Genomic DNA, 71,854 nt, shown 5'->3' with positions numbered 1-71,854 from the left:
AGGTGAGGCTTGTTATTTTGCAGAAAAGTCTAAATTGTAGGCAACCCCCTTGCCTATGCCTGCTCTGGACTGGCTGTTATTTGCACAAAATTTGCGACTTTTCACTGTAATTGTGCCGTAAATTGCTAAAAAGTCACAAAAGAAGAAAGAAATCTAAACTAAAAAAGTTTGATAAATGCCTTCAGTTTTCTTTTTTGAAGATCCATAGGGGTAGATTTAGGCCGATAAGGCGACGCTCGGGGGGACGAGGGGGCGGTCCTCGGCCTGAACGCACATGTGTTTCATAAGCTGATCACATGTGTTTCGGGCCGAGGACCACCCCCTGTGTGCTAGCGTCGCATTATTAATGGAACGTGTGACTGCGGCCTTAATGAAGACCCAAAGGGGGAGATTTATCATCAGTTTTGTCGCATAGAGGGTTTTTGTTTTCATTGCTCAAAAGTCGCACTGGACTATTCACACCACTTCACTATACTGGCGCAAACATAGAACTTCTGCTCGTGCACCGAAGCCACTGAAGACATAGACCTGTTCCAAGGAGCCTAATAATAAATCTTCCCCGTAGACTTCTCTTGCCTTCCGTGATCCGCATCAGTGATAATCAACGGACATGATGCAAATATTTTGACACGGACATCTGATCAGTGAAAAAATAAGCCAATGTGAAAACGCCATTGAAAACAACGGGGCTCATTTACTAAGGGTTGCGGATTGCACTTTCGCACAGTGTCTGTGCTGGGATTGTGCACCGGCTTTCATGCGACACAAATCAGGGGGTATGCCGTCGGACGATCCAACGGATTCGGACTAAGCGCAGGATTTAACTTTCAAATTGTGTCGCAAGACAATGCACTTACATGCACCGGGAAGAAGAAGGTGAACTCTGGCGGACCTGAGAAGGGATGCGACACATGCAGGACATCGGGCGCACGATCTTAGTGAATCGCGGCACAGGGCATCATCCTCGGACAATGCACTTTCTGTGCACTCCAGCGGACGGGTGAGTTAATGGGGCAAATTTACTTACCCGGTCCATTCGCGTTCCAGCGGCGGCTTCTCCGCTCTGGATTCGGGTCCGGCCGGGATTTAATAAGGTAGTTCTTCCGCCGTCCACCAGGTGGCGCTGCTGCGCTGAAAGTAAACTCATCGCGCCGGAATGCACCGAGCTGGACCAGGTGAAGGTAAGCGGTCCTTATGCGACACATTTTCGGTTTTTAAATGCGGCGGTTTTTCCGAATACGTCGGGTTTTCGTTCGGCCACGCCCCCCGATTTCCGTCGCGCGCATGCCAGCGCCGATGCGCCACAATCCGATCGCGTGCGCCAAAATCCCGGGGCAATTTAAGTACAAGCGGCGCAAAACGGAAATATTCGGGTAACACGTCGGGAAAACGCGAATCGGGCCCTTAATAAATGACCCCCAATGTGCCCCAATGCCATCCGTGGAAACCACTGAAAAATTACTGTGCAAAACAACGCTAATGGGAAGGAGCTCCTAGGCCGCGGTCTCCTGAAACGCATATGCGATCGGGCCAAGACCCGCCCCCTTATGAACGCGATGCTAGCCGAACTTGTGACCGCGGCATTAGATTCACATATAATTCGCCTTTTTTTGTGTGAAAATGCATTTTTTTGTGTGAAAATGCTCGGTTTTTGTGTGAAAATGCATTTTTTTGGAAAATTCTCAGGTTATGTGCTATCTCATACATGTTTTTATATTATTAGAAGTCACAGCTCGTGCGCTATTATTTCTGCCCCCCCAAACTGAAGAATTTTTGGCTCACAGGGACACTGGCTGAGCGATTTGGACTTTGCGCCAGATAGTTTTTGATAGAGGCGTTTTTGGGGACAGAATGGCCTGTTTTATGATTTGGGTATATGGTGTGAAGATTCATGTTGATAAAAGTTGTGGCCCAGCCCACTTGACCCATAATGTTAGTGGGGTTCTCTTAACCCCTTAACAACCAGGCCCTTTTTCATTTTTGCTTTTTAATTTTTCACTCCCTACCTTCAAAAATCCATACATTTTTTATTTTTCCATGTACAGAGCTGTGTGACGGCTTGTTTTCTGCGTAACAAATTGCACTTCATAGAGATGGTATTTAATATTCCATGTTGTGTACTGGGAAGCAGTAAAAAATTCCAAATGCTGTGAAATTGGAGAAAAAACATATTTGCGCCATTTTCTTGTGGGCTTGGATTTACAGTTCTCACTGTGCGCCCCTAATGACTTGTCTACTTCATTCTTTGGGTCGGTGCGATAACGGCAATACCAAATTCCTACAGGTTTTATAATGTTTTCATACATTTACAAAACTTAAAACCTCCTGTACAAAGAAAAAAATCTTTATTTTGCCATCTTCTGGCGCTAATAACTGTTTAATACACTGATTCATGGAGTTGTGGGTGGAGTAATTTTTTGCAAGATGAGATGACGTTTTCAATGCTTCCATTTTCAAGACCTTACGGCCTTTTGATCAGTTTTTATAAAATTTTTATATGTTGCAAAATGTAAAAAAATTAGCATTTTCCACTTTGAGTGCTATTTTCCATTCGGGGGCTTTAACGCTGGGAATAATCGTTATATTTTAATAGATCGAACATTTTGGGATGCAGCAATATATAAAATGTTAATGATTTTTAGTGTTTATTTATATCATTCTAGGGAAAGGGGGTGATTTGAATTTTTTTATTTATTTTTTGTTAACTTAAGATTTTTTTTTTTACTATTTTTCAATCCCCTTAGGGTACTTCAACCCTAGTTTGTCTAATTGATCTTACCATATACTACCATACCACAGCATATGGGGATTTTGCAGTGATCGCAAGTTTAACACCTGCAATGGGTGCTGCATTTTGCAGCAAACACCCACCTTGTGTGGAGGGAGCTCAGCAAACATACCTTGCACAGACATTTAAGAAGTGTCCGACACCATTTGTGTTGCTCATGACCCTTTTGTGTTGCATTTGCACTATTCTTCATGCGACACAAATATCTGCACTAAAAGGGGCGTTCTGGTGCTCAGTCGTTCCGCGCTCCACATTTATCATGCAAAGTCCAACAGAATTGAGTCGCATTTGTGGCCCGTGTTAAAGGTGCACCAAAAAAAGTGCAGGGGTCGCCAGATTCATGAAGAACGTGTGCAACAAATCCTGAATCTGGCACCCCCTGCATACTACACAGGACACTGCACATAGTACACACTGCACTGTTCTTAGTAAATCTGGGCCACTATGAACATGTTTATGTAAAACTAATAAACATACCTTGGGTCTCATATCTGATAATAACCTGCTGCTTCTCAAGCTATGATCTCCCACCGCTACCTGGCTCATTGGGAAGCAATTTTTGGTGCTCCCATTGAATTGGAGACACCCCTTTTTTCTCGTACTAGTCATAAAAGTGCCTGAAAACTGTCTAAAACTTTACAAAGTGCCTAAACCCTTTATAAATGCGGCAAACTGTTTTTTTTTTAATGCAGACCCCTGTAAAAGGTTTGTTCAACCCCCAAAGGGGTCGCGATGCACAGGTGAAGCGGCTATCATGAAGGGACAAGAAATGAAGAAATGAAAAGTAAAATTTTCATTGACTGGACATAAAAAACATGAAGTAGCATTACAACTTTTGATGCAGAAACTGATACAACCACCAATCTTGGGTTATCCAGGCTATAGCCAGCCCCTTGGTCTACAGACTGATGCAAGTAAGTTAGGGTTTGGAGATATCTTGTCCCATGTGCAAGAAGTAGAAGAGCAATGATAGCCTATGCCAGCCGATCCCTCAAGGGACATTGGGACATTGTGGAGGCACGTATAAAAGAAACCCATAGGAGACAGGTAGATCTGGCATCAACTATGCTACGCACTTTTCAATGATATCTTCAGCCACTGCACCCAGCGTGAAGTCTTCAAAGCCCCCATCGACAGTGCCTGGGGTTGTCCAAGACCATAGTTTTTGTTGGCTCTTCCTCCAACCCTAAAGACCCTCTTCTAGCTGTTGTAACCGGTCTATGCTGTTTCCCATGAGTTCCTGGGGTTACTATATATTCCCTATCCCCCCTTTTCTCTCTAACATCCCCCACCAACCTGCACTCCTTGTGGCATGATTATCCCATCGTGGTGCCCCCCCCCCCCTTTGCCGTGACTGAGTTTATCCTTACTTTATGTTGCTATGATTTGCTACTATATCGGTCATGGTGCGTGAGTTATGTATAGTATTAGTATAGCATTGCAGTAATATGTAATAACTGTTTATTTGGTTCTAGCTGCACAAATATGCATTATTTTTTTTCGCCTGGGACATCCCAATTATGGCTTCTAGGGTGGCGTGATATCCTATGGTGTCAGTAGAGAGGTGATGTGCTTACTAGAAATGAGATAGACAGATCCTATTGTGAGAAATATGAACCCCTAACACTCGGAATAACCCTTTAAAGGGAACCTGTCATCACAAAAGGCATTTTTCAGTGGTAACAGGTTTCAAAAGGGTATGTAATGCTCAATATAAATCAAGTTTTGGTTATTCATTAAATGTTTTCCTTTTTTAGAGTCCTTTAGTTTATCTGACCTGACTCCTTGCTAGTATCCTGTGCTGAGTCCTGGGATTGCGAAGGGGGCACTTCAAATCTAAACAGTCCTATGCTAAATCACATTCCTCCTCCCTTCAGCATCTCTCCTCACTGCTCTGTAAATCAGTCCCTTCCACATCCTCTCTCTCCTCCTCCCTCTTCCTGCCCCCACCCTGGGACTCAGCACAGGATTCTGGCAGGGAGCCATGTCAGATAAACTAAAGGAGAACAATTTCTCCTTTACTCAACAAAGCATGAATTGTATTGAGCATAATAAGCCCTTTTGGCACTTGTCAACACTGAAAAATGTTTGTCTTGATGACAGGTTCCCTTTAAACCTCCAATTTTTATTATGCAAATCAAGCGTATTATACATATCAAGATAAAAAGAGATATTTTTACACTGTGGTGGTTTATAAAAATCATAAAGTCACAGATGTTCTTAAAGACCTAGGTCCTAGATAAAAAATATTTACAGTATAAAAAAATTTATGTTTTTTCGTTTTTCAGTGTGCAGCAATCCTCTCCAGGTGGGTTAGTTCACCATTCTACGGATACTGAAAAGAAAAAAACATTTGAAAAAATTTGGAAGCGATGGATTATTAATAACAATAATTTATTTGCTGTGTTTATCTTTAGAATTTTCTGGTACAATTGCCCACATCTTCCTTCTTTCTCTGGCCTTATGTAGAACTTATATGCAGTATCAGTCACAAAGTATGAATAGGTAATACTAGCCCAACATCAGTACAGGAGGTCCCCTACTTAAGGACACCCGACCCTTAGTTATAGATGGACCCCTCTGCCCCCTCTGACCTCTGGTGAAGCTCTCTGGATGTTACTATAGTCCCAGACTGCAATGATCAGCTGTAAGGTGTCTGTAATGAAGCTTTATTGATAATTCTTGGTCCCATTACAGCAAAAAATTGTCACTGGGGCAAAAATGTTTTTTGTCTGAATCTACAATTATATAAATATACAGTTTTGACTTACATACAAATTCAACTTAAGAACAAACCTATGGAACCTATCTTGTACGTAACCTGGGGACTGCCTATATATGAAACAGTATCCACAGCTCAAGGTTTGGTGTTATGAAAAAGGGGATCACTAAATTCAAATTAAAAACAACATCTCTATTGGAAGGTGTTTAAAACCATTTAAAAAAAACAACCAATAAATGTGTATCAATACTCAAGATAATAAAATAAAGTTACAATTTTAACTCTTCCAAACTGGCGATCACATCAGTCAGTTCCCTAAATTATTGAGTGGGCATTATTGAAACCCTGTATGGCATCGTTGTATGGTAATTATTTAGACACAGCATGGTACACCACCAGTTTTAAGGACATCTACCATGGTCTATACCAAGGTTTCTAAACCAAGCACTCTTAGATACTGCTGTATGCCCCCTCTGGCAGGATCTTTTCTTCTTGAATGTTCTTATGTCCTGTTTTTTTTTTTTTTAAAGAAGGCTTTTAAAGTTATGAAAATGAGCCTGAGGGGCTCCAGGTTACATAGGTGTCAATGCAGCTTGGAGCCCCTCTGGCTAATTTGCATTAAAAAAAAATTCTTAAAAACAAGGGCATAGGAAGCTTAAAGAACAATGGATCCAGTCTAGTATGTCATTGTGATTGATTTACAATTCTTCATCCTGGTGGTAGATGTCCTTTAAAGGAAATCTAGCAATTTGATTTGATGCATTATGAAGCAAAGATACCTGGAGAATGCTGTAGCTACACTGATGCAGGATCATATCTTGGTTAATCCCTGAGCTGAGTGGTTTTGCTGATAATACAATTATAAAATTATGATAAAGAAGTTATCTCGCTTCTGTGGCTGCTTCAGTGCTTCTCCTAGCACATGAGTTATTCTCTGCAGGAGAGGATGATGTAATCCATGGGTTTTGCCTGAAGGCAGAATAATCAATTGCTGCACCATCCCCCAGCTGCTGTGTATGAGTCATCCAGCTCAGGTTGATTAGTCATGTCTTGACTAACCTCAATTTGTAACTACAAGCTCCATGTAATGTGTTTATCTAGGCAGCCAGCCTGACCCAGCTTTCCCAAGGTCCTGAATGTTATAATTGTTTTTTCAGCTCAACTCCAGGATTAACCAAGATATGATGCTGCATCAGTGTAGCTACAGCATTCTCAAGGTATGTTTGCTTCATAATGCATCAGCCAGGAGCACCGCCAGGATATGCCATGAGGTCCCTGTTGACAGCTTCCCTTTAAAGGACATTAGGGATATTTCCTATTGGTTAATGGAAGATGGCTCTAGAATAATTTCTCTGGTGGGCACCAGATGCAGCTGTCAAACATTGGGCCAAGTATTATATGCTAAGGACTTGACAAAGGAGACATGTGCAACATCCCCCACCGGGGCCTAGCCCTTGCGGTGAGGCCTGGAGTCAGCCGGGGCCCGCTGTACCGGAGTGGCTGGCGGTTGCGGCCTAAGCACGCTTGTGTCACGGTGCTTGGTACGGGGGAACCGGAGGGCTGTCCTACAGCCTGGCAGGTCTCCAGCAGGGTGGTGTTGGCAAGAAAAGATGAGGGAGAGGCTGCTATAGCGGATCTCCCTGGGGCAACCCCTTAATGTCCCGAGTGTGAGTCTCTGGGTGATGGACAGGGTGCCCGGTGATGAAGGCAGCCGTATTAGCAGGGACCAGACGGAGACAGAAGTTGAAGAAAACAACTTACAGTTCTTTATTTGAACCGCAGGAACCGCAGCAAACGTGCCTTTAACAGGTAGGTAGGGTGCCGAGATGTGAGTTGGAGGGAGCCTCAGGAGATAGTTCACCAGCCTGGAAGTAGAGGGCAGGCTGGGAGGCAGCTGTGTCCTGGTAGGAAGCTTCAGCTTGTCCTGTAGAGCTTCAGGTATCACCTTCAAAGGTAAGATAATACCCCTTTTCCTCACTATACTAACTCTAGTCTAATGCTCCACTCTTCAGAGGCAGGGGCTAGGCTCTTCCTGCTCTGGTATGGGCTAGACAGAGATTACTCACTCACTCACTGATTCTCCTACAACAGAATCTCTCTGAAAAGATCTCTGGAAAGACCCAGAACATTCCTGGCCAGGGAGTTTTATTACCTTCCTTTGGTCAGGTGGTGGCTGCTCCTCCAATCACATCTCAGCTTACAGAGCACAGGATGTAACACATATCATTGGATAACAGCATCTGGCATTATACAAAATACTTAACCTCTGCCTTGCCAGGCAGGATTCACCACTGCAATATCCCTATGTCCTATTAGAACCATGTTGTGTAATGGGATTACATGCAGGTGGGACGTATTCGCAAGCACTACCTCGCCATTGCATCGGCGAGGGTGTTGCATACCCCGGGGGCAATTGAAAGAGCCGCCCTCGGCTCGACTACATATGGTTTGGGGCACGGAGGGGGCTAAGGGCACTTCTGGGAAGTGCAGGCTATGTGAGGTGTAGGGACAAACCGCCCATGGTCCTGGAGACAGGCACCTGGGTTGGTGTCGGACTAAGACAAAAAACATGTAGCTGTATGACAGTTGGTCGCTGACGCCATTAAACCGAACTGTACAGTAGGAAAGGTGTGGTGTCATGTCCTGTAATCCACTCCTTGCACCAAGGCCTGTATATTTGTTTGATCAACGCTTCTTCCCTGGCGGCAATTATATAGTGTATATATGCATACATTGGCATATGTGACACAATAAAACATTGTACTACATAGAGACGGTCCGACACAGCCACTCTACAACCTGCAAAGCCTATGAAAGGGTTAATGCAGACTACTGGCATATATGACAGTGTGCAAACAGGTTAAGATCACATTGGCTTAGGAGCCCAATGGGTACACATCTTATAACATTGCAAACGTTACAGAGGTGGATAGGCTACTCAGGGTAGCACGATAGTAAATGTCTCTTTCCTGCAAAGAAAAGGCATAAAAAAGTGCAAACAGAATGTCCATACCTAAAAAGGAAGGCATTAAGTGCAAAATAATAAGTCAATAGCCACTTTTCCCTTGTAGTATCTGGCAAAAGTCTCTCAGAAGGTCTCTACTGACAAAGTCCATCTTCTGGGTACAGCCCTTGAGGTGGGGAAAAGTGCAATGAAGAAGCAAAGGGTCTCCTCTATTTGGAGAGGGACAGAGTCCTTTGATGACATCTCTGCTGTGGCAGAGGAAGGGTGCTATCATAGCACATGACAGTGTATAATCTCTTGACTGAGATAAATAAGGGTAAGAGTCTCAGGACAGTTTCTGGCTCTATAGGGATATGGGGATAAATACACACAATATGTACAAAGGACATAGTACCTGGAGAGGGCTACAGCCCTTCAGGGATTAGTCAGTATCGCTGGGTTCAGCAAAGACAGGATCCAGCTCCTGCAGGGAATCCTGTGCATCCTCAGCGGGAGTAGGTACCGGCTGGGGACACCAGGTGGCAGCAGTGGGTACTGCAGGTGCAGCAACATCCTCCGGACCTTCAGGGGGAGGAGCGCTGTCGCCCGGGGTGTCGGCTGTTCCAGCCGGGGGCTCAACTGAGCCAGGGACCACAGAGGGGTCCAGGAAAAAATAAACGGAGTCCAGCGGCCGCGCCGCGGCTCCTTCCAGCTCCGGTTCTTCCGGGGCCGGGTCATCACCCCATTGGTAACCGGCAAGGGGAGATACGGGCCTAGATGGAACCTCCGGACAAGGTTCGCTAGCCGGGATGTCTTCTCCCACAGAAGAGCCGCGGGACCTGGCAATGCTCCCGGCAGGGGAACCGGTGGGGGTGGCGCCCTGTATCATGCCCGGCCCATGGATGGCAATGGGACCCGTACTCACAATTACTGTGGATGGGGCATTCACGTGGGTCACCGCCCGGGGACTTGCAGCCGAGGATGAAGAGGTGTTCGGAGACTCCGGCCACTCGTCGTCCTCATACCAGTCGTCCTGCGGGAAGTAGCGGTCCTCGTCGGAATCGGGGATCCGGATCACGCCAGCCGCCCAGGGTCCTCGAGGTCCTTCCTGCAGGGAGAACTCGATGCACTCTCCCGGCTTCAGGTTGTGCAGGCTCTCCGGCAGATCAGGTCTCTTGACGGACCGGTGGGGTATAAATACTTCCCGTCCGGTGTAGTCCTGGGTGGCGAAGCCATAGCCCTTCCGCTTGTCAAAGAACCGGACCATGCCGGTGGTGCGATTCTTCTCGACCCAAGCTCCCGCTGTGGATCTGTCGGCCATGTACCGCTGGGCCTCCTTCTCTCTGCGTCGCTGGTCCGAGACAGCGTCTCGGAGTCGCCGGCGGGCGGCCTCACCTCGGCCTTGAGGCTGCGGAGGTTTCGGTGCTGGGGCTCGTGGCTCCGGTTCAGGCTCGGATCTCCTTGGACGACAGGTAGGTGCCGGAACAGGAGCAGGAACCACCGGAGGGTCAGGAGCCACTACAGCGGGGCTAGCAGGCCGCGCAGCAGGAGTAGTAGGCCTCGGAGCAGGTGGAGCGGCCACACTAGGCACAGGCGTTGGCTCAGCAGGAGTCGGGGCCTCCCCACGTGGCGCCTCCACGTGGACCCGCGGTACCGGGATGGTAGCCGGGATAGGGACGAGGAACCGCCCGGGTGGGATTTGGTACTGCGTCACCGTTTGGTAGCATGTCCTGGTGACGAAGGCCCGAGTCAATCCTCGGTGCAGCCGATGTCCAGCGGAGGGTCTTCGGACAGGCTGCGCAGAGACCACCACCATAGTCTCTAGGACCTCGTAAAACTCCGGACGCTCCACAGGAGGGAAAGGCGGAGGACCCCACATGGCGTTGTCCTCGCTGTCCAAAGTCCACTCCAGTTCTGGCGCTTCTCTGAGGCAGGGCAGGAAGTCCGCCTCGAGCCAGTGGGAGGAGTCCGAGTCCTTCCCGCCAAGAGCTGTGGCGGGCTCTAATTTTTCCTGCGCCACAGGAGGCGGGGTTCGCGCGCTTCGCGCGTGGGTGGAGCTTGATGCGTCATCTGGGTTTCCCGCCAGTGAAGGTTTTGGCGGGCTGGAATTATTTGCTGCGCCACAGTTTCTGAGGTAAAAATCTTCGGGCGCGGCAGCGCCGGATGTAGCAGAGCTGGTACAGTTCTTGCCAGGATTAACCTCTGGAGTGCGGGAGCGGCGCTCGACCGCACGTGGCAGCAGTATAACACAGTTCATTCCAGAAACGTACAAGTCCTTAGGCCTAAACCCGGATGGCAGCAGGGTTAGGCAGCACAGTCTTTTAATAAAGGAAAGTCTTTAATGCCGCAATAAGGCACAGAAGTATCAATCCTGTTCGTGACGCCACTTGCAACGTCCCCCACCGGGGCCTAGCCCTTGCGGTGAGGCCTGGAGTCAGCCGGGGCCCGCTGTACCGGAGTGGCTGGCGGTTGCGGCCTAAGCACGCTTGTGTCACGGTGCTTGGTACGGGGGAACCGGAGGGCTGTCCTACAGCCTGGCAGGTCTCCAGCAGGGTGGTGTTGGCAAGAAAAGATGAGGGAGAGGCTGCTATAGCGGATCTCCCTGGGGCAACCCCTTAATGTCCCGAGTGTGAGTCTCTGGGTGATGGACAGGGTGCCCGGTGATGAAGGCAGCCGTATTAGCAGGGACCAGACGGAGACAGAAGTTGAAGAAAACAACTTACAGTTCTTTATTTGAACCGCAGGAACCGCAGCAAACGTGCCTTTAACAGGTAGGTAGGGTGCCGAGATGTGAGTTGGAGGGAGCCTCAGGAGATAGTTCACCAGCCTGGAAGTAGAGGGCAGGCTGGGAGGCAGCTGTGTCCTGGTAGGAAGCTTCAGCTTGTCCTGTAGAGCTTCAGGTATCACCTTCAAAGGTAAGATAATACCCCTTTTCCTCACTATACTAACTCTAGTCTAATGCTCCACTCTTCAGAGGCAGGGGCTAGGCTCTTCCTGCTCTGGTATGGGCTAGACAGAGATTACTCACTCACTCACTGATTCTCCTACAACAGAATCTCTCTGAAAAGATCTCTGGAAAGACCCAGAACATTCCTGGCCAGGGAGTTTTATTACCTTCCTTTGGTCAGGTGGTGGCTGCTCCTCCAATCACATCTCAGCTTACAGAGCACAGGATGTAACACATATCATTGGATAACAGCATCTGGCATTATACAAAATACTTAACCTCTGCCTTGCCAGGCAGGATTCACCACTGCAATATCCCTATGTCCTATTAGAACCATGTTGTGTAATGGGATTACATGCAGGTGGGACGTATTCGCAAGCACTACCTCGCCATTGCATCGGCGAGGGTGTTGCACATGTCATTGCTTTATGATCTATTTCCCACTGGAAAAATGTGTCTAACTATCATATGATACACGATTAACACTTACCAGTGTTATAGGTAGCATTAAATTCACTAAATGTGGACTTGCTCACAAACTCAATAAGCACGTTTCGGCCCGATGACAGTATTGGCAAGAGTGGTCCAAATCCAAAGGTCTTGTCTAATAGGAGAGGTGATGATTGAGTGTAACCATCGTAGACTTTAATATAGTCAGTAGAAGAGATGTTCATATAGTTGATCTCCAATACCACCTGAGACAAAGCAAAACACGAGTATTAGTTTTGGCCAAATGTTCCGATTTTATACGTAGATTATATCTGTTTTCTTGGATTTTACCTGGTTGTCCTGGATTTGAATAAGCCACAGACATTTTCCACCATATTGATCTGACATGGAACTATTTCCAGAAAAAGATCCTGAGGGATGTATCAGCTTCATCCTACAGAGGTCTTTATTTTTGGTCATATAAAAGGATAAAGTTAATGATTATTGTACAATTTACAATACAAAAATCACAATAATACAACAACACTAATTAAGCAACATACTGCAGTCGTAGAGGGTATTGATTTTCACGATGTCCAGACGACTCAGTCCTGATCTCTGTCCAATAGGCACGGTAGAGTCAGGCTTCGGGACTATGGTAGCCAAATATGGTGATTGAGAATAAATATTCCTATAGAGAGAAAGGAAGAAGAATAATGGGGCACATTTACTAAGTGTCCGTCGGACGCATTTTCGTCGGGTTTTACCAAATTTTTTCGTTTTGTGCTGAATTGCCCCAGGTTTTTGGTGCACGCGATCGGATTGTGGCGCATCGGCACCGGCTTTCATGCGACACAAATCGGGGGCTTGGCCGTCGCACAACCAGACTGATTCGGACTTTAAATTTAAAAAGCTAATTGTGTCGCGAGATCAGCACTCAAATACACCAGGAAGAAGAAGGTGAACTCCGGCGGACCTCAGCGGGGAAGTGCCGGATGCAGGAAATCAGGCGCACGATCTACGTAAATCGCGAACGATCCGAATCCTCGTCGGACATTCCGGATCGCCGTCGTCAACAGGACGGGTAAGTAAATGTGCCCCAATATGTTTTTTTTCTAAACTCACAATGATTTATCATGACCAACGAAGTAGGACTTACGAGGCGTAATGCATCACTGAGTCATAATCATAAGGAAGGTTCAAGATGTTCCCATCATTAATGTCAAAACTGCCTTTAGAACCTGGAAGAGATGGTGACGGTGTTATCATGTTACTCTATAGAGAGCAAGTGGATCAAATATGGTGACCATGGAACCAAATTCTACAAAGAGTTCACCACCAATAGTTGGAAGTTCCTACACTTTTCAGTCTCTTTACCTTTGGCAATGTTCTCCCATAAGATGTCGATGTAGTTGTCCCGGTCAATCCTGGTATGTTCATGGAAGAAGCCAAGATTGTGCATAGCTTCATGTTGTATTGTGCCATATACCATACAGCTGGGATCTGTGAGGGTCACCACCTGTTGGCCTAATGTTCTTCCGATGTAAGACCAGCAACTAAAATGTAACAAAGAAGCCATGACTTATTACAATCTGAGGCCGCATGCACACAAACACATTGACTGGTCATACACAATTAGTGGCCACTTCATGGACCTTCATAGAGGTCTATGGCACCTGATCACATTGTGATTAGCACTCAGTGGGGCCCATTTGCTTAGAAAGTCGGAAACTGCACTAAAAGAGCTATTTCCGTGTATAATGCTATTGACTAAGATCGTGTGCCAGAAATCATGAATGTGTCGTTTCCCCGCACTGGTCTGACAGAGTTCACCATCTTTTTTGTGGTGCACCTTTAACATAGGGCGTGCAACACAATTTGCAAGTTAAATATGGCGCTCAGTCCGAATCAAATGGACCCACCGACAGCACGCCTCCTAATTTCAGTCGCTTGGAAGCCAGCGCAGCTGCGCCATAAAGGGGTCCCATGCGACACAATCTGTGGTATTTTGCAACCAAAACATTTCTAAAATGCCTTGGTGCCACATTTGTCCAGGTTTTAAGACACTTTTTAGACATTTTCTCAACTAGTACAAAATAAGGGGTGTGCTCCAATTAAAAGGAACATGCCTTCACAGGAAACGGGTCTGTGGCAAAAAAATTTTTAAAAAGATAAAGGCATCTGAATTGACACTCCCCCAGCAAACTGTACATAATACTGTACTTCTCACCATTTTCTTTCCAGAATTATATCACTTTGTGTTCTGATGCTACTTGTCAGAAATCTTCCTCAGCAGCAGTGAAGTGGGTGGAGACTAACCTCTTCCTGTTTTGCCCTAATCTGGGTCAGTTGTAAGCTTCCCCCACTTCCCATGATGCTTTGTGTTCTCTCGTAAAGTAAATGAAGTGAGAAGTAACTCAGAAGTAACTGAAGTCATTTAGGAAATACAATGATATTCTTACAAGTAAAACCCCTGAAAATGGCATACAAGCTCTATATAGCGACTAGCCTGGCAGCTTTCATTACTTCGAGGAGCATGCAACATGTATTTATTGGGTTAACAGCTTATGAGGATAGTGTCCCGAGAGCAGAGGTTGGGAGGCAGGGTGCTCTAGAGGAGTATATAACACAGCTTGAGGTGCAGAGGAAGAGATTATGCAAAAATCATAAGGGAGTTGGCTCCCTTCAGTGAGCCGATGGCTCAGATAACTCCTCCCATAAATTGAATCTATACCAATTTTTATTAAAAAGTAGCGAATATAAGTATTAGTGACTGAACTTGGACTCCCTATAACACATTTAACAGGGAGCCAGTCATTAGCCAGAAAAAGGCTCTTTTTAGTGAGTTGAGCCAAATGATCACTAATGGACACAAGGCTCTCCTGCTAGCTACATACAGTGATCCTCAATTGACCTCCCCTCCCTCCAGAGTGAGCAGGGAGCAGCAGACCCTTCCATTTAGCAGTTAGAATCTATCAAAATTTGTGTCTAAAAATGCTATGGTCTCACAGACACAAGCAGCACATCCAGGGGATACGACTACTGAAGGAACAGGCTAAACTGAGGAGGATAGCCAAGACACAACAGACACAAGGCTCTCCTGCTAGCTACATACAGTGATCATCACATGACCTCCCCCTCCCTCCAAAGTGAGCAAGAAGCAGCAGACCCTTCCCTTTAGCAGTTAGAATCTATCAAAATTTGTGTCTAAACATGCTATGGTCTCACACATAAGCAGCACATCCAAGGGAGACAGCTACTGCAGGAACAGGCTAAACCGAGGAGGATAGCAAAGGAATATTAAATCATATTAATTGATATTATTATTAATTAATAGCCGTATAGTTTAGTCATATGTTTAGTTATCTATACATTTAGACATATATTTTATTTATGTATAGATTTGCACTACAATAAACGCTAATTTTTGACATGAAAGATATTAAGGCAGGTTGCAAGGAAAAAACTGTCTGAAGAAGAATAAAAGGTCAAAAAGTTTTAAAATGTTTTGCATGAAACTGCAAAACAGCACCACTTTTTTGCGCCTGGTATTGCAGGTCCTAATTAACACTACAGTAGCTGCAATGACACAGGTCATCAAGTTTTAATGATTATGGATTTTGGAAAATCCCTTTAACAGAATATTGAAACTTACCCCACTCCAGAAGTTATATAGAGAAAATCTGATTCTGTGCTCCGGGCCACAAATTGCACACAAGTCATCACTTCAAATTCCTTCAAGGCATCATGAATCAGAGATACAGCTGATCGAGCTAAAGATTCAGAACAATTATTCAGTGTCAGAATAACCTACAAAACCTGTACAGTTCTTTACCATAGACATTCCATGTAATCCCATATAGTACCATATTACACATCCATCCAACATGTCTATAAAAAGTTATTAGAATTAAATAAAATTAATAATAAATAAATATATGAAACCTAACACACAAAATTATTATTTTATTTCTGTTATTTTTATTATTATAATAGGATTATTTTTATTATTACTACAGGAATTCCCCGGGTTACATACAAAATCGGTTTCTTTGGTTTGTTGAATTTGTATATATGTCAGAAGAGGTATATTTAGTATTTAGTTTACGTGTAACTCCAGATAAAGTTGTTACTGGTGCTCCTGTGACACACATCCTGGGTCGCAGGCGCACCTGTGCCCCTCTCCATTGCGCCCACTCCCCTCAGAATCACTCACCTCTCCATGCACCTCCTCCCGTCCCGGGTTCCCAGCGCGCGCGTCCTTCTCTCCTAGGGTGCGCGCTCCGGTGCTTGTAAATTGTAAGCGCATCGCTGATTGGCGCTGGACATTTCATGGATTTAGAAAAAAGACGGCCTCTCGCAGCATTCCCCGATGGATCTTCATGCTATAAGCCTGAACCCTTGCTATATTCCAGTGTATTCATCTCCCGTTGTGACCCCGGACCTGTTCCTGTTTACGCTCCTCCGCTGCCAGCCCTGACCTTCTGCTCTGTCTCTAACCCTGAACCTTTGTTACCTTTCTTGACCTCCTGCCTGTCCCCGACCACGAACCTGCCTTCTGACTCTGTACCTCGCATTGGCTGCCACCGCGGACAAGTCGCACCTGTGGAACGACCTGGTGGCACCACACTGTGGCAAGTCCAACCCGCTTTGCGGCGGGCTCTGGTGAAGACCGGGTGCCACTTAGATTCCGGTCCTAGGTTTCGGCTTGTATCATTGTCCGCGGTGGTCCCTGACAAAAGTATTTTTTCGTCCATGTGAAAATCCTTACAACAAAAAAAATCGGGAATACTTTTGAGGTACTTACAGTACTGCCCAGGAGCGATGGTGTAAGGTACTTTGACAATCCCGTTACTCTTCCTCCACCTACATATTGTACATCTTCTAGCGTTGCGGCGGCGTTTAATCGCTATGTTGCCTTCTTTCCTCGTCATATCAATATCTAAGGAGATGCAGGACATGCGATTTTTGCAATAGACCATGCATTAGATCTACCTATTGTATGTATACAAATCCTGTATGAAACTATGTGTCTCCATGGTTGCAGACTACATAAAGCATCTGTGTAGTCTGGTCCTACAGTCTGCCTGCACATCACTTACTTTCACAGCAAAATGCACAGTACAATCTAAGGACAACACATTTGAGGAGTCAAAAAAGTTACACTTAGACCCCCCCCCCCCCTAATTTCAACTTCAATTACTCCAAAAACATAGCAAAGTGATAAAAAAACAAGAGCAGGAGCCATTACTATGAACACAGAATGACCTAGCACATCTATTTAGATTGGTGGAAGTACATTTTAGATACTTCTTGGTGCATATGGGAATGTAACAGACCAGTCACATGCAGTAGATGGGAGCAAAGCTGGTTGTAAGGAACAATTTAGGGTCATACCATCAGTAGAGATGAGCGAATCAGAACTTTAGGCTTTATGCCCTTACTAACTAGGAATGGCTGTGATGGCGAGGCGGACATCTGGTGGACACACCTGGCCAATCACAACCATGTTTAGTTGCTAGGGGCATAAAGCTTCCTGATTGGCTCCTCAGTAGCCCATCAAGCGAAAAGTCTGGGTGAGGCAGAGCTGCCGAATAGGGGACGCCAAACCTAAAGTTTGGGTCGGCACACCTGTAATCACCACGACTGGTTTCATACAGTGGCAACATGAGCAGCAAACCCAAGACTAGGGGTTCCACAAATGATAGCCCAAAGATAGTGCAGGATTATTCAATATACCAGCATTAATAACAGAAAATATTGATTACTTACCTTCAGAAGTAGATTCATAGGTCTGTAGTAAAAGATTAAGAATGAGGAAAAAGTTAAAAAAAAACATAAAACATTCCAAAAAAATGTTCTTACATGGAATTGTACAATGCAAAAATTCTCAATGAGAAGGTCCTGACTTACCGGTCGTGACACAGCCTGGGCAGCCAAACACAGAAAGAGTGATAGCCTGAACACCTCCATGGTCTTCTACAGAGGAAGGAACTGCTAGGAAACCCACAGGAGATGTTGTATATAAACCTTTGGAGAGCAGGAAGAACCAATCACCACACAGAAGGAACTAAGAAATAATGATTAACAAGTCATCCCAGTAACTAACCCTGGAGAAACTCCATTCATCAGTTGTATATGTTGAGACACCGTACATGGGCAACATAAAAAAAAAACTATGCATTCACACAATTGAAAAACTTATTGTTTCAAAAATGTGAATAAGGAGCACGTATGAACCAGTCTAATACCCTGGAAGGGACAACCGTTTGATGATATCTCCGGAAATCTGGCAAACCCGTGGCATATCTGGCCAACCGTACCCCCATGGCTTTAGGGAGATGTAATGTGGACATCTTAATAGGCGGTCCCGATGACCCACAAATAAATTTACTGATACCTTTTTCCAGACGCTTGAAGATGGAGGATGGAGGGAGCACAGGAGCCGGAGAAACGATGTATAGAAACTTGGGGAGAACGTCCATTTTGACAGCGTTGATTTTGCCAAACCATGAGAGAGGTTGGGAGCCATAGTCCGTCGGGACCTGCAGAGATTTTTGGAGGAACGGTGGATAATTCAGAACATACAAGTCTGAGTAGACAAGCCGGTAAAATGCATTTCTGAGTATGTGAGATCAGTTTTTATTTGTATTGTGGCCTCTTCTCTTCCCACAAATCCCACCTGGATTTAGTTTGTCTGACAGATCCCCATCAGCAGATGACTAAACTTATATTTCCCCATGCCCAGGATCGGACCTTTCTTCTAATGCAGTGGGTGGCTTAATCCCTTCCAGTCCTGCAACATACTTCGCAGTGTTGGGTTGGGTGTAAGGAGAGGGCTAGGGGGAAAACTGGTGTAGTAAAAAATTTAACTTTTAGTCCAGCATGACCTGGCGACAATCCAAAGATTCACATAATACCCCCAAAAAGTTGCATATACACTAAAATTATAGAACCTGCACAAGAAACTTTACAACTTTGGTGCAAATCTCGATTTTATTTGCTTTAGCCGCAGCTTCTTGGCATTAAGTCATTAAAGTTGAACAGATAACTTTTCACAAAAATACCCACAAGGGATTTTTGGTTTTACCCAGCGTTTTCCTACTTTCATAATGATACCCTATATATAAACCACGTGGGCTACAAGAGGTTTTAACCCTTCATTATTGTACAAATTACAACCTCTAAAAGAAAAAGTCAGCGTACATGGAATATTCATGGTCCATAATGGAGGACAATGAAGATAGGTGGAGGCTCGTTGGAGGACGTAGTTATGTAGACCATTGTATCTGATTGTTCTTTAATTGTCCATAATGGTGTTGACACTTTAGAGGGTGAAGGAGACTTCCAGCTACTTAAAAGCTTTGTTTGGGTCCTTCGAACCAACTCATGTGTAAAAAGGCTTAGAATATTTATCAGTCGAGTGAACATCTGATGGTTCTCATGTCTGGTAAGGAGTGTTTTTAAGCTACCCAGATAAGGACAACAATGAGTGGTCATAATATTTATGGTTCAATAAACTTTATTGCAAGTGAGCGAGAAGCCTACAAGTCAGGCACATGTTCGGGTCGCAGCCCCATATTTAGTTATGACAAGGAAACATAATCAAGTAGGACTCAAGCTCAACCAAGCAAATATAAACGTATCTAACATTAACTAAACATCTAGAAGTGGAAAAATAAGGGGGTAGGGAAAGAAGAAAAGGGGGGGGGGGGAGGGGACGGGGGAGACAAGGGAACAATCACTACACCTCTAGGTTAAGGGGTATCCCCTGTTGTTGAAACAGTAGTGCCCACAATTACGACGTCTAAATCCAAGAGGTTAGAGCAGGTGAGTTCCTGAACGTGTCCCATCTGTACCAGGTTTTATGAAAAACATCATATTGATTGTTATCTAATGCTCTCAGTTCCTCCATTCGTCTCATTCTGTCCATCTCCTCCACCCACAATAGTCTGGTAGGTGGAGAAGTGGATTTCCACAATCTAGGGATTACCTGTCTCATTGCCACTATACAGTGTCGTAGGAGGCCTTTTTTTATGTCTCTCAGCCGCCCTGGGAGCATTGATAACAGAGCAATATCAGGAGAAATGCTCCCTGTGGAGCCGTATAGCTGCTTGTAGAGATCCCAAATGGCGTTCCACACTGCTGCCACCACTCCACAGTCCCACCACACGTGAAGCATGGTGCCCCTGTCCTTGTGACAACGCCAACAAATAGGAGAAACCGAAGGGAACATGCTATGTAGGCGAGTGGGGGTTCTATACCATCTAGTAAGGATTTTAAAATTAGTCTCCTGGATTTTGTTGGACACCGACATCTTATGGGTTAGGAGGAGGGACTTCTCCCATTGTTCTTTGGTGAAGGTTTTGCCCAACTCCGTTTCCCATGCCTTCATATATGGCAGTGGTAGGTCCTCCCCCCCGCAACCCGACAACATCCCATAGACTAGAGACACTCCATGAGGAGTCAGCTTGGCTGAACTACAGATGGACTCAAAAGCCGTAAGTGTGGAAGACAAGGTTCCCCCGGGAGTCAGAGCTTGAATAGCACTACGTAGTTGAAGATAATGTAGCCATACCCCAGGATAAGGTCTCCTATCTCCTAAGATGTCTTTTAGAGAGCGTATCCCTGTTGTGGATATTATCTCCCCCAGAGTCTTATGACGACCATTGTCATTTAGTAAAATAGGGCATCTATTTAAGGTTTCCGGCATTCCGGGAAGGCCCATGACCGGGGACAGAGGACCGGGGACATTAATAAGTTTGACCCTGATGGCGAATTTACCCCAGACTTTCAAGATGTGCATCATTAGTGGTGAGATGTTGTAGGAATTCCAATCACTCTTAGGGGGGAGCCAAAACAGATCTGGGAGATGGCCATTATTCAGTAGGGAACATTCCAGGTCTACCCATAGCTTTCCACTGTTTCGACTTGTCAGGTCAAGTACCACTTTACTAATGACCGCTCTATGGTAGCGTGAGAAATCTGGGAGGCCTGCCCCTCCTAGTTCTTTATGTCTTGTTAAAATACTATGTTTTATCCGTGGGGGGGAGTTTTTCCAGACAAATTTAGTAGCTAGTTTCCTGAGACGAACTAGGAAAGCGGTGCTTAGATCTAAGGGAACCGTCTGAAAAATGTAGAGGATCTTAGGCAGGGAGTCCATCTTAAGTGTATTCATCCTACCAAACCAAGAAAGGGACAGAGAGCTCCAAGATTTGAGATCAGTTTCAATGTTCCTAAGCAAAGGCGTGTAGTTCAGAGCGTAAATTTGGTTAGGATCTGATGGAATGTGCACTCCAAGATATTTGATATGCCCATTTGCCCATTTAAAAGGAAGGGAGGAGGACAGGGAGGAGACCAGATGATTCGGGATATTAATGTTCAAGATCTCAGATTTTTGGACATTGACCTTAAAATTGCTTACTCTTCTGTACGCCTCAAACTCCCTCATAATATTAGGTAAACTTACTACCGGATCCGAGACATAAATGAGTAAGTCATCAGCGAACAGTGAGAGTTTATAGGGTCTTCCTTTGACCTCTAGACCTCTAATTGATGGGTTATCACGAAGTGCACAAGCCAAAGACTCCATCACCAGAATATAAAGGAGTGGTGACAATGGGCACCCCTGCCTCGTGCCGTTGCGGATGGGAAAGGGGGAAGATACCGACCCATTAACCCTGACACACGCCGACGGATTTGTGTAGAGGGCCATAATTCTATTCCTTGTCTTTGCTCCCAACCCTATCCTCGTGAGAGTGGCCCCCAGGAACCCCCAATGTACCCTATCAAAAGCTTTTTCGGCGTCCACCGTAAGCAGACATAAAGGGGTCCCCGAGCGCCGAGCCCACGAGATCAGGGTGAGCGTTTTTAGGGTATTGTCCCTTGCCTCGCGACCCGGGACAAAGCCCACCTGTTCAGGGTGAATTAAGTTTGGAATAAATGGGGAGATGCGTAGGGCTAAAATCTTGGAGTATATTTTGAGGTCGATATTGATCAAGGAGATGGGCCTATAGTTTCCGCAATGGTTGGGGTCCTTGCCCGGTTTAGGGATAACGGAAATGTGGGCTCTAAGAGATTGTGGGTCAAAGGGACTGTCGATGTCGATAGAGTTGAAGAAATCCGTCAGAGGTGTAGCTAAGGCTTCACCGAAGACTCTATAGAATCTGGGTGTGAAGCCGTCTGGCCCCGGGCTCTTGCCTATTTTCAGTTCCTTTATTACCTGCAGAATTTCTTCTGAGGTGAAGTCGTTATCAATCTCAGAGGCTTCTTCTGGGGAAATAGAGTTTGGGAAATGAGATTCCAGATAACCTGAGATCTCCTCTACGAATCGCACAGGGTCAGCAGCTGGAACATCCAGACTATACAGAGCGGAGTAGAAGTTACTGAATTCCCGGAGTATCTCATTCGGTGAGTTAACTAAGGTGCCCTGAGGTGAGTATATGGACATTACTGGTGCCTGAGGGGTCCTAGGATGTAGGGTTTTGGCTAGCAGTTTCCCGCATTTATCCCCATACTCGAAGTAGTCTTTTCTCACCTTATCCCTAAAACATAGGCTCTTTTGATCTAATATTTGGAGGATCTTGTGCCTAATAGTTGAAATTTCCGACTTCAAAAGATCAGTTGGGGAAGATTTATTAGCGGTTTCTTTAGACCCCAATTCTGAGAATAAGGAGCTCAGTTTTGCGGAATTCTCCTTTTTAAGGCGCGCCCCATGCGCCATAAACACCCCTCGGATAGATCCCTTTAAAATCTCCCATCTAACTGGCATTGTAAGATGTTGAGCCTGATTTGTGGAGATAAAGTCCGTGATTACACCCAGGACCTCAGCTTCACATAGGGCATCATTTAACAGGTTGTCATTTAATCTCCAGGAGAATTCCTTAGTGCGTTTGCCCAGGTGACCTAGCCATCCGTACACTGGGGCATGATCTGACCAAAGGGCGGAATCGATAGAACTCTTAGGACCCCGATCTAACAGTTGGTGTGATACAAAGAGGTAATCTAGGCGACTATAGCTGTTGTGCGCTTGAGAATGGTGGCTATAATCTCTGACTCCCGGGTGAAGCACCCTCCACATATCCACTAATTTGAGGTTTAATAATGAGCGTCTCAGTCTACGTAGTGCCGGGTGAGAGAGTGAGGACCTACCTGTGGATGAGTCCAGTGCAGGATCAAGAGGAACGTTGAAATCGCCTCCTAGAATCAGTGCAGATCCTTCAGCAAAGACAGCCAGTTTTTTCAGAACCCCCAAGCCAAAAGACACCTGGCCCTGGTTAGGAAAATAAACGTTAGCAAGTGTGAAAACATTTCCCAGTAAATTGATTTTAAGAAATATGTAGCGGCCTTCCGTGTCTATTTCCTTGGTCAATATGGACGGATGGAATGACTTGTGAAAGGCTATGGAGACTCCACAAGCCTTCCTAGAGGGGTGAGGGCAGTGGTGCCATACAGGGTAGTACTTATTCTGTAATTTGGGGATGCCGTCCACTTTAAAGTGAGTCTCTTGAAACATTGCTACCAGAACTCGTCTCTTATGGAGGCGATATAATATTTGGCTTCGTTTCTCTGGTTTATTTAGACCCCTGGCATTGTATGTACAGAAAGTTAATACCGCCATAGTTTGGGTAAAGGAGAGCTTAGATCATGAGTAGATGATGTAGTGAGGGGAGGGAGGAGGGTAGACCAGGAAAGAACGGGGAGGGAAGAGAGGGGGGAACAAACATGACGAACATAACATACATGAAAAAATGTACAACCTAGGCTCCTAGTGAGCCTAGTAAATCTAAGATAAGGCATAAAAAGCCAAGGCGATGTCCAGCACCGCAACCCTAAGGGGGAGACGAGGAGACCAATGGGGGGCGAGTCTCCCGGCACATCTCCGCCAAAAAACAGTGTATTAATAATACAGAAGAAAGTATATTAAGCGCTTCTAAATTAGCTTTTCAAATAATTAAAGACTATAAAGGTCCCTGTTAGACTCCCACAGGTATCGTATCCTGTGACTAATCGAGGAGTATAGGTGTTATTATGAGGCCACGCGGAAAAAGATTATAACAGCATAGTAAAGAAAACATAACAGGTAACACCTAACAAATATAAAAGTATAAAGAAAACCCGTTCAGGTTCCTGTAGAGTGGTTCGCAGCCCGGTCAGAGCCTCTTCTGCGTGCTTCCTGCCACTTCTCTCTCGGCGGTTGGACCGGGGCCGAGTTGATTACAGGCCATTCAGGTAGGGCTATCTGTGGCAGCTCGAACGTCCCCAGGAATTTCGGAAGATCACCGAGGGATCTGAAGACAGCCGACTTCCCATTTTTCTTAGCGATCAGTTGAAACGGGTAGCCCCATCTGTACGGGATGTCCCTGGATTGTAATTCCGTCAATAGAGGACGCAGGGCCCTCCGCAGTTGAAGGGTTCTCTTCGCTAGATCTGGGAGAACAATAATTTTGGATCCACGGAACGTGATATCCTTGAGCTCCCTTGCACGGCGAAGTATCTCCTCTTTTTCCTTGAAAAAATGGACTCGGCATAGGATGTCTCTGGGACGTTCAGACGCCGCCGGCTTAGGGCCCAGTGTGCGGTGGATACGATCCAGTTCAATTGGAGAGGCAGAAGGTTGATTCAAGATCTCTGCAAAAAACGCCTGAGCCCACTCTTCAAGCTTAGATGATTCCACGTCTTCATTCACGCCTCTAATCCTTAGATTGTTACGGCGGTGTCTGTTCTCAATATCTTCCAGATGTGTCAAAATGCTAGAGATATGGGATGCATGTTCCTGTAGAACTTGTGAGTGAGTGTCCAATTGATCTAGAATTTTCTCCTGGGCAGACTCCGCTTCTGCCACCCTGTGGCCAATGTGATGTATTTCTTTTTGCAGACCACCAATGTCCCTCTTATGAGATTCCTCCAACCTTGAAAAAAGATTATTAATTTCGTGCCTGGTTGGCATGGCACGTATGTGTGCTTTCCAGTCCCACTCTTGATGGGAGGCACTTGCCCCCTGGGATGGGGAGATATTGCCCCCTTGGCTTGTAGTGGGGGTGGGAGGTAAGGCCCTGTGAGGGGTGGAAGGCCAGGTTAAAGAAGGGGAGGCCTGGGATGAAGGCACATCTCCTCCATTCCCCGATAGTGGGGGGTATTCTTCATGATGCCCCTCTGAAGGGGCACTCACCGAAGTGCCTGGGGACTGCGGGGCTGGCTCCTCCGCTTCACCCAGCTCCTGCTGGGAGGATGATGCTGCGGTGTGAGGACGACGAGCGGTCGCGGCCGCCATCTTGGGAGCCTCGTGCGCCTCGTCCTCAGGCAGCTCCGCTGACCTGAGGAATTTAGTAATGGCTCCCGGATCGGCTGCTGGGGGTGCCGTGGTCTTCCTCGGTCCCCTCCTGTGTACCATGGTGGGATCCAGGCTCAGAGCGCTGTGTGCCGTATGTATCTGGCGGGAATGGCCGGGAGCTCGCAGTCAGTGCGACTTACTCCGCCATCGCCAAGCCACGCCCCCCTGGTCATAATATTTATAAGGAAGCTACCTGAGATGTCTACAATGAGGCCCCAAGAAGTCTACAAGTAACCCGATGTTACCTCATTAAACTACTATCCCCCTCAGGTAGGAGTATGAAATTTCCTTTCTAGAATTATTATGTGAAATCTCAACTGTTTGCCTATTAAAAATAATCTCCTCCAACAATGCTGGATTTGGGGTTCATTCCCACTGTTGCAAATGGTGGGAGGTATGTCTCAGGACTTCAACTCTATGGAAGCCCTTTTGACGCACATAGAGTTTAATATGATGGTGAATCATGGAGCCGATAGCTCCCGGCATCACCATCAAGCGCCATCATCTGCTGGTACGATGTGATGGTGTCACCAACCCACTGCAGAGAAGCCAAAGCGGAGAGGAGAGCGGCTGTGGGGGGCAGGGAGAGGTAAGTACCCAATGCTTTTGTTTTTTAATTAGAACAAGAACATGAAGGGGGAAGGCTTAAAGTTAGGAGGGGCCTACATTATAATGAGAAGGGGACCTTAGTATAAGGAATAGGGGGCCACAATATATAGAGGATGTGAATATATGGAGGGAAAGTTTTGCAGCAGTTGAGAGGAGATGTGTAAGGGATCAGCAGGAAGGGATGGTGGTACACAGAGACGGGGGGGGGGGGGGGGGGGGTCAGGTATTACTGAGTAGTTCCCCAGGAGCAGAGAGCTATGAGAAAGAGAAACTGCAGTGTCAGATATTCAGGACAGGAGGAGTAGTATTTTCCTGGGTCCGAGTATACAGTGTAGGTGGAGATATAATGTGCAGTGCTTATAAAGGCAGCATAGAAAGAAGAGTAATCCATACAGGATAGGATTCATAATATTGTAGTAGTAGTAGTAGTAGTACTGTGCTGTGCCCTTATATACAGGATAGAAGTAGTAGTACTGTGCTGTGCTCTTATATACAGGATAGAAGTAGTAGTACTGTGCTGTGCTCTTATATACAGGATATGAGTTGTAATTCTGTGCTGTCCCCATACAAACAGGGTAGGATAAGTACTACTGTGCTGTGTCCCTGTATACAGGATAGGACTAGTAGTACTGTGATGTGCTATATATGCAGGATAGAAATAATAGTACTGTGCTGTGCTTATAGATTTCTACAGATGGTCCACTACTTGGGGGTAGAGTATGGGACCAAAGACTTCTACAGATAGTCCACTACTTGGGGGTACAGTATGGGACCATAGACTTCTACAGATGGTCCACTACTTGGGGGTATAGTATGGGACCATAGATTTCTACAGATGGTCCACTACTTGGGGGTATAGTATGGGACCATAGATTTCTACAGATGGTCCACTACTTGGGGGTATAGTATGGGACCATAGATTTCTACAGATGGTCCACTACTTGGGAGTAGAGTATGGGACCATAGATTTCTACAGATGGTCCACTACTTGGGGGTATAGTATGGGACCATAGATTTCTACAGATGGTCCACTACTTGGGGTATAGTATGGGACCATAGATTTCTACAGATGGTCCACTACTTGGGAGTAGAGTATGGGACCATAGATTTCTACAGATGGTCCACTACTTGGGGGTATAGTATGGGACCATAGATTTCTACAGATGGTCCACTACTTGGGGTATAGTATGGGACCATAGATTTCTACAGATGGTCCACTACTTGGGTGTAGAGTATGGGACCATAGATTTCTACAGATGGTCCACTACTTGGGGATACAGTATGGGACCATAGATTTCTACAGATGGTCCACTACTTGGGGTTATTGTATGGGACCATAGATTTCTACAGATGGTCCACTACTTGGGGGTACAGTATGGGACCATAGATCTCTACAGATGGTCCACTACTTGGGGGTACAGTATGGGACCATAGATTTCTACAGATGGTCCACTACTTGGGGGTACACTATGGGACCATAGATTTCTACAGATGGTCCACTACTTGGGGGTACAGTATGGGACCATATATTTCTACAGATGGTCCACTACTTGGGGGGAACAGTATGGGACCATAGAATTCTACAGATGTTCCACTACTTTGAGGTACAGCATGGGACCATAGACTTCTCCTGATGGTCCACTACTTGGGGATATAGTATGGGACCATAGATTTCTACAGATGGTCCACTACTTGGGAGTAGAGTATGGGACCATAGATTTCTACAGATGGTCCACTACTTGGGGGTACAGTATGGGACCATAGATTTCTACAGATGGTCCACTACTTGGGGGTATAGTATGGGACCATAGATTTCTACAGATGGTCCACTACTTGGGGGTATAGTATGGGACCATAGATTTCTACAGATGGTCCACTACTTGGGAGTAGAGTATGGGACCATAGATTTCTACAGATGGTCCACTACTTGGGGGTATAGTATGGGACCATAGATTTCTACAGATGGTCCACTACTTGGGGTATAGTATGGGACCATAGATTTCTACAGATGGTCCACTACTTGGGAGTAGAGTATGGGACCATAGATTTCTACAGATGGTCCACTACTTGGGGGTACACTATGGGACCATAGATTTCTACAGATGGTCCACTACTTGGGAGTATAGTATGGGACCATATATTTCTACAGATGGTCCACTACTTGGGGGTACAGTATGGGACCATAGAATTCTACAGATGTTCCACTACTTTGAGGTACAGCATGGGACCATAGACTTCTCCTGATGGTCCACTACTTGGGGATATAGTATGGGACCATAGACTTCTCCTGATGGTCCACTACTTGGGGGTACAGTATGGGACCATATATTTCTACAGATGGTCCACTACTTGGGGGTACAGTATGGGACCATAGATTTCTACAGATGGTCCACTACTTGGGGGCACAGTATGGGACCATAGACTTCTACAGATGGTCGACTACATGGGGGTACAGTATGGGACCATAGATTTATACAGATGGCCCACTACTTGGGGGTACAGTATGGGACCATAGACTTCTACAGATGGTCCATTACTTGGGGGTACAGCATGGGACCATAGACTTCTACATATGATCATCTTCTTGGGGGGTACAGTATGGGACCATGGACTTCTACAGATGGTCCACTACTTGGGGGTACAGTTTGGGACCATAGACTTCTACAGATGGCCCACTACTTGGGGGTACATGTTTAAATCTGTAGTTTTATCAGAACATACCAAAAAGTTGGGTAACATTCCAGTACCTAGCTGTTCGATCAGTGGTTCGGCATATTCATGAGGGGGCGGTCTGAGGCACTCCCCTCTCTTCAGATTCTCTATCCGGGGGGTGCCACTCCCATACTATATGCTCCCATATTATATAGGTATTCATGAGGGAGTGGTCTGAGGAGGCGGTGACTGCAGTATCGAGCCTTGCAGTCACCGCCTCCTCAGAAAACCCCCTCATGAATATACCGGACTGCTATGTACTGGAGTGTTTCAAATCCATTGTGCCGAATCAGAGAACCTTACACAAAGATCCAAGCGCAGTGACTGTGGTATCTTCTTAAATTTTTTTATCCATTGGCTCTTTCCTTCTAAAATAAAGTTTAAAAATGTATGCTAATGAGCCTGAAGTGCTCCTGGGGGTGTTACCAGAGCCCCCTCCAAGCTAAAGTTTCACAGGCTTTTACACTCCCTCTCACTATGTTCTGAAACTTTCTTTTCTGTAGTGAGATTACATTAGACAGGGAGAAGGGCGATGTGCTGAGGGAGCAGAGGGGAGGGAGAGACAGTGTAACAGCCTGTGAAGCTACAGCACGGAGGAGCTCTGGTCATACACCCCAGAGCCCTTCTTGCTCATTAGCATAATGTTCGAAGTTGATTTTAGAAGGAAGGAGGCCATGGATAACAAATATAAGCAGATTACCACAGTCACGATGTCTGGATCTATGAGTAATGTCCCTGGTTTATCATGATGGATTTTGATAATTTCCTTTAAGACATAATCTCACGCTCTGCCACCACTACATTGGCATTTGTTAAGTAAGTGCCCCTGGTTTATCATGATGGCTATTGATGGTAAATTTCCTTTAAGATGAATACAGACTGGAAATGTTGATTTCATCAGCTAGTGCCAGAATTTGATCATGATGGATTTTGATGGTAGATTTCCTTCCATGCTTATACATAATTGTATGATTTCCCAATGCACACAGCAAGGTCCAAAAATACGCAATCGGGCAAGTCAGATGTAGAAGAACTTGTCTCGACCTCAACTCCAAGGTAGACATTGAGGAAGATCTAGAATGGAGATTCCGAGATAGAACATTTCATGTCTGATCAGTTGTGGATGAATGGTAAAAAAAATCCCATAGACCGTCTCTGAAATCTTGTAGAAGACCCAAAAAGGCTGGAGATCAACCACTGCCTATGGTTTAGGAATGGGATGTCATATAGCAGTGGTGGCGAACCTATGGCACTCAGAGCTCTTTCTGTGGGCACCCGGGCCATCACCAGAGAGGACTCCAGGTATCTTCCTGCAGTCCCAGACAGCCCAGGACTTGCTGTGCACAGAGCTGTATTAAAGTGACGGTGCTACCTGGGACTACTGGAGGAGTGGGAAGGTGTGGACAGATCTGGATTATCATAGTAGCTCCTGCTCCGGCCCTGACAATTCTTCCTGTTTATGGGACCCTGGAGGGAAACTACAATGATCATCCAAATTTCTTCTATTTTCTGCTTTATTGGTGTCCTCAGCTGCTGGTATCAATGAAAACTGTGACAGAGAAGGGAGTATAAATCACAAATTACATTTCTGTGTTGGCACTTTGCGATAAATAAGTGGGTCTTGGTTGTAGTCTGGGCACTCGGTCTCTAAAAGGTTTGCCATCACTGTCATATAGGATCCTATCAGTGTTAGGTGTACAGGAGGTGCCCCAAACCTTACATAGTCTGAGGGTATACAGTAACCTCTCCACAGGTTAGGGCCACAAACTTGTCCTTATATATAGATAAACTGCAGTGAGATCCAATCAGGTGAGACACTATACTAACGCCTATAAGCCCCCTACAGCATGACCCACATGTGATGTAAATAGGGCATTACCCTGTATACATACATAGCACAGTAATAGGATCTCACCGCGCTCCCGCCTCAAATCCAATTGTATGAAATCAGAGAATGAAGAGACCTGCGGGGGAATTCACACACGTAGGACTTTCTTTTATTGGTAAAAAGGACAAGAGTTGCCTTTAGATAAGAGAAGTGGGATTCTAAGGACCCTTAAAGACATTTATCTTTCCTATCTTGGCATATGGACCCCAAGTTCCCCTTAGCAGCCATGTATTATGGACTTCCTGTCCGTGGATAGGGGATAAATGTTCTCATATACATTAAAGGGGTTGTACCAATGGAGGATAAATAGCTGATCAGTGAGGGTCCGACTGATGGGTGTCCAACAGGTAACAGGGTATTCTTTCCGCAACGCTCCCCCCTCTAGTGAGAACGGGAAACTGTTCACCAGTGTGTGGGGGTCCCGTGCTCGTGAATGGTCGGGGGACCCAGCAGTTGGACCCTCACTGATCAGCTACTTTTCAGCACGCTGTGGATAGGGAATAACTTGTAAGCTTTGGACAAACCCTTTAATGGGCACCTATCACCACAATTTTACAAATACATCTAGTGACGGGTTCCCATAGAGCCACATTAAGTAAAGGCCACCCTTCTTTTAGCTAAAAATAGTTTCCCTCACGTGTACATAAAATCTTACCTGGCATGAAAGGTGGCATGTCCTTCCCGGCCAGCCCCTAATATTCACTCCTCCCCATGTCACATCTTCTCACCATTCAGCACTTCATGTCATGTGACCAGGGTGATGTCACCTAAGGTTCTTTAGCCAGTAACATTTGCAAAGTTGACCTCATGTATGCAACTACTATCCACCATTTCTGGTCCACCAGTGACATCTCTATCCTGGCATCACCATATGGGCATGTACCAGAGACACTGGTGACCCCACTGGTCTTGCCTGATCACCACTTGTGGTCCAATGTGTGTAGTGGGAAGTCATTAAGAAACCCGAAATAGAGAACATTGGAGTATCTGTACTAGTCCATCTCCATAATTTGGCAGATGTCCCGGTCAATGCAATTTTCATACAGATTCTTACCCAAAATATTCTTCTGTTTTCTAACAGTCACTTTTCATGTTCTACCAGGGTGTCTCCACGTCCGGTGGTCCACCATCACCACTATACAGATCTAGCCAAGTTCCAAGGGTAATAACGACACTACATCATGGTGAGTTGCCCCACTAAAGGGTATTTAATTCAGGACAAGACCAAGGGTGGGGAGATATAGTACAATGGAAGAAGAAGGATACACGTACCTACGAGGGCATCACAAGACACCTACATTCACTGACATTCTTATAGATTTCCATCCATTAATAAAAAGTTGACATTCCTGGAGCTTTTGTTGGACACAGGCGCACAGATCCATTACAGAGAAGATTGACGATGTTGAACATTTGGCCTCAGACGTGGCTTCTTCTGAAACGCAATTAAAAGGCTCCACGAACTGATCACACGCTGAATTAACATTGCGTTTCCGGCGTGTTCACTGCATGCAGCGCTAACTCAATTTGTGATTGGGGCAGAGCCTTTCAATTGCGTTTCGAAACCCAATCGAAGCACCACGTGTGCGACTGGTGGCTACCGTAAAAGTCAATGTCAGACCCATAAACAAGCCTTGAATCATACCTAGGCATATCAGCCAAACCAAAGACATGTATCTGTAGAGAGTAGAGTAAGGTAGATCTCCGGATTGGCCGATATCCCTGAACATCATTCATGGCCCTTTAGTGGGTCGGACATTGACTTCCGAGGTGGCTCCCTATATGTGGCAGAAGAGAAAGTGGCTGTCCTTCTGCTAGAGATCTAGTTTGTAGGCCGACTGGCTGGAAACCAGAATTACAATCAATGTCATAATCTCAGACATAAAATAGCTCAGCCCCTGCGGGACCCTTACGAGGAGGACATAGAGTCGGTCATTTACATCATGTAGCTGTCAGAAGAACATTTTAAGCTGAAAAAAAGGCAATGACCCTCACCCAAATTTGCATGTTTATCACATGGAGGATAGCACATCCATAGAGATTCCGATATGTATCCTAATCCTATCCCTGCCCCCGTCTTCCAGCGCCTCCACTAAGCCACTTTATCCATCACATTCTTTTGACTTTTCCTGAGTTCTTCATCTAAACGCGGCAATTTTTTTGGATAATATATACAACGCTCCCCTCTAATCTATCCCACTGGGTGATAATCCAATCATTGCCGTAGCAAACCCCGAGAATTGGAGTGGTTTACCTAAATCATTGACATTGTGGAAACCAATGAAATAAGCACCCAAAAATCTGAGAGTCTCAGATGAGACATCTATACGATTATGGTGGAATGGACAAAACTCTAACTTCTCCAATCCTTAGCAGTTTAAAGGGAGCAGTACAACTATCCCTATATTGTTCCCACCCATGCCTGTAAACTTCCACAGTCCATTCATTAAGTTGAATCAAGGTCTTTGCAAATTCACAATCTTCTAACTCAGCTTCCAGCTTCCTGATTGACAAGGGGCGTGCTATCTCTTCAGCCAACTAAACTCGGCTCTGCTACATCATTCACCCCTCCCTCAGTAATAAGAGAGATGCTGCCTGTGTGTGACTGACTCATCCATCCCTCCCTCAGGAATTCTCTTCAGCGAGTCACAAAGCCAGCGTTTCCTTCATTCCTCAGCCGGAGTATGGAGCAAGAATATGCCAGACTCGGCACAAAGGAAAGACGATGATTGGACTCACATGGGGTCATTTGCATAAATGACTCATAAACTGAGTCAACCTTACTAGGAATGGGAAGGAATAATATAGAGATAGTTTTTAAAGATATTTTTAGTTAGGTTGAGTTAGTTTATCTGAAAGGTTTCCTTAAATCATTGAACGGAACCTGGAACCAGATTTAACCCCATTAAACTACCAGCCCCCTATGTCCTTTCTATAATTCCCTCTTTTAGGTGAAATCTCACCCGTTTGACAATGAGCAGAGAAGCGTCACATTTACAGACAGCAGAGGGAGGGGTGGGACCACTGCAGACATGAGTGAGATTTCACATAAAAGAGGGAATTCTAGAAAAATACATATTTTATACCATACCTAAGGGGCTGATAAGTTTAGTGGGGTAAAACCTGGTGACAGGTTCCCTTTAAAAGACAGACAACCTCACAAAAACGTATCCCTAGAGACCGTCCCGTCAGACATACCTCAGAAGTCCATCCCTAGGCACGGTAGTCACATCTTACCATCCATCGCTCATCTCGTCCCGTGTTATTAATCAGATTTTTCTAGAAAATGCATCTTTTACCACACGTACAACAATGCAAATAAAATGGCTATATATACATAATACTGGCCCCCACCTACACAATGGAGGCCTCCACTTTATACATTCAACTGTACCGGAGATACTTCCCGCCGGTATCTAATGTGCCGCACGTACACGGATAGATACGATCAGCGCGGGAACATGCAGTAACAAAATACATTCCTCATGCATGTCACCAGTACCCCAATATCTAGCAATAAATACTGCAAATACCGAAACGCGCCAGTACTATCACATCACACGTCACTATGACATCATCGCCTGCACGTCCAGGGGTTACATCACGGACCCCATATATATAACATTGGGAGTCCTAGGAGACCCAGGACGTGTATTGCACAAAATACCGGGACGCGATCCCGACAGCACCAGAGGTAAGTGAGGAACAGTCTCGAGTCGCCGAAGACGTTAGTAGGTTGGAGATGAATAATTACAGCAGGATATTGCAGGATGTGAGTGACGGCGCCCCCCCCAGTGCATATGGTTATAGTGTGAATGGCTCTTGGTGGGCAGTGACCACTATGTGATGCTGCTGGGGGGCTCTGCAGGACTGACGCTGGCCGAGCTCGTTGATGAAGACGATGGCGAGCCCCGGGCGTCTCTGATGAACACTTCCTGGTTGGGAGAAAATGTCAGAGGGATGAAACCTTCATTGTCAGCTGTCAGGGTGATCCAACACGCGGAGCCTGGAGGGAGGAGGACACAGGGTTATCCTTCTAGTCTGTATGAGGCGGAGAACAGCTTATTACTCCATACAGCAAGATCACATTACTGACGACCTTACTCGCTGCCAAGGCAGTGGCAATCAAAGGGAGTCTGTCAGCAGTACTCAAAATAACAGTGACAAGATCCTTACTTGCTGTCAATTATATGGAGTACTGCTGACAGATTCCCTTTAATTGGCAGTAGGTAAGGATCTTCTCACTGTTATATCGAGTACCTCTGACAAATTCCCTTTAATTGGCAGTCAGAAAGGATCTTGTCACTGTTATATCAGGTACTGCTGACAGATTCCCTTTAACAATGACAGGATTTTTACTTGCTGCCAATTTAAGGGAATCTGTCAGCAGTATTCGATATAACAGTGACAAGATCCTTACTCACTGCCAATTTAAGGGAATCTGTCAGCAGTACTCGATATAACAGTGACAAGATTTTTACTCACTGCCAATTTAAGGGAATCTGTCAGCAGTACTCGATATAACAGTGACAAGATTTTTACTCACTGCCAATTTAAGGGAATCTGTCAGCAGTACTCGATATAACAGTGACAAGATCCTTACTCGCTGCCAATTAAAGGGAGTCTGTCAGAAGTAGTGTAAAAATCAGTGGCAAGATCCTTATTCATTGTCTATTAGAGGGAATCTGTCAGCAGTACTTGAAATAAAAGTGACAAGATCCTGACTATATATATATCATAGTGTATAACTACAGAAAGCTATTTTTAAGGCTGGGCTGTGGCTCTGTGCAGGATCGTCTGGTATCAGGACCTCCTCACAATAGACTATTAGCCATAGACGGGATGAACGTGCACTCACCCAGCTGCATTTCCACCAGCGACAGGCAGAAGAGCTCCTGGATGGTGCCGAGGCGCAGCTTGTTGTCACACAGCAGGACCGACTTTTTGACTGCCGAGATGTCTGAGTGATTCCTCTGTAGATACGGGGAGAAAATTTTGAGATAAATTTGCATTTACACATATTTCCTTTGTCTTGATACACATATCGGGATTGATTGGACTCAATTCTAATTTATAATAAATTGTAAAAACCATTTAACCTTCTATGTACTGACTGGGGGGCGATGCTGCAGTGCGCAGCAAGGGGGACAAGTCACAGGAAAGCAGATTACACTGCAATAAGAACAGGAAATTATTTTATTACATTTTTTTTTTTTGCATTTGACCTCATAGACAATTTATTTTATTTCGGTCTGTTTTTGTGAAACATTATCTACCTTCCCTGTGATGGTGGAGAAGGATGCCAATGCCTCCACTGTCCCAGAATGGTGATAGGACAATGGGGGTCATTTACTAAGGGCCCGATTCGCGTTTTTACCGACATGTTACCCGAATATTTCCGATTTGCGCCGATTTCCCCCGAATTGCCCCGGGATTTTGGCGCACGCGATCGGATTGTGGCGCATCGGCGCTGGCATGCACGCGACGGAAATCGGGGGGCGTGGCCAAACGAAAACCCGACGGATTCGGAAAAACTGCCGCATTAAAAAAAAAAAAAAAAAAAAGTGTCGCGGAGCTTGCACTTACCTTCACTAGGTATAGGCCGGTGAACTTGAGTGCATTTCGGGGAACTTCAGCGCAGCAGCGCCACCTGGTGGACGTCGGAGGAACTGCCTTAATAAACCGAATCCAGCGCAGAGAACGCGCCGCTGGATCGCGAATGGACCGGGTAAGTAAATCTGCCCCAATATCTTATCAAAGTGTGTGCTCAGTGGCAAGAGGACGGAAAAGGGAAAAAAAAAAAAAAGTTGAGCAAACTTCTTTAACAACTTTGTGTCAAACATTAATATAAGTGTCCTATTTATCAATGCACCGTGCTGTAAGGGCGTATATATACACACATATATACATACTGCGGTAATCTTCTTATAATTGTTATCCATGGCCTCTTTACTTTAACATCAACTTTTTGTGCTAATAAGCCAGAAGAGCTTGGGGTGGTGTTACCAGAGCCCCTCTGTGCTGTAGCTTCACAGGATGTTGCACTGTACAGGAGCACGTCCCCTCCCATGGGGGTGGTAGCACCCCCCAGAGCGCTTTAAGATCATTAGCATAGTTATAAATGTTGATTTCAGAAGGAAGGAGGCCATGGATAACAAATATAAGAGACTATGGCTGATGGCACCCTTCCCGCACCCCAACCTGTGGCTGACTGCGTTTCTCCCCCACCCTAGGCCATTGCTGACGGTGCACCACCCTAGACCAAACTATGGCTGATGCCGTGGACTCCCCAGTCCAGACTATGGCGAACTGCGCCCCTCCCCCACCCCAGACCAGACTATTGCTGGGGGCGTCCTTCCCCCACCCCCCTACCAGACTACTGCTGGCGGCGTCCTTCCCCCACCCCCCTACCAGACTACTGCTGGCGGCGTCCTTCCCCCACCCCCCTACCAGACTATTGCTGGCGGCGTCCTTCCCCCACCCCCCTACCAGACTATTGCTGGTGGCGTCCTTCCCCCACCCCCCTACCAGACTATTGCTGGGAGCGTCCTTCCCCCACCCCCCTACCAGACTATTGCTGGGAGCGTCCTTCCCCCACCCCCCTACCAGACTATTGCTGGCGGCGTCCTTCCCCCACCCCAGACCAGACTGTTGCTGGGGGCGTCCTTCCCCCACCCCCCTACCAGACTATTGCTGGCGGCGTCCTTCCCCCACCCCCCTACCAGACTATTGCTGGGGGCGTCCTTCCCCCACCCCCCTACCAGACTATTGCTGGGGGCGTCCTTCCCCCACCCCCCTACCAGACTATTGCTGGCGGCGTCCTTCCCCCACCCCAGACCAGACTGTTGCTGGCGGTGTCCTTCCCCCACCCCCCTACCAGACTATTGCTGGGGGCGTCCTTCCCCCACCCCCCTACCAGACTATTGCTGGCGGCGTCCTTCCCCCACCCCCCTACCAGACTATTGCTGGGGGCGTCCTTCCCCCACCCCCCTACCAGACTATTGCTGGGGGCGTCCTTCCCCCACCCCCCTACCAGACTATTGCTGGGGGCGTCCTTCCCCCACCCCCCTACCAGACTATTGCTGGGGGCGTCCTTCCCCCACCCCCCTACCAGACTATTGCTGGGGGCGTCCTTCGCCCACCCCCCTACCAGACTATTGCTGGCGGCGTCCTTCCCCCACCCCCCTACCAGACTATTGCTGGCGGCGTCCTTCCCCCACCCCCCTACCAGACTATTGCTGGGGGCGTCCTTCCCCCACCCCCCTACCAGACTATTGCTGGCGGCGTCCTTCCCCCACCCCCCTACCAGACTATTGCTGGGGGCGTCCTTCCCCCACCCCCCTACCAGACTATTGCTGGGGGCGTCCTTCCCCCACCCCCCTACCAGACTATTGCTGGCGGCGTCCTTCCCCCACCCCAGACCAGACTGTTGCTGGGGGCGTCCTTCCCCCACCCCCCTACCAGACTATTGCTGGCGGCGTCCTTCCCCCACCCCCCTACCAGACTATTGCTGGGGGCGTCCTTCCCCCACCCCCCTACCAGACTATTGCTGGCGGCGTCCTTCCCCCACCCCCCTACCAGACTATTGCTGGCGGCGTCCTTCCCCCACCCCCCTACCAGACTATTGCTGGGGGCGTCCTTCCCCCACCCCCCTACCAGACTATTGCTGGCGGCGTCCTTCCCCCACCCCCCTACCAGACTATTGCTGGGGGCGTCCTTCCCCCACCCCCCTACCAGACTATTGCTGGGGGCGTCCTTCCCCCACCCCCCTACCAGACTATTGCTGGCGGCGTCCTTCCCCCACCCCCCTACCAGACTATTGCTGGGGGCGTCCTTCCCCCACCCCCCTACCAGACTATTGCTGGGGGCGTCCTTCCCCCACCCCCCTACCAGACTATTGCTGGGGGCGTCCTTCCCCCCCCCCCTACCAGACTATTGCTGGGGGCGTCCTTCCCCCACCCCCCTACCAGACTATTGCTGGGGGCGTCCTTCCCCCACCCCCCTACCAGACTATTGCTGGCGGCGTCCTTCCCCCACCCCCCTACCAGACTATTGCTGGGGGCGTCCTTCCCCCACCCCCCTACCAGACTATTGCTGGCGGCGTCCTTCCCCCACCCCCCTACCAGACTATTGCTGGGGGCGTCCTTCCCCCACCCCCCTACCAGACTATTGCTGGGGGCGTCCTTCCCCCACCCCCCTACCAGACTATTGCTGGCGGCGTCCTTCCCCCACCCCCCTACCAGACTATTGCTGGGGGCGTCCTTCCCCCACCCCCCTACCAGACTATTGCTGGCGGCGTCCTTCCCCCACCCCCCTACCAGACTATTGCTGGCGGCGTCCTTCCCCCACCCCCCTACCAGACTATTGCTGGCGGCGTCCTTCCACCACTCCCAAGACTATGGCCGACGGCGCCCCAGACTATGGATTACACTTAATAATTATATAAATTTACATTTTTTTTAAATTTTGTAATGTGTTCCCTGCTGCAGATAGACCACAGATAACAGTGATAACAGCACATGGCATCCTCCCCGATTGCCTCCCCCTCAGGTCTCAGTATAAGCGCTGTATATGGGGGGCTGTGCACAGTGTCATGGGGAAGCCTCCTCCCGGCCCCCGTATGAGTTCACGTGATCGAAACACTGCAACGGTCACATGACCCTATATCGGGCTGCAAGGCTGTGGCCGTGATCGAAAAACTTTTAGCCTGACAGGAGCAGAAAAAAAAACTGTCTGTATATGCGTCTATGATACGTATACAGCCGTTATTACCACCTATGGGTGTCAGATATTAGAACATAACAAAAACTAAATGTGGTGTCTCTGTCATCGTACTGAGCCAAAGAATAAATGGGATGTTTCATTAAAACCGCACAGTGAAGCGCGGACACATAAAAGCTGTAAGAAAATGGCGCAACTGAGTTCTTTTTTTCAATTTCACTGGGTTCAGAATCTTTACAAACTTCTAAGCAGATGGTATATCAAATGGTGATGCTAGGAAGCACATATCCTAAAAAAAAAAAACAAGCCTGAATATGGCTCTGTGAATGGTAAGAATAATAACTCATGGCTTTTGGAATATGGGAAAAATAATGGGAAAAAAAAATCTATAGAAAATATAACTTCACCCACAAAAACAAGTCTTCATACACCTTTAAAAAAAAAAAAAAAAATTAGGCATTTTAGTTTTTTGAACCAATTTGGGAATTAAATTTAATACACAAAGTAAAAAGAAAAAAAAAAAAAAAAAAAAAAGGAAAAAATGTGTTAGTTAATAAAGTAGGTTCATTTGTTATATGGTTCCTCTTCTGATTTAGGAAACATTTCTATAACAATGGAGATAAGGGAGACCTCTCGTAATCTTGTTAGGTGGTAATCTTTAATGAGGAGCCGCTTCCTCCTCTGAATCAGCCATTACCTCCTCTGAACTGCTTTATGCCTTCTTAAAGGAACAGTTATCCTCAAACTTTCACTTCTATCCTGATCCATGGAGCTTATCTGGCCAAAACTGGGAACTGTGCCTGACTACGGCTCCAGAGTGCAAGTGCTGTACACACAGTGCGAGTCCTATGTGCTTTCAACATCATCTATTGTCAGTAGTGATGTAATGATGGGTCAGTGTTAGCTATATAGAAGTCATTGTACAGGGAGGAGGTGGAGATAAGCTGTGACATCATCTATTGTCAGTAGTGATGTAATGATGGGTCAGTGTTATCTATATAGAGGTCATTGTACAGGGAGGAGGAGGAGATAAGCTGTGACATCATCTATTGTCAGTAGTGATGTAATGATGGGTCAGTGTTATCTATATAGAGGTCATTGTACAGGGAGGGGGAGGAGATAAGCTGTGACATCATCTATTGTCAGTAGTGATGTAATGATGGGTCAGTGCTATCTATACAGAGGTCATTGTACAGGGAGGAGGAGGAGATAAGCTGTGACATCATCTATTGTCAGTAGTGATGTAATGATGGGTCAGTGTTATCTATATAGAGGACATTGTACAGGGAGGAGGTGGAGATAAGCTGTGACATCATCTATTGTCAGTAGTGATGTAATGATGGGTCAGTGTTATCTATATAGAGGTCATTGTACAGGGGGGGGGGAGATAAGCAGTGACATCATCTATTGTCAGTAGTGATGTAATGATGGGTCAGTGTTATCTATACAGAGGTCATTGTACAGGGAGGAGGAGGAGATAAGCTGTGACATCATCTATTGTCAGTAGTGATGTAATGATGGGTCAGTGTTATCTATATAGAGGTCATTGTACAGGGAGGGAATAAGCTGTGACATCATCTATTGTCAGCAGTGATGTAATGATGGGTCAGTGTTATCTATATAGAGGTCATTGTACAGGGAGGGGGAGGAAATAAGCTGTGATATCATCTATTGTCAGTAGTGATGTAATGATGGGTCAGTGTTATCTATATAGAGGTCATTGTACAGGGAGGGGGAGGAGATAAGCTGTGATATCATCTATTGTCAGCAGTGATGTAATGATGGGTCAGTGTTATCTATATAGAGGTCATTGTACAGGGAGGGGGAGGAGATAAGCTGTGATATCATCTATTGTCAGCAGTGATGTAATGATGGGTCAGTGTTATCTATATAGAGGTCATTGTACAGGGAGGGGGAGGAGATAAGCTGTGACATCATCTATTGTCAGTAGTGATGTAATGATGGGTCAGTGTTATCTATATAGTGTCATTGTACAGGGAGGGGGAGGAGATAAGCTGTGATATCATCTATTGTCAGCAGTGATGTAATGATGGGTCAGTGTTATCTATATAGAGGTCATTGTACAGGGAGGGGGAGGAAATAAGCTGTGATATCATCTATTGTCAGTAGTGATGTAATGATGGGTCAGTGTTATCTATATAGAGGTCATTGTACAGGGAGGGGGAGGAGATAAGCTGTGATATCATCTATTGTCAGCAGTGATGTAATGATGGGTCAGTGTTATCTATATAGAGGTCATTGTACAGGGAGGGGGAGGAGATAAGCTGTGACATCATCTATTGTCAGTAGTGATGTAATGATGGGTCAGTGTTATATATATATATATAGAGGTCATTGTACAGGGAGGGGGAGGAGATAAGCTGTGACATCATCTATTGTCCGTAGTGATGTAATGATGGGTCAGTGTTATCTATATAGAGGTCATTGTACAGGGAGGGGGAGGAGATAAGCTGTGACATCATCAATTGTCCGTAGTGATGTAATGATGGGTCAGTGTTATCTATATAGAGGTCATTGTACAGGGAGGAGGAGGAGATAAGCTGTGACATCATCAATTGTCCGTAGTGATGTAATGATGGGTCAGTGTTATCTATATAGAGGTCATTGTACAGGGAGGAGGAGGAGATAAGCTGTGACATCATCTATTGTCAGTAGTGATGTATTGATGGGTCAGTGTTATTTATATGGAGGTCATTGTACAGGGAGGAGGAGGAGGAGATAAGCTGTGACATCTATTGTTAGTAGTGATGTAATGATGGGTCAGTGTTATCTATATAGAGGACATTGTACAGGGAGGGGGAGGAGATAAGCTGTGACATCATCTATTGTCAGTAGTGATGTAATGATGGGTCAGTGTTATTTATATGGAGGTCATTGTACAGGGAGGAGGAGGAGGAGATAAGCTGTGATATCATCTATTGTCAGTAGTGATGTAATGATGGGTCAGTGTTATCTATATAGAGGTCATTGTAGAGGGAGGGGGAGGAGATAATCTGTGACATCATCTATTGTCAGTAGTGAAGTAATGATGGGTCAGTGTTATCTATATATAGGTCATTGTACAGGGAGGCGGAGGAGATAAGCTGTGACATCATCTATTGTCAGTAGTGATGTAATGATGGGTCAGTGTTATCTATATAGAAGTCATTGTACAGGGAGGGGGAGGAGATAAGCTGTGACATCATCTATTGTCAGTAGTGAAGTAATGATGGGTCAGTGTTATCTATATATAGGTCATTGTACAGGGTGATTGTCGTGGTTACTGTTTCTCTCTAGGTTCTGGAGTAAAACAAGTAAATACAAATAAAATACCTGGCATATAATGGTGACATACGGAGCATCTCTAGAAGATGGATAGGACAGATAAGACTTCCTCCCGTTTTGCGCCAGGTCCGTCAGATCTGCCAGACGCTGCTGTAGATTGGACATGTTGCAGCAGAGTCGCTCCAGATTCCGGGACATGTGTAGAATATCAGGGTCAGGGACTGCGGTGGCGTTCCTTGTTAGGTTGTTGCTTGCTTGCGATTGGAGTTTTGGAGACACTGGTCTACTAGAAGGCTTCCGATGGGTCTCTAAACCTAGTATCACAGACCTATTTTTCGGCTCAGTGTCCAAGTGGTGTAAAGTCATCGGAGCTTTTTTATCTTCGAAGTCGCTGGCGCTGGACGTGGGGCTCTGGTCGCAGTTGTAACTTCGAATCTCTTCGATGAGACGCTTTTTATTTGAAGACTGACGTCCCGAAGAACTTCCTGGGATCAAAAGTTCCCGACAAGCTGGAGGTTGCTCATCTTTGTATAAAGTGTCTGTGTACTTCTTCCGTCCATGTAATATAACGGAGGAGTCAAAGCTTGAGTGGGCACTACTCGGGATCTCTGAGTCCTCATCAAACATGACCTCCTTCACCATCAAACGGATAATGTATTTATCAGAGCTGGAAGACGGAAGGAACGCTGGATCACACGTCTTTTGCCTCCCAACCAGTACCAGCAACATCTTATCTGTCAGGAAGTACAAGCCTTTAGGCCGCTCGTTCTTCTCCAGTTGGATCTGTTGTATGTTCGGCATGTTTGTGGAAGTCAACGAATACACCAAGACATGGCTACATGTGTTTGAAGCAACAGCTACAATGTGTGCCCCAGGATCGAACGCCAAGATGTCCGGTACTAGAATCCCTGGGATGCTGACTTTCCGAGTGGACGTCACTTTCTTCTCAAAGTTCACAAGGATCAGATGTGAGGAATCTTGTCCGCTTCCAGTTATGTAGTCCTTGCGTTTGAAGTTGAGAAGTGGACTCAGGTCAGATTTGGAGTGGTTGATCAAGATATGGGTTAGGTCTACCGTCCCCGGTGAAGTAACTGGGGAATCTGTGGACAGCGACGTTCCGGAATCAGTTGATTTCCGTGCAACATCTAATGAGAATTCTTCATCCATGAGCAGCAAGGCTGGTTGGGTGGAAGGGGTTATTTCGGAGGTAGTGGGCACGTCGAACGCAATGCCGGAATTTAATGCACATAACCTATCAAGTGGAAGCTCCGTAGCCACAGCCACCTGAGAGTCAACCGTTGACTCTATTGCACAAATGTATCCTCCGACATCGAATATAGGGCAAAAAGTGCAGGGATTCAACATTTTGTGCTTCCCATCCCAAATATAGGAGTAGAGCGCACTGCTAATGGCGACAACTAACCGGCTTCCATCTTTAGTCCAGCAGGCACAGTGAACAACCCCCGTGCTCTTAATATCTGCCTTGACGCTTGTATTGTCCGTGCGCACAGAATACATAACAGACACATCCCGCTTGGTTAAAATGACCAATATGTCTTTGCTCGGATGCCAGACGCAGCCCTGCGGGAGAACAGGCAGGGGGTCCCCGACTTCACAGGTCTGAGACACAACCAACTTGTTCTTCTCAGAATTATTGTAATACAGCTGCCACACGGTGACATGTTTCTTGTGTTGAACGGCCAGGAGCGCCGGTATGTCATTGGCGTGAGCAGGACCCCAGTAGAGGCCGTGAACATGTTCGAACTGCCCGATCACTACGGAATTGCCAAACTTGGGGTCTTCGTTATGAAGGTGCAAAGCTGTGAGAATGACTTGCTTGCCATCCGTCCAGGCTAAGCCGTGCACCGGGTGTATGGCTTGGTACAAGGCATTGAGGCCACTTCTCAGAAGTTTACCCTTTCCTAACTCCATGACTTGTCGTGCAGAACATCTGTGGATAGAAGTAGGAAAATATTAGGGATAATGTTAAATAAACTGAGATATAAACTTATCCCTTGAACAAGCAAGGCATATGGATATAGATGTGACTTATGTGGGCTTACCTGTTTTGATAAAACTGATAAAAATTACATTACTCTTGTGACTACCCTATAGGGAAGCAGGCATCACTCCTGCCACTTGCTCAATGATGGTACAATAAGCACCCAGCGATACAGAGGAGGATCCTCCTGAATGTATACAGCACTGATACAGAGGAGGATCCCCCTGAATGTATACAGCACTGATACAGAAGAGGATCCCCCTGAATGTATACAGCACCTACACAGAAGAGGATCCCCCTGAATGTATACAGCACCTACACAGAAGAGGATCCCCCTGAATGTATACAGCACTGATACAGAGGAGGATCCCCCTGAATGTATACAGCACCTACACAGAAGAGGATCCCCCTGAATGTATACAGCACTGATACAGAGGAGGATCCCCCTGAATGTATACAGCACTGATACAGAAGAGGATCCCCCTGAATGTATACAGCACTGATACAGAGGAGGATCCCCCTGAATGTATACAGCACCTACACAGAAGAGGATCCCCCTGAATGTATACAGCACTGATACAGAAGAGGATCCCCCTGAATGTATACAGCACTGATACAGAGGAGGATCCCCCTGAATGTATACAGCACTGATACAGCAGAGGATCCCCCTGAATGTATACAGCACTGATACAGAAGAGGATCCCCCTGAATGTATACAGCACTGATACAGAAGAGGATCCCCCTGAATGTATACAGCACTGATACAGAAGAGGATCCCCCTGAATGTATACAGCACTGATACAGAAGAGGATCCCCCTGAATGTATACAGCACTGATACAGAAGAGGATCCCCCTGAATGTATACAGCACTGATACAGAAGAGGATCCCCCTGAATGTATACAGCACTGATACAGAGGAGGATCCCCCTGAATGTATACAGCACTGATACAGAGGAGGATCCCCCTGAATGTATACAGCACTGATACAGAGGAGGATCCCCCTGAATGTATACAGCACTGATACAGAGGAGGATCCCCCTGAATGTATACAGCACTGATACAGCAGAGGATCCCCCTGAATGTATACAGCACTGATACAGAGGAGGATCCCCCTGAATGTATACAGCACTGATACAGCAGAGGTTTCCCCCTGAATGTATACAGCACTGATACAGAGGAGGATCCCCCTGAATGTATACAGCACTGATACAGAGGAGGATCCCCCTGAATGTATACAGCACTGATACAGCAGAGGATCCCCCTGAATGTATACAGCACTGATACAAAAGAGGATCCCCCTGAATGTATACAGCACTGATACAGAAGAGGATCCCCCTGAATGTATACAGCACTGATACAGCAGAGGATCCCCCTGAATGTATACAGCACTGATACAGAGGAGGATCCCCCTGAATGTATACAGCACTGATACAGCAGAGGATCCCCCTGAATGTATACAGCACTGATACAGAAGAGGATCCCCCTGAATGTATACAGCACTGATACAGAGGAGGATCCCCCTGAATGTATACAGCACTGATACAGAGGAGGATCCCCCTGAATGTATACAGCACTGATACAAAAGAGGATCCCCCTGAATGTATACAGCACTGATACAGAGGAGGATCCCCCTGAATGTATACAGCACTGATACAGAGGAGGATCCCCCTGAATGTATACAGCACTGATACAGCAGAGGATCCCCCTGAATGTATACAGCACTGATACAGAGGAGGATCCCCCTGAATGTATACAGCACTGATACAAAAGAGGATCCCCCTGAATGTATACAGCACTGATACAGAGGAGGATCCCCCTGAATGTATACAGCACTGATACAGAAGAGGATCCCCCTGAATGTATACAGCACTGATACAGAGGAGGATCCCCCTGAATGTATACAGCACTGATACAGAGGAGGATCCCCCTGAATGTATACAGCACTGATACAGAAGAGGATCCCCCTGAATATATACAGCACTGATACAAAAGAGGATCCCCCTGAATGTATACAGCGCTGATACAGAGGAGGATCCCCCTGAATGTATACAGCACTGATACAGAGGAGGATCCCCCTGAATGTATACAGCACTGATACAGAGGAGGATCCCCCTGAATGTATACAGCACTGATACAGCAGAGGATCCCCCTGAATGTATACAGCACTGATACAGAGGAGGATCCCCCTGAATGTATACAGCACTGATACAGAGGAGGATCCCCCTGAATGTATACAGCACTGATACAGAAGAGGATTCCCCCTGGATGTATACAGCACTGATACAGCAGAGGATCCCCCTGAATGTATACAGCACTGATACAGAAGAGGATCCCCCTGAATGTATACAGCACTGATACAGAAGAGGATCCCCCTGAATGTATACAGCACTGATACAGAAGAGGATCCCCCTGAATGTATACAGCACTGATACAGAAGAAGATCTTCGTGATCCCCGTTGTAGTTCCTAAAAGATGCAGACTGACTCCACAGTAACGAGGAGTAATGAAGGAAGGTCATCCCTACACCAGCATCCACACACTCTCCCCCCGGGTGCACGTACAGGTCATGCCCCTTACCTATTAGAGGTGACCGCAGGCTGCGGCCAGGGTCAGAGGAGCGCTGCCCCGTATCTGCTGAGAGAGACGAGGGACGGTGATCATGGCAGGAGATAAGTCTGTGTGCATTATCACCCAGCTAGGAGGAGCCACTAAGCTCTTTAAGCCATCTGAGGATTTTCCTGTCAGGGGAGGGGAAGTGATGGGAACAATAGTGCGGGACTTGTGCCCGGCGTAGGGGGTGGACCGGGTGTAACGGAAAAGTTAGAGAGGAAACATTATGGTCGGCAGTAGTCCTTCTACAATGATGGGGGTGACTGTCCTGGAAAAGAATGAGTTGGGTGAGGAGACAGGTAAGGACGGAACAGGTAAGGAGGAGAATTCGAGGATTACGGGAGTGAGAGAGTCCGGGCTGAGTTATAGATATGTATGATCAGCTCTAGTGCGAGACAAAAGTCCCAGGACACCCCGTTATTACAGGAACAAAAAGGAAAATGACATCTGATCAGATTAGTGGCCACATACCTCGTGGTTTTAAAGTTATCAACAAAAAAAGTTGCAACAACAAAGAACGTTCCCTATGATGCACAGCGACGTGACGTGTCGTCTCTGGTGCTGGATCCAATTTTTATGAATAGAGATGATGTGACCTGCACTTAAGTTAGGAGTTTTCCTTTCGCCAACTCTGCCTAACCCGGATGTGTGGGTGGATGGGCTTCAGGGCATAACCCGGATGTGTGGGTGGATGGGCTTCAGGGCATAACCCGGATGTGTGGGTGGATGGGCTTCAGGGCATAACCCGGATGTGTGGGTGGATGGGCTTCAGGGCATAACCCGGATGTGTGGGTGGATGGGCTTCAGGGCATAACCCGGATGTGTGGGTGGATGGGCTTCAGGGCATAACCCGGATGTGTGGGTGGATGGGCTTCAGGGCATAACCCGGATGTGTGGGTGGATGGGCTTCAGGGCATAACCCGGATGTCTTGATGAACTTCAGAACAAGCTTTAAAGGGCATCTACCACCAGGATGAAGGACTGTATGCAAATGAGACTGGATACCCTCAGCCTGATTTGCATACAGACCTTCATCCTGGCGGTAGATGCCCTTCAAGCTCCTAGCAACTAGGCCAAGACTGTGATTGGACAGGTGTGTCCATTCGGTGTCTACCTGGCCAATCAAAGCCATGTCTAGTTGCTAGGGGCGTAAATATCCCTGATTGGCTACTCTGCAGCCCATCAACCAACACGTCCGGTTAAGGCGAAGCCGGCGAATGGAAAACGCTGAACATAAAGTTCCATCTATGGACCACAAGAGATTTTACCAATGTGATTGGGGCAATCGATGTCTGAGACAATTCTTCTTTGATAGGTTACATGACGCCTTCCCATTGGAAACACTCGCCCTTCATCCAATATGGCGGCTTTATATACAGCATTGGCTGACGGAGAGGCCTCTGACTTGCTGGGGTGTCGTCAGTTTGGGGGTGGCCAGTGAGAATAGTCTCACGTGGCGGTCCACTCGTGGTCCAGCAGATATGTGGTCTCCCGTTTCAGGTGGGTATGACTGCCCTGGAGGCGGGGACACATGTCAAGCTCCACCCCTTTATGTTATTTTCCTATGCCCTCCCCCTCCTGTAGAACAGTGGTGTATGGACTGGTCACCAGCTCTACCCTTATACATATATGATAGTGGTGGCCACATGTGACCTCCCATCCCCAGGGGGCGCTGCAGCTTATCTATACCCCCCGCTGGAGGCTGCAGTATATGTACAATACACACAGGCAGGAGACGGGGCAGCCCCGGGCCTCTCAGTACTACCACATGCATGCTGGGAGATGTAGTACTGAGGCCACTATACGGCACATCCGCGCGACCACCTCACCTGCTCCCCGGGCACCTCCGCCGTCCGTACAACTGCTTCCCGGGCGGTGACGTCACCGGGACCACCGAGCCTTCCCATTGGCTCGCGGCACCGTCGCCCACTCACCTTCCGTACAGAGGCGTCCTCTGCCCTGCGTCCTAGCAACCGCCGACGTTTTCAATCAACTTTATTGCGTCTTGTCGTGATTTGAACAAAAGGTCCTGTGCCGCTGGGTGCAGAGGGAGGATATAGCGCGGTGCTATCAGGCGGGGGGTGCGCTCAGTCACCTAGGTATGGACACCCACACCATAGTGCTGACACTTATGTGACCCCATAATAGTGGGAGACAGAATACTACAATTATAGTGACACCTATGTGACCCCATAATAATAATACCCTATAATAGGGACACGGTGCCCCCGCAACAGGGACGTCCACAGTGCCCCCATAGTAATGAGTGACAATCCGTTTATAATAATGACACAGTGCCCCCTTAAGTGACATTAGTAATATTTTATAGGGACAGTCACAATAATAATAATCTCTATTTATATACCACCATCATATACCATAGCTTTACATATCATAGGGGACATATAGAGATATAATATTACATTACACAGAACAAACAGTCATATGGAACAATAGGAGGGAGGGACCAGAGCTTACAGTCTATGAGGATGAGGGGGTGACACAAGAGCTTACAGACTATGAGGATGAGGAGTGACACAAGAGCTTACAGTCTATGAGGATGAGGGGGTGACACAAGAGCTTACAGTCTATGAGGATGAGGGGGTGACACAAGAGCTTACAGTCTATGAGGATGATGGGGACACAAGAGCTTACAGTCTATGAGGATTAGGGGGTGACACAAGAGCTTACAGTCTATGAGGATGAGGAGTGACACATGAGCTTACAGTCTATGAGGATGAGGGGGTGACACAGGAGCTTACAGTCTATGAGGATGAGGGGGTGACACAAGAGCTTACAGTCTATGAGGATGAGGGGGTGACACAAGAGCTTACAGTCTATGAGGATGAAGGGATGACACAAGAGCTTACAGTCTATGAGGATGAGGGGGTGACACAAGAGCTTACAGTCTATGGGGATGAGGGGGTGACACAATAGCTTACAGTCTATGAGGGTGAGGGGATGACACAAGAGCTTACAGTCTATGAGGATGAGGGGGGACACAAGAGCTTACAGTCTATGAGGATGAGGGGGTGACACAAGAACTTACAGTCTATGAGGATGAGAGGGTGACACAAGAGCTTACAGTCTATGAGGATGAGGGGGTGACACAAGAGCTTACAGTCTATGAGGATGAGGGGGTGACACAAGAGCTTACAGTCTATGAGGATGAGGGGTGACACAGGAGCTTACAGTCTATGAGGATGAGGGGGTGACACAAGAGCTTACAGTCTATGAGGATGAGGGGTGACACAAGAGCTTACAGTCTATGAGGATGAGGGGATGACATAAGAGCTTACAGTCTATGAGGATGAGGGGATGACATAAGAGCTTACAGTCTATGAGGATGAGGGGTGACACAGGAGCTTACAGTCTATGAGGATGAGGGGGGACACAAGAGCTTACAGTCTATGAGGATTAGGGGGTGACACAAGAGCTTACAGTCTATGAGGATGAGGGGGTGACACAAGAGCTTACAGTCTATGAGGATGAGGGGTGATACAGGAGCTTACAGTCTATGAGGATTAGGGGGTGACACAAGAGCTTACAGTCTATGAGGATGAGGGGGTGACACAAGAGCTTACAGTCTATGAGGATGAGGGGTGATACAGGAGCTTACAGTCTATGAGGATGAGGGGGGACACAAGAGCTTACAGTCTATGAGGATGAGGGGATGACATAAGAGCTTACAGTCTATGAGGATGAGGGGGTGACACAAGAACTTACAGTCTATGAGGATGAGAGGGTGACACAAGAGCTTACAGTCTATGAGGATGAGGGGGTGACACAAGAGCTTACAGTCTATGAGGATGAGGGAGTGACACAAGAGCTTACAGTTTATGAGGATGAGGGGTGACACAGGAGCTTACAGTCTATGAGGATGAGGGGGTGACACAGGAGCTTACAGTCCATGAGGATGAGAGGGTGACACAAGAGCTTACAGTCTATGAGGATGAGAGGGTGACACAAGAGCTTACAGTCTATGAGGATGAGGGGGGACACAAGAGCTTACAGTCTATGAGGATGAGGGGGTGACACAAGAGCTTACAGTCTATGAGGATGAGGGGGTGACACAAGAGCTTACAGTCTGTGAGGATGAGGGGGTGACACAAGAGCTTACAGTCTATGAGGATGAAGGGGTGACACAAGAGCTTACAGTCTATGAGGATGAGGGGGTGACACAAGAGCTTACAGTCTATGAGGATGAGGGGGTGACACAAGAGCTTACAGTCTATGAGGATGAGGGGGGGACACAAGAGCTTACAGTCTATGAGGATGAGGGGGGACACAAGAGCTTACAGTCTATGAGGATGAGGGGGTGACACAAGAGCTTACAGTCTATGAGGATGAGGGGGTGACACAAGAGCTTACAGTCTATGAGACAATACCCCATAACATCCGCAATACCCCCATAGCAGGGGCATCCACAGTGCCCCCATGAGGGTGATGCCACACATGGCGTTTTGAACCCGTTTTTGGTCCGTTTTTAAGCAGTTCGTTAAAAAACGCATGCATTTTTTAAAAAACACATCCGTTTTTGACAGGTTTTACAAATTATCTTAATTAAAACTGGTCAAAAACGCATGCTTTTTTTTAACGGACTGCTTAAAAACGGACCAAAAACGGGTTCAAAGCGCCACATGTGGCATCACCCTTAGACGTCCATGCTCTATCTCTCCCAGTGTAATTTGCAGCGGACCCGCTGCCCCCCACAGACACAGGTACCACTTTGTGCTAAGCTGTAACTATGAATAAAGTAGTTTGCTGTAGTGCTGAGAAGTGACCAGTAGATGGCGCCAGTGATACATTGTGCTTTTCTATGGCCGCAAACAACGGAGCCGTGATCCTTTTTTGTTGTCCGTGTGTGAACCGTTTATACGGCCGTAATACAAGATGATGCCACTGGCTCCTCCCGACCCCTGAAATGGTCACATGATCACTCAGACTCCATTTTCTGTGTTGTTCTTATTAGATTCCTTGTCTGTCCTTGCGCTGCTAAGATGTCCTACGATCCGGTTGATGATCTTCTTCTGGACTGGGCTATCCTTCAGTGTTTAAAGCGAATAACAAAGAAAGAAAAACCAAGGAGGAGGATCAGGCCCCGGCTTATCCCTGCGGTCTCCCAGCCGCCGCCTAGAAGATGTCATTTCCAGAACTTCTACGCCGACCTGCGGCGAGACCCTGACAAGTTCCACCGCTACTGCCGCATGACCATCCCCACCTTTGACCGTCTGTTGTCGGATCTGAGTTCTGGGCTCACCTTCCCGGACACGAATATGGGACGGTCCATTACACCGGAGGAACGGCTCATTGTCACACTCAGGTAATTTAAAGGGGTTAGTTTTAAATTGATAAATGGCTATGGGGCTTAAAAAACAATAAATTACTTATAGTCCCCTCCTCCAGCGTTCCCATTCTCTCCTCGTCTGTTTATGGACGCTGGCGGTGTCATCCAGTGGTTGGGACGGCAGTACCAGAGGAGGTGAGGATGAGTGGTTTGTTGGTTTTTAAGCCCCTCCCCCCCACCATCCAATTTCTATTTATTCCTGGACAACCCCTGTAAGCACCTGGTGTGGGACGCAACTGCCCAGGATGCCCGAGTGATGGGGGCGCAGCACAGTGCATTGTAGGATCATCCGACTTCAAACTGTAGACATGCAGGTGCCTGTGTGAGGCAGACTGGCACATGTCCCCTGGGACTGTTTAATTGCATTTTTTCTGCAATAAATGGCAAAACTGTGATTCAATATTTGCACAGTAAGCTCACATAATTGTGCTGCGATTATGTCCTACAGGAAAATGGATTGCATAGAAGTTATCTGGCTGAGGAGGAGGGGGCTTCCTGTGTGGGGAGGATGGCTACCTTTGTAGTGTGGAGGCTGCGTGTGTGTAGGAGTTGGGCTACCTTTGTAGAATTAGAGGTGGAGGGCGGCCCTGTGTGTGAGGAGGAGAATGGCGGCCCCCTGTGTGTGAGGAGGAGAATGGCGGCCCCCTGTGTGTGAGGAGGAGAATGGCGGCCCCCTGTGTGTGAGGAGGAGAATGGCGGCCCCCTGTGTGTGAGGAGGAGGATGGCGGCCCCCTGTGTGTGAGGAGGAGAATGGCGGCCCCCTGTGTGCGAGGAGGAGGATGGCGGCCCCCTGTGCGCGAGGAGGAGGATGGGGGCCCCCTGTGCGCGAGGAGGAGGATGGCGGCCCCCTGTGCGCGAGGAGGAGGATGGCGGCCCCCTGTGCGCGAGGAGGAGGATGGCGGCCCCCTGTGCGCGAGGAGGAGGATGGCGGCCCCCTGTGCGCGAGGAGGAGGATGGCGGCCCCCTGTGCGCGAGGAGGAGGATGGCGGCCCCCTGTGCGCGAGGAGGAGGATGGCGGCCCCCTGTGCGCGAGGAGGAGGATGGCGGCCCCCTGTGCGCAAGGAGGAGGATGGCGGCCCCCTGTGCGCGAGGAGGAGGATGGCGGCCCCCTGTGCGCGAGGAGGAGGATGGCGGCCCCCTGTGTGCGAGGAGGAGGATGGCGGCCCCCTGTGTGCGAGGAGGAGGATGGCGGCCCCCTGTGCGCGAGGAGGAGGATGGCGGCCCCCTGTGCGCGAGGAGGAGGATGGCGCCCCCTGTGCGCAAGGAGGAGGATGGCGGCCCCCTGTGTGTGAGGAGGAGGAGGATGGCGGCCCCCTGTGTGCGAGGAGGAGGATGGCGGCCCCCTGTGTGTGAGGAGGAGGATGGCGGCCCCCTGTGTGTGAGGAGGAGGAGGATGGCGGCCCCCTGTGTGCGAGGAGGAGGATGGTGGCCCCGTGTGCTGCAATTATGTCATGTCCTCCAGGAAAATGGATTACATACAAGTTATCTGGCTGGCTGAGGAGGAGGGGGCTACCTGTGTGGGGAGGATAACTACTTTTCTGGTGTGGAGGTTACGTGTGTGTAGGAATGGGCTACCTTTGTAGAATGAGAGGTGGAGGGTGGCCCCCTGTGTGAGGAGGAGGATGCCGGCCCCCTGTGTGCGAGGAGGAGGATGCCGGCCCCCTGTGTGCGAGGAGATGGAGCCCCCTGTGTGTGAGGAGGAGGATGCCGGCCCCCTGTGTGCGAGGAGATGGAGCCCCCTGTGTGCCCTGTCTGCACATTTCCTCTTCTCCCCGAGTGTCCCCTGTCCCTCCTATCAGAAGAAGCAGCTAAATGTGATACTTTTCCTTCTCTGCAGGTTCCTCTCTACAGGGAACTCCTTTTCTTCTCTGCATTGTGAGTTCCCTCTGGAGGACTCCGCCATCTTGCGGATCATCAGACTGACCTGCGAAGTGATTTGTCAGCAGCTGAAAGAAGCGGTGATGCCCGAGCCCAGAGCAGAAGACTGGCTCCGCATTGCTGAGGGCTTCTATGGCTCGGTTCAGTTTCCCAATTGCGTTGGGGCACTGGATGGGAAACACATCCGTGTTAAGAAGCCTCCTGACTCTGGGACCCAACACTTTAACAATAAGCAGTATTTCTCTGTGGTCCTGTTGGCTCTGGCTGACAGGAACCTCCGCTTTATAATGGTGGATGTTGAGGCCTTTGGGAGCTCTGCTGATGCTTCTATCTTCAGGGCTTCCAGAATGGGTGAGCAGTTTCGGTCAAATCAGCTCGCACTTCCACAGCCAAGACCTCTGCCGGGATCTTCAGATCTTCCTGCACCGTTTGTCATCTTGGCTGATGAAGGTTTTGAGCTTTCCCACCATGTGCTGCGCCCATTCCCTAACCATGTTTTAGATGACCGAAGACGCATCTTTAACTACCGGCTGACCCGTGCCAGGCGCTGTGTTGAGACTGCCCTTAGCTTTCTGACCAGCAAGTGGCAGGTTCTCCAAGCTTCTCTCCAGATGGATCCAGAAGATGTCAAGCTGGTTATCAGAGCCTGTGTTATTCTGCACAACTTTGTCCGGATTCATGACGGTGCAGCTGACCAAGACCTGGAGGCAAATGAGCCTTCATCATCGAGTTCTCTGGGCCAGGCTCACCGTGGAAGACCAGGAGCAGGAGCATTGTTTGTGCGGGAGCAGTACACGTCCTACTTCATGTCCCCAGAGGGAGCCGTTCCATGGCAGATGGATGCTATCAGCGGACATTAGGCTCTGGACTGTTCTCCAAAACCTAATAGTTGCTTTCATTCGCTTCTTCAGTTTTGTTAGTGTATGAGAACGTTTGATGTAAGTTGCAAGCTTTCTTCCAAAAAAATAATTAAAATTTCAACAACTTATGGTCTCCCCATATACTGAAGTATGATGTAGAGTGGGGCTAATACACAACAATCTCTTCATTCCATGGCATTGAGGGGAAAGTGCAACCCCCCCTCTACTACAGAGGACCCTTCATCAGGGCCAATTCAATATAAAATCCAGAAAGTAAGAGAAAGATACAAACTGAAACTTAAATTTCAGATTTTACCCCAATAAACTAGCAGCCCCTCAGGTTGGGGGTATTTTCTAGAATTCCCTCTTTTATGTGAAATCTCACCCTTTACCTATAAATAAAAATCTACAATGTGAAAATGAGCAGTGTCAGATTTGTCTGAGATGAGTCAAGTTTAGAGGCTGCAGGGGGATTGTTACTTAGTGTTCTTTAGGAGGCATACAAGCCTTGATAAATCTTGTCCAAGGAGTCTTTAGTCACATCAAGGATACAGAGGGACCAAAGACCACCAAGACCCATTCACAACTCTGCAACAAATTTAACAACAGAGAATGACTAGGCCGCAGACCAAGACCCGATGACACGTGACATGTGGGCCACACATGGAGGCTTGACAATTCTCAAGCCCCGGAATAAGACCAGACCTGCAAGAAGTTGAAGGTTTGAGGATGCCAGTGGAGTTGCATATAGTTATGTAATGGCCGCCATATAATGAGAGTCCTCGTCCCGACTCCTGCCACAACTTTCTACAATGTCGAAGTCTTCCCTTACCATCGACAACCACAAAGCCCCACAATAATGGCAGCTAAATAATTACCCCGGGAGCGGTGACCTCTACATCACATTGGCATCACAGAGCAGCCCTATAGTATCCATAGCTGAAGCTTTCTCATTATGTTGAGGGGCCCTACAAGCCTTATAAGTGATGCAAAATAGACAAAAGAGACCATAATAGTCCAAAAAATGTCATAGGTATCAAGAATTGCCCTTTGTATAACTTGTATTGTAAAAAAGAAACAATGGGGGAAAAAAATCTTCAGCTGCACGAGGCATAAATAGGCCCAGTCCTCGAAGGGGTTAAGGAAAGTAGAAATAAAATAATGTAATGTTCCAGCGTAAGAATTGATTTCTCCGATGATGTAGTGGAGTCCTCCCCCCACCACATGTCACTGTAACCTTCTTAAAGTGCTGCAATTATAAACCATCATGTCTGGCGCGGCTCTAATTCATGGCTAAGATGTAGGACAAGTCTCGGCGATCCGCACTTTTATATTCCTGAGATGGAATCCGCTCCTGCCTTATGTGCGGCGCCCCCTGCTGAGTTTAATTTACTCTTTGAAGCGCTAATTGAAGCGTTAGAACGTAGCCTTTTAGATGCAGAACCCTCCAAATGTCACATTTTATGGACTTTACTATTCAGGCTCCAGCTCCGTAGCTTCATCCTCGAGAAAGATGTCCGCAAAATCGTCTGCTTCTGTAGATGGATGTGTCTATCGATGACAATTTGTTCTGGGTCTTAAGAGACCGTGAGGTGCAAGAGCAATTTTGATATCTATGTTGATCTATTTAGGGTTCACTTTTAATAGTTTGTACTTAGTCTGGTTTTATTCGTATACAGGTGGCCCCCTACTTAAGAACACCCGACTTACAGACGACCCCTAGTTACAAACGGACCTCTGGATGTTGGTAATTTACTGTACTTTAGCCCCAGGCTACAATAATCAGCTATAACAGGTATCACAGGTGTCTGATATTAAGCTTTAATGTTAATTCTGGTTCTTATGACAACCCAACATTTTTAAAATCCAATAGTTGCATAGACCAAAAAATTTTTTGACTGGGGTTACAATTATAAAGTATACAGTTCCGACTCAGATACAAATTCAACTTAAGAACAATCGTACAGAACCTATCCTGTATGTAACCCGAGGACTTCCTGTACAGGCAGTCCCCGGGTTACGTACAAGATAGGTTCTGCAGGTTTGTCCTTAAGTTGAATTTGTATGTAAGTCGGAACTGTATACTTTAGAATTGTAACCCCAGTCAAAAAAATTTTTTGGTCTCTGTGACAATTGGATTTTAAAAATGTTGGGTTGTCATAAGAACCAGAATTAACAATAAATCTTCATTACAGACACCAGTGATACCTGTTATAGCTGATTATTATAGCCTGGGGCTAAAGTACAGTAAATTACCAACATCCAGAGGTCCGTTTGTAACTAGGGGTCGTCTGTAAATTGGGTCTACTTAAGTAGGGGACCACCTGTATATTTAAAGTTATATTTTAAGATACCCTTCACTATATAGAGCAACCCCAATAGGCTGATGGGTAACAGCTCTGATGACTTTCACATTCCCAAGTGAGTATCATTTTCTGTACTATTTGTGCGGTAGGTTGGAGGGTGAAGCCATTTTAGGGGGTCAGTGTTATAGACAACCTTCCGTTTCACAACCCTCCGTCCCTCTCCTCTCAGTCTTGATTTGCGATGCCCCTTTTCACTTGCACAAGAGTAGGACTTGAGCAGGACCCGGCTGAGAATCCTCAAACTTAGAGGTGGATATGGAAGATGTCGTTCATTCTGGGTTCCTCAACCCAGCATCTATTGTAACAACGGGCTAACCTGCATCCCACCCATGTGTGGGTCCCCCTGGTCTCTGGAGCCCCACTCAGTGGAGTTATTGGCAAAAGCACCCAAGCCATATATTATGTCACAGCTTGATCATCACGGAGTGTGTTTTCTGTAGGACACATAATCCCGATAGTTGCATCAAATAAGCGATGTGAGACACTGAAGGGGTTAACTGTGGATGGGCGGTATGTTTCCACTAGGTTTTGCTATTATGCAAGGCCTTAGTGCTGAGGTTGGGTGTCCAGCACCTTGGACACAGGTGATGGGAGCAGCCCAATCAGTCTTTTTTTTAAACCGCTCAGCAGAGCTGGAAGTGTTGTCTCTCTCTGTAAGGAGGCTGGAGAGCACACAGCCCTGACCTCTGTGCCTGGAGCAGCCAAGTGATTTTGTATAGTGGTGAGTTAGTGAACACCTGTTTAGTTAGCACCCTGACGGGTAGGATTTTGTTTATTTAATGCCTGAATGTAAAGGCTGTTTTATTTTGCTGCTACAATAAACGCAGGCGAGACCTGTTTTGGACTGCACCTTGGTGTCACTGTCTTGAACTGCATCACAGCACCCCGCTACCACGGTCTCTACTGGGCCAAATCCCCACATATGGTGCTTCGGATTGCGGGCAGTTCAAAAGACACAAACCTGAAAGGCTCGCTACATCCTGCAACATTGCATGGCCTGGGTGAAAGCAGCAGGCAAATTGCAGGATAAAGCCAAGATGGAGGACTTTATTAAATACCTGCAAGAGGAGGCCAGAGCTAATCGGCAGCAGCAGCAGGCCATGCTCCAGCAGCAGGAGGAGAGGTCCTGACAGCAGCAAGCCATGCTCCAGCAACAGCAGGAAGAGTCCCAGGCTAATCGACAGCTGCAGCAAGCCATGCTCCAGCAGCAGGAGGAGAGGTTCCGCCAGCAGCAGGAAGAGTCCCGAGCCATGTTCCAGCTGATGATGGAAAAGTTTTCTGGCGTTATGGCAGCACCGCAAGCGACGACTACTGAGGGGTCCCATACTGGTTTGCAAGGGTACCCGGTTGTCCAGCATTCCGCACGGGCTGCAGTGCAGAAGGCTTTACAAAAGATGACGGCGACCGACGACGTGGAGGCTTATCTCACTGTGTTCGAGCGAGTAGCTGAGCGAGAGGAGTTACCAGCTGAGCAGTGGGCAGATGTCCTGGCGTCGTTCCTGACCGGCGAATCGCAGAAGGCCTACTACGACCTGAGTGAAACGGAGGCCCATGAGTACCCCCAGCTAAAGGCGGAGATTCTGGCTCGTCTTGGCGTCACCGTTCAAGTTCGTTCCAGCCGGGTCCACCAGTGGGCATACTCAGAAAAACTACCCCCACGCTCCCAAATGCATGACCTGATCCATCTTGTCCGGAAGTGGCTACAACCCGAGGACTGCACCCCAGCACAGATGGTCGAGAGAGTGGTTCTTGACAAGTTCACCCGTTCTCTGCCCTCTCGGCTCCAGCGGTGGGTTGGACAGGCCGGTCCCACAAATGCTGAGGAGCTCGTGTCCCTAGTAGAGAGATATCGGGCTACGGAGGATCTTCTACTTATCCCTCCCACACAAAGCAGTGCCAGTGACAAGGCCATTAAACCATCTGGTAAGACTGCTACTGCAGAAAAAGGGAAACAGGTCAGGTTGGGAGGGGGTACACTGGGGGGCTTTGATACACAGAAACCCAGTGAGGCTCGTGACAGAGGTCATAGCCGTATCCAGTGCTGGCGATGCCATGAAGTGGGCCATATTGCTGCCAACTGTCCCCTGTCAGTGGAGCCAATGGACTGCAACCAGACCCGGCGAATGTCACTGTTTGCCCGGCCGGTTCTGGCTGCCGAGTCAGTCACGGATGCAGAACCCCAAGTGTGTATGGTCACAATCGGTGGTCACACAGTGGAAGCCTTGCTAGACTCAGGGAGTCTGGTTACCCTGGTGCGGGGAACTTTGGTTGATCCTGGACTGTACAGTGGGCGTAAAGTGGGAGTGTTATGTATACATGGGGACACTCGCGAATATCACACTGCTGTCATCAACCTACATACCCCTTGTGGTACTATTACCCATGAAGTGGGGGTGGTGGGGACCCTGTTTCATGAGGCTATTATCGGCAGAGACTTACCGGTGTTTTGGGACCTCTGGAGACGAAGACCCACCTCAGGTGCTGTTGCAGATAATGGACGTCAGGTATGTCCGGCCTTGGCCCCTGAACCCTTTGAGGCCGATGTACCCACACCAGCAGTAGGGGTGACCCCATGTGATGAATTCTCTCCCCTAGAGGTCCTAGCTGGTGAGGTCGAGGGCCACGAGGAGGTGGCCGACATGCCGGACCTTGAGTTTTCCCGTGAGAATTTTGGGGCTGCACAGCTACAGGACCCTACCTTGTTTAAAGCACGGGGGAATGTTAAGGTGATAAATGGGGTACTCCAAATACCAGGGGCTGACAAAATATACCCCCGAATGGTGATTGTTGGGGAGCTGTTGTACAGGGTCGACCAGATACGGGGTGAGGAGGTTGAGCAACTTGTAGTACCCCAATCTCACCGTAGGCTGGTGCTAGAGTTGGCACACAAACATGTGCTGGGAGGGCACTTAGGTGCTGAGAAGACCCGGGAGAGGATCCTGCAGAGATTTTTCTGGCCCGGGGTGTGGGAGGAGGTAAACCGGTATTGTAGCTCCTGCCCTGAGTGTCAACTTACTGCCCCGGTGTCCCACTTCAGGAGTCCTTTGGTCCCGCTACCAATCATAGAGGTGCCATTTGAACGGATTGCAATGGATCTGGTTGGCCCCATAGTCAAATCCTCAAGGGGGCACCAATACATCCTGGTTATCCTGGACTACGCTACGCGGTATCCCGAGGCGATTCCATTAAGGAACACCTCCTCCAAAAATATTGCTAGGGAGCTGTTCCAGGTATTCTCACGCACAGGCCTCCCCAAGGAAATCTTGACTGACCAGGGTACCCCATTCATGTCTAGGGTAATGAAGGAGATGTGTAAGTTACTGCAGGTTAAACAGCTCCGCACCTCTGTGTATCATCCTCAGACAGATGGCCTAGTCGAGAGGTTTAACAAGACATTGAAGGGGATGCTAAAGAGGGTGGTCAGCAAGGATGGGAAGGACTGGGATTGTTTGTTGCCCTATTTGATGTTTGCCATACGTGAAGTTCCCCAGTCCTCCACGGGTTTCTCACCCTTTGAGCTGTTATATGGCCGTTCCCCACGTGGGCTTTTGGATATAGCCAAGGAGACCTGGGAACAGGAGAGGACCCCCCACCGTAGTGTGATAGAACACGTCTCCCTTATGCAGGACCGCATAGCGGCCGTAATGCCCCTTGTAAAGGAGCACATGACAAGGGCACAAGAGGCCCAGTCTAGGGTCTACAATAGGTCAGCCAGACTCAGGACCTTTAACCCTGGCGACAGAGTGCTAGTTCTGGTGCCCACCGTTGAGAGCAAGTTCTTGGCAAAATGGCAAGGACCATATGAGGTCATGGAGAAAGTAGGGGAGGTAACCTACAAGGTATCTCAGCCGGGGAGGAGGAAACCCGAACAGATATACCACGTGAACCTCCTAAAGCCATGGAGGGAAAGAGAGTCTCTGATAGCCGTGGGAGTAGAAAAAGCGTCTGTCCCCAAGAAGGTGACACCGGAGGTAGGTGTACCCGATGCCAAGGTGCCTGAAGTACGGATCCCGGAGTCCCTCTCCAGGGCCCAGATTCAGGAAGCGAAGGAGTTTGTGCTCCGAAATGTGGATGTGTTCTCTAAGTTACCGGGACGTACTTCAGTCATCAAGCATGACATCGTAACCGAACCCCACATCCGGGTACACCAAAAACCCAGATGTTAGACCTGGGGGTTATCGAGGAGTCTAAAAGTGACTGGTCGAGTCCTATTGTGTTGATTCCCAAACCTGATGGTTCCCTACGGTTCTGCAATGACTTTAGGAAGTTGAACGAGGTGTCCAAGTTTGATTCTTATCCCATGCCCAGGGTTGACGAGTTGATAGAACGACTTGGACAGGCTAGGTTCTTCTCCACCCTTGACCTGACGAAAGGGTATTGGCAGGTACCCCTTACTGACAGGGCCAAAGAGAAGACCGCTTTTGTTACCCCTGATGGGCTTTTTCAGTACGTGGTACTCCCCTTTGGGCTACATGGGGCTCCCGCCACATTCCAGAGATTAATGGATCTTGTGCTAAAACCTCACCGGAGATATGCCTCGGCCTACCTGGATGACATCATAGTCTATAGTAACGATTGGGAGAGTCACCTGGCCAAGGTGCAAGCAGTGGTAGACTCCCTGAGGGCAGCAGGGTTGACAGCGAACCCCCAAAAATGTGCACTGGGTCTGGAAGAGGCCCGTTACCTGGGGTACCGTATTGGGCGAGGTGTCATCAAACCCCAAGTAAATAAAGTGGAGGCGATCCAGCAGTGGCCACAACCTATGAGCAAGAAGCAAGTGAGGGCTTTCCTAGGCATAGTGGGCTATTATCGCCGATTTATCCCCGATTTTGCTACCATAGCGGCACCCCTGACTGACCTGACCAAGGGTAGCAGGGTGGTGATGGTAAAGTGGAGTGAAGAGGCTGAGGGGGCGTTTCAGCGACTTAAGACGGTTTTCTGCGAGGGACCGGTACTGATCACCCCTGACTTCACCAAGACCTTTATTGTGCAGACTGACGCTTCGGACGTGGGCTTAGGGGCTGTCCTGTCCCAAGTGGTGGAGGGTGAGGAACATCCTGTGACATTCCTGAGCCGCAAGCTCACACCTCCTGAGAAGAACTATAGCATAGTTGAGAGGGAGTGCTTGGCGATAAAATGGGCTCTGGAATCCCTGAGGTATTATCTGGTAGGGCGACAGTTTACACTAGTGACCGATCACTCTCCCCTCACCTGGATGAGTCAGGCCAAAGAGAGGAACGCCAGGGTCACAAGGTGGTTCCTAATGCTGCAGAATTTCAAATTCACGGTGGAACATCGAGCAGGAAAGCTGCATGGGAATACCGATGCCCTATCTCGTACCCACTGTCTGATGGCCAAAAGTGTTCACCCCCACAGGGTCAAACAGAGGGGGAGGGTATGTGAGACACTGAAGGGGTTAACTGTGGATGGGCGGTATGTTTCCACTAGGTTTTGCTATTATGCAAGGCCTTAGTGCTGAGGTTGGGTGTCCAGCACCTTGGACACAGGTGATGGGAGCAGCCCAATCAGTCTTTTTTTTTAACCCCTTAAGGACGGAGGGTTTTCCGGCTCATTTCTCGCTCTCCAACTTCAAAAATCCATAACTTTTTCATTTTTACGTGTACAGACCTGTGTGAGGGCTTATTTTGTGCGTAACAAATTTTACTTTCCCGTAATGTTATTTATTTTAACATGCCGTGTACTGCGAAGCTGAAAAAAAATTCCAAATGTGGAAAAATTGAAAAAAAACCGCACGTGCGTCACGTTCTTGTGGGCTCAGTTTTTACGACTTTCACTCTTCGCTCCAAATAACACACCTACTTTATTCTTTGGTTCGGTGCGATCGCGGTGATACCAAATTTATATAGGTTTTATTGTGTTTTAATACATTTTCAAAAATTAAACGAATGTGTACAAAAAAGAAAAAAAATTTTTTGCCATCTTCTGACGCTAATAACTTTTTCATACTTTGGCGCACGGAAATGTGTGAGGGGTCATTTTTTGCTAAATGAGGCGACGTTTTCATTGCTACCATTTTGAGGTCTGTGCGACATTTTGATCATTTTTTATTTCATTTTTTATGTTATGTAAAAAGGTGTAAAAGTCGCATTTCGGACATTTGGGCGCCATTTCCCGCCTCGGAGGTCACCGCCGGCCGTAACCGTTTTTATATTTTGATAGATCGGGCATTTTGGGACGCGGCGATACCTAATATGTCTGTGATTTTTACTGTTTGTTATGTTTTATATCCGTTCTAGGGAAAGGGGGGTGATTTGAACTTTTAATATTTTATTAATTTTTTTTATTTTTTAAACTTTTTTTTTTCTTTTTTTTTTCACTATTTTTTAGACCATCTAGGGTACATTAACCCTAGATGATCAGATCGCTCCTACCATATACTGCAATACTACAGTATTGCAATATATGGCGTTTTTGCAGGTCTTACATTACAATGAGCCACTGGCTCATTGTAACGAACCTGCATAAACCATGTAGCCTCGTGTCAAGAGAAGACCCGAGGCTACCATGGTAACCGATCGCCGCCCCCCGATGACGTTCGGGGGCGTGGCGATCGGAAAAAAGATGGCGGCGCCCGCGCGCCGCCGTCTTTTAAACGCCGCCCGCGACTTTGCGGGCGGCGTTTAGAGGGTTAATAGCCGCGATCGGTGCAAGCACCGACCGCGGTTATTAGCGGTGGGGGTTTTGTGCAAAATGCAAAAACCCCCACCTCTGTATGAAGAGGACTCAGCCCGTGAGCCCTCTTCATACATCCCTTATACCTCTGCGCCGTAGAGCTACGGCGCAGAGCGTTAAGGGGTTAAACCGCTCAGCAGAGCTGGAAGTGTTGTCTCTCTCTGTAAGGAGGCTGGAGAGCACACAGCCCTGACCTCTGTGCCTGGAGCAGCCAAGTGATTTTGTATAGTGGTGAGTTAGTGAACACCTGTATAGTTAGCACCCTGATGGGTAGGATTTTTGTTTATTTAATGCCTGAATGTAAAGGCTGTTTTATTTTGCTGCTACAATAAACGCAGGCGAGACCTGTTTTGGACTGTACTTTGGTGTCACTGTCTTGAACTGCATCACAGCACCCCGCTACCACGGTCTCTACTGGGCCAAATCTCCCACAGCGAATAATCCTACAGTGAATACTTTACTGTATGTTGGTTATTTGACCCATTTCAAGCCTTGAGTTTTGTTTAGGTTCTTCTGAAAGAAATATTTTGGGGGAGTTCCTCCAAAGTAGGCGTCAAATTGTCTAAAACACAATGGGGCACATTTACTTACCCGGTCCTGTCGCGATCCAGTGGCGCGTTCTCCAACGAGGATTCGGGTCTTCCAGCGATTCACCAAGGTCGTGTGCCCGATGTCCACCAGATGTCGCTGCTGCGCCGAGGACCGCCGAGGTCACCATCCTATCCTTGGTGCATGTATAAGTGTGACAAGTGACACTTATTTTTTTTAAATAGCGCGATTTTCCCGGGTTTTCCGACGGCCACGCGCGCCCGCCCCCCCCCCCTTTCAGTCGCATCAAGCCGGCGCTGATGTGACACAATCCGATCGCGTGCACCAAAAACCTGTGGCAATTCGGCCCGAAACGATAAAATTTGTAAAACCCGACGAAAATGCGCGATTCAGACCCTTAGTAAATTACCCCCAATGTCCGACACCATGTTGAACTTCTAGTTTATAACATGTAAAAGAACATTGGCAGATGCTGTATGTAGACTTATCCTAGACATATCCTCGGTCTTGTGATGGATGTTGCTCTTTTACCTACATGTCTATCACCTTTTGACCCGTCTTATTATATAGAAATGATATATTCCATAAGTTGTGCCTGGAATTGTCCTCCATAGTGAATACTGCAGGGATCTAGTGTGAATGTAACGATTGACCTTTACTCATTACTAATCAGGAGAACTATCACTTTGGATGGAGAAACAACCACCAACTATTCTGACCCCTCACACCCAACGTTAAGCAGATTGTGGCTCCTACATATAGTAAGAATAGTGCAAATCAATAGAGTACTTATTGTAAAAATGTGTTTCATGATTCCAAAAGTTAAATCATACAATTTTATTTCACATATTGGATCTCCTTTGTCATGGACTTGAGTCAGGACTTGACAACAAAGGATGCCTTGGGAAATCTGTGCCATCACTGTCGCCCATGAAAGAAAGTTCTCACATTCTAGTGATGTTTACACAATGAAAATCATTTTTGACCCCCTTACTTTACCATTTTACTCAGTTTTATTGCTGTTTTAGCTCCTATGACTCTCTAAGCAGACACTTAATGATCCCTCTGTGCTATGAGATGCTGCGTGCTGACAATGTGCTTAGATTATCAGGGTACAGGGTTTATATACACATTTATTTAGCTTCTGAACAGTCTACTAGTATCTGACATATGGAAAGAGAGATGAGACCAATCAGAGATGAGATATGTGAGATGCATATAACACACAATGACACTCTCAGCTCTGCTAACTCACCTGTAACACACAGTCAGCTCTGCTATATGCCTACCTCCTGGATAAATATCTTATCTGTCTGTAGCTTTTAGAGTAGGTCTCTGCACACTGCTGCTTGCTGGCAGGAAGTGCCTGTGTTTCCGAGTTTGTCTTGTAATGCAAGGGGGAGATGCAGGAGGCAGAGAGCACGGCAGTGTGCAGACAGGAAAAGCTATTCATGAGAAGAATACACCATAGTGAGAAGATTTACTGTTGGATCCAGGGGCAACAAAAATTGTGTACACCAGGACTGATAACAGGTTGGAATTATATCTGTGAAATGCTGTATTTTTGTTGATAATGGTGAATTAGAGAATGTGTTATTTTGTTATCCTGAATATATTTAAGAATCTTGTTTTCGTGGGAGGAAAACCCCTTTAAGCACGTGCTTAGTTATGCAGATTCTAATTATATAATTGCATTGCTACTGTTCTGCTCATAAAAGTCTAATTTTTAACTTCTATTATTTTGTTAATATTATGTTAATCCACCTTTTGGCTTTTAACACTTGCCAAATCCTTCTAGGCATGCTCTTGAACAGATTCAGCCACGTCTTGACTGAAATCTGACCCCAGGTCTATTCACGTTGGTGCATATTGCTCGACTCAGTGGAGTATGAGTACAATTTTATCTTAAAGGAGTTGCTCACTCTTTTACATTAGTTGCCTTTACTACTTAATGATTTCTGAGTGTTCGTCAAGTGATTCAGCTCTCCTGCTACTTACTTTAGTGCTGTCTGCAAACTTTCTGTGGATCTTTGTTTAAGTGTCTGAGCTCTGTTGAATAGGAGGGACCTGCAGCAGGAGGTTATGACTCATCCTGCTCCCTCCTCCTCCGCTCCTCCTGTCTCTGTTAATGGTGGACTGTGAGAGAAAGAGACACAGTGGGTGACGCCATGAGGATGGTCTGAAGTGGTCAGAAACAGGAAGTTGTGTATGCATACAGATGGTGAGAAAAGGGAAGGGCTGAATCTATCAAAGGAGGCAAAGGCACAGGTACATATACATGCAGAGACATATCTAACGAAATAGATTTAATGGAAAGTGGCCAACCCCTTTAAACTCTACCTACAAGTGTTCAGTTAGATAGAAGTCTGGGGATTGTGGAGGACATTCTAGCAATTCTACTCATCTTGAAGGTCACAATTGATCCTTTTCAAGTATCCAACACCTTAGGCATTGAAGCAACCCCATATCTTCAGGTTTCATCCCCCAAACTTGACAGTTCCTTTAATTTCTCGATCCGTTAGCCCCCTTTTCCTTTTATTCTTTTAAACTCGAACTAAAACTTTTTTGCTGTAATGGAGCACCATTCTAGACTGGTGTCCTTTGCAACGCACACTGTTTGCCTGGACATCAGATATCGGATTGGGGGGGAAGGGAGGTCTGATTCCAACACCTTCCAGAACCAGAATGAAGAAACAAAGAGAGTCAGAAGTTGAGCTTCATTCTATGTGTCATGGGCAGGACCTGAAACCTGAGTCCTTAGTGTTTGACTCCTACCAATTTGAAATTGATAACCTATTCCATGCATAGGTCATCAATAATACAAATCTGGAAGAGATGTCGACGACTGATGGTCTATGTTAAGAATAGGCTACTCAACACTGGATGACAACGCAAGGAAAACCGCATGAAGATCCGCCTTGAAAACCGCACAGAATGTACACACAATTTGGTTCAGTTTTCAATCCATCCTTTGTTATAAAGGAACCTTACCTGCTAAATGACCTCCAGGTCCAAGATGTCAGGGTCCAATCGCCATCGTACTAGAAGTAATGTCAACATGTCCAATGTTTTTGTGACTTCTTAGATAAGCAATGGCCTCAGCAGTTCAGTTTCATGCATTCGTACGTTTTGCCCAATGAGTCCCGTGATTGACTGAGCAATGGATGCGTCATCACGTTTGGCCTTATGTAGTGTGGACTCTTGTGGTCCTTAGCCAGGAGAGTAAGGACTTTTAGTTTATAAGGCTACAGGTTTCCTGGTTCTCCGAATGCCTCTTTAATCATTACACAAGTAAAGGATATGGTCTGAACAAAGCCGAAGCCGCATCGCATCGTGGAGCATGGACTCCTGATCACAATTCACACTTGTCACAGCAAAACAACTTTGACTCTAGATGAAAGGATCTGGGTTGGCATGTGTTACGTGTCCTGGTACATCAATGCAGTGGGTGTGCTTGGCTCAAACTGACTTGCAGATGGTACCCCGCCAAATGTCACATTCTGCAGTGACAATCCCATTCCTGTTTTCAGATCTTGTGACAGTAAAAATAGATATTTCTACAAGTTTGACAGAACAGGTAGCAGGACTATGGTAAAGAACAGGGGATAGCAATTAGAGCCTGTTGTGTGTCATGGGTGCAAAATATCATTGTATGTTGACTAGTTTGTATCAGTGACTAAGTACAGGCAGCACGGTGGCTCAGTGGTTAGCATTACAGCCTTGCAGCGCTTGGGTCCTGAGTTCAAGTCCCACCCAGGTCAACATCTGCAGAGAGTTTGTATGTTCTCTCCGTGTTTGTGTGGGTTTCCTCCGGGTCCTCCATTTTTCTCCCACACTCCAAAACATACTGGTAAGTTGATTAGATTGTGAGCCCCATTGGGGACAGGGACCCATTTGGCAAGGTCTGTGCAGCGCTGCGTAATCTGTTTGCCCTATATAAATTATTATTATTAAGTGTTTCCATCCTTACATTCCGACATACAATCATCTTTGGAACACTTTATTAGGGATCTAACGGGAACCTGCCAGCTCTGGGGTCATCTCTTGTGCCCTGCTTCATCGGCATGACTTCCCTAAGAAAATCTGGGGCCTCATGGCAAAGAAACCATGATATATATATTTTTTGAAAATGAACATTACATGTGTATAGGACTGGCAAAGAGTTTGGGTACCCCCTCTCTTTTCCAAAATCTACAAAAGTTGTCTTTGGCACCGATGGACCTTTCTTTTCCTATGTTACACCGAAAAAAACATTTGGGGGAATTTATTAATACTGGAGTTTTATTTTAAAAATCCCCCCCCCCCACTGGATCTACTAAGAGGCTCTACTTTGGGTTTGTTGGGGTGGACATTACTCAGAAATGGCCAGGATGGGGAGATTTACATGTCTGCTCCACCAGAAAACTAGTAGAGATGGGATACTAAATTTCCCCTATTGATTTAGAATGCAATTGTGTAATACTCTAACTGACCTGCGGAGGAGCTGCAGGGAAAATAAATGCTTCCCCAAATGACTACGGATTGCTGGGTGTCTGCCCCATTTTAACTTTGTCTCCTACCCACAGGATGCGGGATAACAGTCTGATCGGTTGGGGGCCTGACTGCTGTGGGGGTCCCCATTGTGGGGAAGTTAAACATGTCTCCTGCCGCACCGAATCTACATAAGTTGTTTGTTTTTTTTTTTTATATAACAATATACTGCAATACTTATGTATGGCTATTGTGCCGGTACTTAGGGTAGTGATCTGCTGTAACAGGCTTCGGGACTAGTATCCGTTCCTGTCTGTCTCTATAGTGACGCAAGCCACAGGGATCACGGCCACAATATGGCAGGAGTGCGACTGTGTAGAAGTAATGGTTTCTCAAGGTCACTCGCTCACCTGTTGTACTTTACATGATGTTTTTTACATCAAGCTGTGCAGATACACAGAGAGCATCAGGGTCAGACTGATCTTATAGTATAGGATTTATGTTGTTTTTGTATCGCCATTGTCTCCTGCAACAAGGTATAATGCAGCAAACTCTGTTCCTAAGAGATTGTTATGCGACTTTTTTCCTCTATTTCCGCCCAAGAACGGACGGCAAGACACGTTTGACCTGGCGTTCCATCAACTAGACCCCAGTTTTTGGTGATTTTCGGTCCTTGTTGTCAAACTCCTGCCAATTAGATTGTTATCCACTATCCTGTGGGTAGTATTAAGATGGAAAAACAGGAAAAAAGTAAGTTTTTATAATCCCTGCAGCACCTCCGCAGGCTGTGTAGGGTATTACATGGTTTCCATACAAATCAGTAAGTAACATACGACAGGACGTACCCTCGGTCAATCAATGATCAATACATCAAACATTTACAGCACTTAGTGTAGCAAGCCCCAAGAAGTGCTGCAAAATCAATCCTATACTTTACCACCTTCATACATTGGGATAGTTGGTGGCTCCTGTGAGCGGCCGATTGGAGGGGAAAACCTCTTTTTTCTCCATTTGTTAACCACTTTTATAGACACCCTGTTCTTTATTATCTCATATAGTCAGTTACATAAGTATCCAAACCCCTGGAACTTTTACTCATTTTAAACATTAAAACTCTGAAAACTTGAATTTATATTAATGATCTTTTACACAAAGTATCAAGAATTTGTACAGTGTAAGAACAGGGTCGGTTCTAGGAGTGTGCGGGGGGCGCCAGATTCGCCCCCTGTAGTGCTCGGGAAGTGGGCGCCATTTATTCATGCTGCAGAATTGTGGCGCACTTCATTAATAAATGTGGTGCAAACTCTAACTAAAGTATTTTTCGGGCTATAAGGCGCACCGGATTATAAGGCGCACCATCAATAAATGCCTGCTAAAATGTCTACGTTCATATATAAGGCGCACCGGATTATAAGGATGAATGACCAGCAGGTGGCAGACCTGTGCACGGTTCAAGGCAGCTGTTGTCTTTAAGTATAGCTCATATATAAGGCGCACTGGACTATAAGGCGCATCTTTGATTTCTAAGAAAATCTAAGGATTTTTAGTGTGCCTTACAGTCCGAAAAATACAGTAAGCAGTAACTTGTCCTTTTAAGTGCACATTTTTTTCTGTCTGATCAGCCACTCACAGGAGCCACCAAGTATCACAATGTATAGATATGGTAAAGTATAGGATTGATTTTTAAGATGCCTGTAGGGATTCCCCATTTAACTCCTCTGCTGCTGATATGTATCTTGTAGACAGTGGCCTTTTCCCAATATTGAGGCACATTTACTTTACATTAAGGGTCACCGGAGTTCACTGAAAGTGCATTGTCCATGTATGATGCTGCATGCGGTTATTCACTAAGACCATGTGCCTGAAATCATGAATGTGTCGCTTCCCTGCACTGGCTTGACGGAGTGCGACACAACTTGCGACACAACTTAAAAGTTAAATCCTACGATCAGTTCAAATCAGTTGGACCATCCGACGTCACTTCCTCTAATTTCTGTCGCATGGAAGCTGGCGCAGCTGCGACACAAAAGGGTCGTGTGCACCACAATCCCAGCCCAGACACTTATTAAATACCTGTGAAAGCCGTGCACAATCCGCCAAAAGTGCGCGCACCCCCCTTAAATGAGTTTCCTTGAGTTAAATTGAACCTGACAAGCATAATCGATAGCAATAAGACATGTGAAAATATGAAACTAGCGAGTGGCCTCCTCCTTCGATGACAGATGTCCATAGCTTTGCTCTTTCTCCTGCCAATTATTAAAGTATTGATGACATGAGCAGGTTTGGAGTGTTTTTCATCAGTGACCTCGTGTGGGTGAGAGATCCGGAACATATTAATGTTGCCAAATTCTGGCAATAATAATAATAATAAAATACCGTAACGATATCCCTCTTCTAACTGGGAAGGAAAAAGTTGAAAATAATTTTGAATCGATGACTAGTAAAGAAAGAGATATAGACATCTGAATATCTGTGGGCTTCACAGCTGTTCCGCTAAGTATTTTAAGTGGTGACTCAAATACTTGGCTCAGCAAGTAGAAGGTACTAAACATATTTTTCTCCTTTGGAGGGTACAGCTCATCCCCGATAAATATTTTTTGGGATTATATGTTATTTTCCTCTTACTAGTAAACCCACCGCTAAGAATGGTGGTGGTGCTAATTAAATTCTCTTACAAATTGTTTCTATTTTTTCACCTTAT

At 46.9% G+C, this 71,854-nt stretch overlaps 3 protein-coding genes across 9 annotated transcripts; 1 reads left to right on the top strand and 2 right to left on the bottom strand.

The window, feature by feature from the left end:
* Nucleotides 1-5,058: 5,058 nt before the first annotated feature.
* Nucleotides 5,059-12,286, bottom strand: LOC140120710 (embryonic protein UVS.2-like). The gene is made up of 3 exons (XM_072139662.1): nucleotides 12,182-12,286; nucleotides 11,892-12,096; nucleotides 5,059-5,123 (listed from the first exon to the last, which is right to left on the bottom strand). The coding sequence occupies exons 1-3, from the start codon at nucleotides 12,281-12,283 to the stop codon at nucleotides 5,107-5,109; spliced, it is 324 nt and encodes a 107-aa protein (XP_071995763.1). The 5' UTR covers nucleotides 12,284-12,286; the 3' UTR covers nucleotides 5,059-5,106.
* Nucleotides 12,287-32,228: 19,942 nt separating this feature from the next.
* On the bottom strand, nucleotides 32,229-49,003 carry LOC140122620 (WD repeat and coiled-coil-containing protein-like). 7 transcript variants are annotated; one of them, XM_072143686.1, is made up of 5 exons: nucleotides 48,820-48,930; nucleotides 46,958-47,011; nucleotides 42,427-44,329; nucleotides 35,231-35,345; nucleotides 32,229-34,378 (listed from the first exon to the last, which is right to left on the bottom strand). In XM_072143686.1, the coding sequence occupies exons 3-5, from the start codon at nucleotides 44,308-44,310 to the stop codon at nucleotides 34,212-34,214; spliced, it is 2,166 nt and encodes a 721-aa protein (XP_071999787.1). In that variant the 5' UTR covers nucleotides 44,311-44,329; nucleotides 46,958-47,011; nucleotides 48,820-48,930; the 3' UTR covers nucleotides 32,229-34,211. The 7 variants fall into 7 exon arrangements, with proteins under 7 accessions (XP_071999787.1, XP_071999788.1, XP_071999785.1 ...); XM_072143687.1 differs by having other exon boundaries at nucleotides 46,958-47,014; nucleotides 48,820-48,918; XM_072143684.1 differs by lacking the exon at nucleotides 48,820-48,930 and adding an exon at nucleotides 48,259-48,758 and having other exon boundaries at nucleotides 46,958-47,014.
* On the top strand, nucleotides 48,800-55,183 carry LOC140122621 (putative nuclease HARBI1). Its single transcript, XM_072143691.1, has 3 exons — nucleotides 48,800-49,089; nucleotides 51,963-52,313; nucleotides 54,175-55,183. Exons 2-3 carry the CDS (start codon nucleotides 51,991-51,993, stop codon nucleotides 55,073-55,075), a joined length of 1,224 nt encoding a protein of 407 aa, XP_071999792.1. The 5' UTR covers nucleotides 48,800-49,089; nucleotides 51,963-51,990; the 3' UTR covers nucleotides 55,076-55,183.
* Nucleotides 55,184-71,854: the final 16,671 nt, after the last annotated feature.

Source organism: Engystomops pustulosus, chromosome 3, assembly GCF_040894005.1.
Source record: "Engystomops pustulosus chromosome 3, aEngPut4.maternal, whole genome shotgun sequence".
Taxonomy (NCBI): domain Eukaryota; kingdom Metazoa; phylum Chordata; class Amphibia; order Anura; family Leptodactylidae; genus Engystomops; species Engystomops pustulosus.
Note: the sequence above shows the minus strand (reverse complement) of the source record. Positions and strands in the feature narration are given on the sequence as shown.

Excerpts from the sequence above, each read along its gene's own strand:
- LOC140122621 (XM_072143691.1), top strand. The coding sequence starts at position 51,991 with ATGTCCTACGATCCGGTTGATGATCTTCTTCTGGACTGGGCTATCCTT. Across the intron at positions 52,314-54,174 it reads CGGCTCATTGTCACACTCAG|GTTCCTCTCTACAGGGAACT; the intron begins GTAATTTAAAGG and ends CCTTCTCTGCAG.
- LOC140120710 (XM_072139662.1), bottom strand. The coding sequence starts at position 12,283 with ATGAAGCTGATACATCCCTCAGGATCTTTTTCTGGAAATAGTTCCATG. Across the intron at positions 12,097-12,181 it reads TTCAAATCCAGGACAACCAG|GTGGTATTGGAGATCAACTA; the intron begins GTAAAATCCAAG and ends GCTTTGTCTCAG.
- LOC140122620 (XM_072143689.1), bottom strand. The coding sequence starts at position 44,310 with ATGGAGTTAGGAAAGGGTAAACTTCTGAGAAGTGGCCTCAATGCCTTG. Across the intron at positions 35,346-42,426 it reads ATGTCACCATTATATGCCAG|AGGAATCACTCAGACATCTC; the intron begins GTATTTTATTTG and ends CCGTATCTACAG. Across the intron at positions 34,379-35,230 it reads GCTGGTGGAAATGCAGCTGG|GCTCCGCGTGTTGGATCACC; the intron begins GTGAGTGCACGT and ends TCCTCCCTCCAG.